At 43.5% G+C, this 72089-nt stretch overlaps 1 protein-coding gene across 1 annotated transcript; it reads left to right on the top strand.

Annotated features, from left to right (window-relative positions):
• The first annotated feature begins 11027 nt into the window (after window positions 1-11027).
• On the top strand, window positions 11028-35913 carry TNNI1 (troponin I1, slow skeletal type). Its single transcript, XM_078644192.1, has 6 exons — window positions 11028-11124; window positions 25139-25270; window positions 28772-28861; window positions 29208-29384; window positions 31326-31437; window positions 34670-35913. Exons 4-5 carry the CDS (start codon window positions 29223-29225, stop codon window positions 31431-31433), a joined length of 270 nt encoding a protein of 89 aa, XP_078500318.1. The 5' UTR covers window positions 11028-11124; window positions 25139-25270; window positions 28772-28861; window positions 29208-29222; the 3' UTR covers window positions 31434-31437; window positions 34670-35913.
• Window positions 35914-72089: the final 36176 nt, after the last annotated feature.

A 72089-nucleotide genomic window follows, 5' to 3' on the forward strand; every position in this document is an offset into this window, starting at 1 on the left:
TGTCGAGCAGTAGAATAGTACATCTGGCTCTTGATCCTTTTCTAGGAGATGGTGATGAAGTTAGACATAGGGGTATACAGATTCTTTGTAGCACGTAAAGAACCTATATGATGTCCAGCTGAACTGTAAATCTAGCTTTTCTAAATGTGCCAGAAAAGGATTGTCTCCATGCTCTATTCTGTTTGCATCAATGAAATGTTCCCAAATGGAGCCAGCTCTCCTACGCTCTGCCTCTGCCAAATGAAACAAGTAGCCTCTCCCACTCAATGATGATCTGTAGTTTTTTTTAACAAGGTCATTTGACTCAATATGTTCTCTTCTTTCTCCAGGTGAAACAGACCCTGCGATTCGACGACCATGCCTGAGCCGTGAGTGCTGTGATTTTTCTTTTGTACATGTGATATATTTGTTCTGCAGATTGTATATGAACTGTTTTAATGTCTAACCTGAGGACGTTGTTAATGTCCCCCCCCCCCAAAAAAACATGCCTTCAACATTTAGCAACATGCCATCAACATTTAGCTTCTGCCCAACACAACATCCAGCATGGGTCAATATGTCAGCTTTCTTAGTCACCAGCATCTGCACTGTGAGTGACATTTTTTCCTAATCAAATGTGCACATCTGCCTAAAAAGAAGTGCACTTCAGTGCCTAGGCTGGTAGGTCAATAAACATTTATTTTTTATTCTTTATCCTTTTTCAGTCATCCATATGTGTTTAAACTATGCCTTCACGTAATTGTACTTCAAAGCTAATAGTACATTTTCATTTCACCAGTAAGAATTATATTTTAAATCATGTGCAACTTAACTAAAAATGTTGTCTATACCTGTCTAAGTATACCTGCTAGGACGCTCCTCAACTCTTATATTAAAATTATATACAATTATTGACCTTTTTATTTTAAAACTATTTTTGCAAGCATGTGACCATCACATTTAAGTACCTGCATGTTTTCTTTTTTCTTTTTGTGGCATATGCTTACAATAAAATCATTTTTTTAAAACAACTTTGAAAGTCTGGATCAATTGGTTTTGCTAGTGTTTGTTTGATAAGGATGAGAGATAGCTGGGCATGGCTCTACATTTGATTTTTTCAATGGTTCTAGCAGAGTCTCCGCTTATCTCTATTTCTTAACTGTGTGTCCCAAAGATCTTCTGTTTCTGTACCTGGCACAGCTCTCAGTTACGAACACTCAATTTTGAGAGATCACTCTTCAAGCAAATGCTTTGTTCTCTTCTGGCCCAGTGTTTTCAGTTGTTATATTGTCAGGATAGTTCTCCTAAACCGGCAGGATTCAGAGGTAATGGGAAATCGATGTGGCAAGCACTTTCAGTTCTCTCTACAGCCATAGGAGTTGGCTACTACCACAAGCTCATTGAAATGACAATAACGTCATATTTAGACCTCCTCTATCAGACAGTGTTCAGCTGTCTGTATGGGGAAAGCCTCTTTTGGACCACACCAAAACCTTAAAGTGGGCTTAGAACCTGCCAAATGGAAACCATTGGTTGGGTTTACTGTCTTCTCATTTACTTGCTTCTGATTCGAAGGCTTGCCTTCCTCTTCTTGTGTGTGTCCCTCCCCAGGAGAATAGGCTCTCCATCATCCTTTTGATTGGCTGGCTCGTGTCTTTCCACTGCTCACTTTTATTTATGTATTTATAAAGCGCGACATTCATCCCTTGAGATATCATGGCGCTAAGATAACGGACTAGTGGTGAGTAGGGTCTGAGAGTCTATTGGATATGACATCAGTCTTTAGAGAATAGGTATGTTTTGAGTTTTGTTCTGAAGGTGTTGTATTCTTTAATCAGCCTGAGTTCGACTGGAAGTTCGTTCAAGTGCAGTGCTGTGAGATGCTAGAAGGTGCGGCCTACGGCCCTGACTTTTTAATCCTTTTTGTTTCGGCGAGTGCTTGGTGTTGTGATCTTAGGGGTCTGGCGGGAGTGTAGAATCGTATTTTGTTCTGAAGGATCTTTGGGCCTGTGTGGTGAGTGTTTTGTGGGCATGCCCTAGGAGCTTGAAATATGCTCTTTGGCGCATGGGTAGCGAGTGAAGTTGTTTTAGGCAGTCCTTCACTAAGCTATGTTTGTCTTTGTTACACACCAGTTTGGCTGCAGTATTTTGCACCACCTGTAGGTATTTGAAGAAGTAGTCTGGCATGCCTACAAAGAGAGCATTACCATAGTCCAGTCTGCTGACCAGCAGGGCCTGTATGACTGTCCTTGTGCTTTCTAGGGGGATCCATGGGAAGAGCCTTCCTAGAATCTTCAGGGTGGCAAATCTTTTTCCACACAGCGTTCGTACAAGGTCCTGCATGGATAGTTTGATGTTGATAGTTACACCCTGGTTTATGGCACACCACTTGGGTGCTGGGGCGTCTCCAAGTGAGTGAGGCCACCAGGATGCATCCCAGATGTATTTGGCTTCTCCGAGGTGCAGGATTTCGGATTTGTCTGCATTTAACTTTAAGCAGTGATCCGACATCCAATTTGGCATTTCGGTGAGACAGCTGTTGAGTTTTCTTTTGGTGTTATCGTGCCTGTCTCCGATGACGATTGTTAGTTGCGTGTCATCCGAATAGGAGCATACACCAAAACCCCATTTTGCCCCAATTTTTGCCAGGGTGAAACATAGGCATTGAACAGCGTGGGGCTGAAGGATGCTGCCTGCGGGACATCACAGTTTAATTGTTTTGGTTTGGATAAGAAGGTACCTAGTTGCACGGTTTGAGTTAAGTTGCTCAGGAACGGCTGAGCCATCGAAGTGCCTTTCCATGTATCCCTTTCCTGTGTAGGTGTTCTAATAGGAGGTGGTGGGAGACCGTGTTGAACGCTGCCGACCGGTCTAAATAGGATTAGGGCCACAGCCTTGCCCTGGTCCTGTGGTATATAAATAAATAATACCGGATCTAGGTTTTACTGGACATAGCAATAACAGATAGCTCAATAAATAAGAGTCAAGATTCGAGGTAGTAGGAGTTTGCAGGTTTAATACAGCATAAGGATAGGAACAGGACAACCTGCACAGGAATGGGATGGCAGGGCCCGGCAGCTGCCGGGGCTGGATCTGGGATGAGCGCGCTAACATTTAATAACAGTACACAAGCATATATACTAAAACAGTTGCATTACAATGAATACAGTAGGCGGAGCAGTGGGTGTGGTCAATAGCAGTCGCGAAAGATAAGGGTGAAAGTGGGTGTAACAAGAGGCGTGTACATAGACATGTGATGTAAACGTAACAGAATATGTCACAAATGGGGCGGAAACATGGAGGGGGCTACCTAAGGAGCCGGGACCTCTAACCTAGTGGTGCGCGCAAACTGACAATGACGTGTTACTAGGAGAAGCTGGGGGCTATGAACTCTGTGCTAGGAGTAGAGACTGAAGTCTGGAGAGTCAGGGCGACATGTACCTAAACCCTATCTAGTATCTAATGTTTAGAGAACATGTTGATATAAACTAAGAGTCAGGAGGGGAGAGGCTAACAGACTCTAAGACTGGAGCATGCATTATTCTATATGTAGTGCGTGATGAAGAATATTAAATGACCATTAATACAGTATTTCTCTTGCATGGAGACGTAAGGGCTAGACAATGACGGAAACTATTGATGCGATTCAGTAGTTTAGGAATGCAGTGAAGGAGGGCTGGACTGATAACTAGAATCATAACATACTCTTGGCAGACTCGTAGGCAGAGCCAGGCTGAGCCGGGCACTGTGAGGCAGGAAGTAAGTGAAGGGTCGAGGATACAGGTGGGGGCTGTATCGCTCCTCAGCGAGGGTTCAGGAGACAGGAGCTGAATCTGGTGTCCAGGCCCTTTTGAGGCCTAGAAACGGGGACTTTTCAATGAAATAACGTGCACACTGAGAAACGTGGCAACGTAACTTTACATAGGCCTGATATTCATAGTATTCACGAGAACTGGAAACTGGCATACTAGAGATGGACACAACTATAATTGCGTCTTTAATCGAACATGGGGAATACATATGCATATTAATCATGCACACATAACATGAGATGGGGAACACGTAGGGACACAGAACATGGCAAAATTTACTTTTCCACAGTCCAATAAAGTTCTTATGTTGTCCAAGATGGCCAGAAGAGTTGCTTCTGTGCTGTTGGTGGCCCTGAATCCCGTTTGTGAGGGGTCCAGTAGGTCATAGTCTTCCAGGTAGTTGGACAGCTGTCTATTGACCAGCTTCTCCAATACTTTGGAGAGGTACGTGAATTGGGAGATTGGTCTATAGTTGACTGGGTTGGTCACATCTATGCCTGCCTTTTTTAATAGTGGGGTTACTATGGCTAGTTTCCATGTCTCGGGAAAATTTGCAGTTTCTAATGATTTGTTGAATAGCTGCATGATAAATGGAGTAAGGGTGGGTATGATCTGCCTAAAGATTCAGTGTGGACAGGGGTCAAGGGGTGATCCTGATTTGACTTCTCCCATAGTCTTGACGACTTCTTCTTCAGTGATCGGGCCAAAACTGTCCAGTTTCACATGGGCTTCGGAATTAGGGTCTTTTCTTTCCCAGTTGGTGGGGTCTACTGGGGTGTTAGTGTTAAATGTCGAATAGATTTTGTCTGTGAAAAAGATACTAATCTTTTCACAGCTCTCTGCTGAGGGGTGCAGCGTTTGGGACATACAGTTTGGTTTGCATAGCTCTCACATGATTTTGTATAACTCTTTTGCTGAGTTGCTATTTTCGTTTATTCTTTGAGCAGAATTCATGTTATCTTTTTCATTAACCAGTCCATGAGAGTGAATGTGTCCTTCAGCTCTTACCCTTGTGTGCTTGTCTCCCCCCAAATGCCCGCCCCTGCATGATACACATTGCTCTCTCTTCTCTCCATGGGCCTCATTTATGAGGCCTTGCGTCAGTTTTGCGCTTCCAATGCGTCACTTTTTGTGACGCATCAGCGGCGTAAAACATGCCTCCTGTTGCACACTATTTACAAAGTGATGCGTCACTTTGTAAACCCCTGTGCTAAATTATACCTGCGTCAGGTATAATGTATGCAGAGGGGGCGTTCCCCCTCAAAAAGCATCGTAATAGTGACGCAGTGAAATCTATGAGATTTCACTGCGTCACTTTTAGGATGCTGTTGCGTCAAAATTTTGCACCTGCCTCACAGTAGGCGTAAGACTGACGCAAGCCCTTTCACGTGGGGCTTTCCCCATGTGAAAGGATGCATTGCTGGAGTTGCGTCACTTTTGTGACACACCCCAGCAATGTGTGACTTTTGCGCTTACAGATACGTCAGAAATACTGACGTATCTGTAACTCCTTGCGACATGATGCGTCATACTGTAAATATGACGAATCAATCATTTCGCAAGGAGTGCGCACTGAGAAGTGACGCATCGCTGCTTTCACGCAGAGATGCGTCATTTCTCATAAATGAGGCCCCATGTGTTGTTGTTCCAGTCAATAACACGTGCTTCTTCTTACTACTTTCTCTACCTATGCAGTTTTAGTTCTTTTTGTATATATCTTCTCCCACGCGCTGTTGCTCCCCCCTCTCATCCTTCTCCATTGCTCATCCACTTCTCACAGCCAATTAAATAATTATTTATTGATTTTTTTGAGGGCCCAGCAAGTCTTTTTGCAGCCAGGCCACGCCGCTTGAAGAAATGCACTTTAGCGTAATTAGAACTTTTTTCTTTACTGCTCCAAGTGACGTTAACTATCTTGGATTGTTAAATAAAAAAATAAAATAAAATGATATCAGTATGCAGTGCAGGTGTGCATGTGCTCAATGCACATATGTCATCATGCATACAGGTACATACTTAGTGACGCCGGTGTTAGTAGCATCATGAAATATGTGTTCATGCATGCATTGTATCACAACGTTTTTTTTTTTTTGCTGATGCTGAATAGCAGCAGCAAACAACGCTGACAAAGCCAATAGGTCAGAAGGACTAGGCCTGTTTGCTTTACCAGTGCTTGTTAGGTCTTGCTATTGACAGCTTTAGCAGGCAGTATCAAGACCTATTGTTTCAAACAAATTACATTTACGTAGAGAGCGATTTGATGACTTCCCTTCCTATCCCAGTGTTTATCCCACCCAAGAGCATTTAGGTTTCACAGCGTTTTGATTGTTTTTATGCACCCTTCCACTACTGAATGGAAATCACCCTTTTCAGCCGGTGGCTTGTGCTCTTGCGCCGCCTTTAGGAATTGACCACTGCATTTTGCTGATTTAGACATGTGTTGATGTACACTCCCAAAGTAGCCCCGTTCTCTCCTTAGCTGCTGGGCTCTCATGTCTAAATGAGACCACTTGGCCACTCCCTACTGCCCGCCCACTCTTTGGTAGCTCTGTACTGCTGGCTGATATCGGTGGTATGCGCCAGCCACTCCCACTTTGGTCTCTGCCCCACAACCAGTGCCAGCAGCACACTGACCCACAGCCACTCTCAGCATTAGACACTGCCCCCTCTGCCCTCTCCTCTGCCCGACCACCCTTTTGCACTCATCACTGCTTGCTGGTAGATGTCTGTGTTGTGCACCGGCCCCTGCACTCCTTGTCCTGCAGGCTTTGTCGGTGGCATATATGGCTTGGCCCTGCTCTCCTCCTCCTACATTACCCATATCACAACTTCAGGTAAGATGTTTCCAAGCATGGAGTGCAACATGAGCTTTGAACTGCAAGGCAAAAGCTGCTAATCATTTACTATGTTTAGGGTACATAAAACAATAAAACACACCTTAGATTTTATCTTTACTATTCCATTTGTACACTGATTCAAATCCCTTATAAGACACGATTTATGCCACATTGTACACAAATGTGTGCAAATGCACACAATGGATAACACTGAAAATTCTTTAAGCCCATAGGACACTCCACTCCTCTCTTCTCTTCTCTTCTCTTCTCTTCTCTTCTCTTCTCTTCTCTTCTCTTCTCTTCTCTTCTCTTCTCTTCTCTTCTCCTCTCTTTTCCTCTTTTCTTTCTCTTCTCGTTTTATGTTTACCAATCCTTACGTGATCACACAGAGACACACACTTGCTCTTTTATTTCCTCATCATGGATTCACATGGACTTTCTCTTTCATGTTCTCATTGTGCAGATACAAGCCCATCATTTCCCTCTTACTCTTTCCCAACACAGACAGGAGAACTTTGGGCCATATTATCAAGGAAGTTGCGGTAGTTTATCGCCGCTTTACCGGCAGGAAACTGCCGATAGAGCGGCGATAATGGCCTTGATAATATGCGATTCGAATTTCAACCGAAGCCCAGGTTAGATGTTCATACATCTAATCTTACACAGCACCTCTTCTTGTACTCTGTAAAGCACACCCTCCCATAGTCAAGAAGAAGTCGGGTTTCGAACAAAGTGGAGTGATTTTAAGCACATTTTCTAGACAAAGGGTGTGGCTTATGTGTATCTAACTTTAGATCCAATTTGGGGGTTGTTCTCTTTAAAGGGTCTTGCTCAAGCGCCTCTTCAGACACAGTCTTTGTGAAAAACGATGCTTCTCACAGCAGGTAGCACTGGGGCTATCTCCAAGCGGAAATATCCACAGTACAGGCACAATGAAATGTGACGGTTCCACACATGGCACTCATCAGCCTTTCCGAGGTGGTAATCTGGGACAAACAAAAAAGCAGGTCTAGCCTAGGAACGTCCTCACCTTTAACATCATAAACTGTAGTGCTTCCCTTCACCTCTGCAATCCACTAAATCACAGTGCTCAGTAACAAACAATAAACTGTCCTTTGCTAACAACATTTTTGTGGAATTTCTACAGGTAGCATTTCCCTTTCCAGACCATAAGACAGGTCCTGGACCTCACAGGCTTATGCTTCTGTGCACACTCTAGGTTAGTGTAACAGCAGGGTCAAAATAAAGGTCAGGATACTAGATTCATATGCACCAGGTCACTGAGGAAAGGGACATTTCTGTCCAAACATGCTTCACAAGCTCAATTTCCACGTACCAAATGTCATGCCATCCCAATTCAGGTATTAGTATCTGTTGAATGGTTTATTATCACAACTGGAATTGAGAGTGTCATTGCAAACTACAAAGAGGATTGGGATGCACCTTTCCTTCTTGAATCTTGGAATGGGTTGCAAGAGGCAACCTGTGGTACATTTTGACTTCGGATTTTGCAGTTGCAGTTACTTTGCAAATTGCAGGCTTTGTATACACAAAATCAGTTCATCAATCCATCACTATGTTCTTTTTTTAATCTGTTGCCTTACTTATCTTTTGCTTGAACAAAAACTTTCATTTTTGATCTAGTGATGTGTTATGCCTTTAAATGTTTGATCAAGTCTGCAGTGCACAAAAAATCTGTAGAGCCTGATGTGTTTGCTCCTTGAATTAATTTTAAATTAAGCCTATGAAATCTGCAACATTTGGAATTTCATGTCACTTGGAAATCATAAAATATCTTGTATTTATAGAGTATGTGAATCCACATAATTGTCACCTGCGCCAATTTAGTTTGTGAAGGAAATGTTTCACAGGAGAAATGTGTGCTCAAACCCGTCACTTGCAGTATTGCGAGGTATGCTTGCAAGTGAGATAAATTACTCGACTATTGATGTGCACATTTTTATGACTAAACTTTGCATACATGTTTGTCACGTTATAGCTATTATTGTATACCAAGACTAAAAGAAGAAATGAGTTCCCACCTGTGTACAAAAGAGTTCAATCACTGGAGCATGTATTGTTCTCTTCTGAAGCTCTTTTGTGCTTTTTGGTCTAGAGATCAAAGCTATGAATGTGAGTGTATTCCTCTATAACCTTGTGGTCTTAGCAAGCACCTTCGCTCATAAAATTCTTTGAATTATATATGTGAATTTTTTATGTATATTAAATAGCATTGAATTATTTATCTAAATAATATTATTATATTATTATTGTTAATATGGTTGAAGAAACATTGATTATTATTAATATTATTATTATTATTATTAGTGTTATTGGTATTATGATTAGGGGCTTGACAATTTTGCACAAAAATAAGACTTTACACACCCCATTCTGCATCCTTAAGGATTAGGGTCCCAGGTTCCCTGGTCCCTGTCAAAGACCTTGTTTAAAACTGTGCCATACACACACACACACACACACTTGCACAAACTTCATATTAGGTGTGGGTGGGAAACTCTGCTGCTCTGGTGAGGTAGCAGAGTTTTCCCACTTTGCTTGAAGCACAGAGTTTTGGAAAAACTCCACCAGCCGCTGTGTAGTTGGAGAGTGAGAAAATTGAGTTCTAGATCACCTCCCGGGGAGATTTCTCAATACGAGCGCTTGCGGCAGGTCTCGACCACTTGCATTTAAAAAAGCTGCTGCTCGAGTAGAACATCTACTCCAGCAGCAGCAATAAGCAGCACCCTCTGGCATGCCCCGTGGAAACATTTATGCTGATTTTACAGTGTATGATAAGCTCCTGATGCTAAAAATCAGCTTGACATACCAAAATCAGTGGAACTGCACAGAGTTTTAAGGTACCTCTGCAGAACACCATGGAGTGTAGATCCCAGTTTCTAATTTCAGTAAGATTAATTCAACCATTCATTCTTCCATTGTCGACCCCCCATGAGGTCAATGAAACTCAGAAAAACGAAAACTGCCAAACTTAGGGGCATAGGAGCTTATTTATGAGCCCCTGCATCACTTTTTGTGACGCAGCCACAGCTTTAAAATGCCCCACATTGAGTTCTATTTACAAAGTGATGCATCTAAGTAGATGCGTCACTTTGTAAAGCCCTGTGCTACATTATACCTACGTCAGGTCTAATGTATGCAGGGTGGGCTTTTCCCACAAAAAGCCTCATAGAAGTGGCGCAGCGCCACTACTAGGACGCTACTGCCTAAATATTTTATGCCTGCCCCACAGCAGGCGTAAGACTGACACAGGCCCTTTCACATGGGGATTGTTCCATGTGAAAGGACACATTGATGGAGCTGCATCTGTTTTCAGACACACCCCAGCACTGCGTCACTTTTGCACTGACAGATACGTGAGTAATACAGTAAATACAATGCACCATCATGTCGCAAAGAGGACACAGTGAAAACTGTTGCATCGCTATTTTCACGCAGCAATGCAATAGTTTTCATATTTGAGGCCCTTAGTTTTATGGTCAGAGTGCCAAATATTTTTCTGGAATTGCAAAGCGCCTCCCTGGGGTACCAGTTGTACCCTGGCCATGGGCACTCACATACAGATCAAGTAAAATATACTTGTTCATTTTGAGGCTATTGCTGTATCACAATAGGCTGGCATGTTTCCATGAAAATGATAATAATTACAAGTGTATTTGCTTGAGAAGTTGTGCATTTATAACTTTCGGTTTTGCATTTTGAAACTAATTATTTATTTTTACTTTCTGTCCCTTCCTTTTGCTTGCCCCTTGCGGATAAACCATGAAGAGAGGTGAGTTATAATTTGGATCTCGCTCCATAGTTTTGTCTGTTCCTAGCAACTTCGTTTGTTGCTTTTACCATTGTATCCTCTTTTCTATTACCTATCCCGCTCCACCGCTATTCTCGTCATCCTTTCTTCCCTTAAGTTTCAGTCACTGACCCCCCCTAACGCCCCGCCCCCCGCATCATAGTCAACCATTAAGGAACATTCCAAAACGTATGCTTTAGAGACACAATGGGGTCATTATCTTTACTGAAAGGGGCCACGCGCCTTTCCACAACCAAAGAGAAGGACTGGCCCAGAGCAAAAAAGGGAGTTTTCCCAAATGGTTGTTTGTGGACGCTGCGAGGCCCTCCGAGCTGAGATGGAGTCTTGTCTACATAACTTCCAGTGGCCCAGTACCATCGTTAACATTCCCTGTAGCCCAACCCACCCCTGAATGAGGAACTGTTCTGAAAAATCTAGCAAAAAATAACCTTTTTAACATCTGACCTGAAAAACATAGGAGTGTGTCTGTGACATATATATGTGAAATTGCTGCCACTCCGTATTATGCTAAGCTATTCCCATTTACTGCCCACAATGCCTGTGTTCTTTCATGTTATGAGGAAATAACTAAATAAGGAACGTGTGCTTACTTTTTTTAATTAAACCTTTTATCTGTCCTTAGAGAAAATCCAAGATCACAGCATCTCGCAAACTCTTGCTGAAGGTAAGTGTAGCCTCGCTGTCTTTAGAGCCCGTCTTTGTGCTTAGTGATCAGCTTCGTCATTCATACAGCATCACGGTAGATGGAAGATCAGACAGGAACAACACCACTGACCGCTTCCCAATATTACATTGATTGCTGTGTCGCTGTTAAATATTGCCGCAAGATGGCAGCAAAACACCTTTCTTCGGGCTCATATTGTGTTACTCCAACTCTATATATGGTTATTGCTTCCTAATGAGAATGTTGTTTCCCTTCCTTCTGTTTCATACCTCATAATAGTGGTTATGTCCTTCTCAAGGGGAAAGAGGTGAATTAATTTTCGAGAGCAGAATCGGTGAAATTTACGGTACAGGGTAAGAAGGGAGGAGTAGGGAATAAGAGGTTAGGAAATATCCGGCATGTTTCTGCATCGGCCGTATAAGGGCTCAAAGCAGGACAGACGTCCTCCATACTTACAGAACAGAAGACCCGATGGTCTGGTTGGTCACTGGAAAACTGCTCTCAAGGGCTCAGGTGGCTTCCTCGGGTCACCGAAGAATTGATTTGAGTTTAAATGCTCGAATGGGTGGTGTGGCGGTAGAAATACTTGCGAGGTGCATTGGTAGATAAAAAGAGAATCCTTTAGGTTAATAAGGTGTAAAGGACTGGAGGGCAGATTTACAATAACGGGCGCATTCCCAGGGATGCGCCAGTTATTGTGCGCCGCAGCTCCTCCACCCATGGTGCGCCGCATTTACAATGCAAAACAACAGTTGATGGACAGAATGCAGAACAATGTCATACATTCACCCCAGTAAAGAGATCTGGGGCTAAATCCATCGTTTTTTGCACTCCACACCACCCCAGTTCAGACATGGCCATATGCAAATCAGCCTTGACCCTGTGCCTCATGGGAACAGTCCAGCCCGAACTGCCAAGCCATGTCTTTCCTGGACCGGAATCAAGCATCCTAGGACCGGTTTCTGGCTATCAGCCGTCTTCAGCCAGGATAGCTTGACTCCAGTGTTGTGGAGAGCATGGGACTCACATCTGAGCATACCCATGCCACTTGGGGTGACAAATGCAAAACAACAGTTGATGGACAGAATGCAGAACAATGTCATACATTCACCCCAGTACAGAGATCTGGGCCTAAATCATCGTTTTTTGCACTCCACACCACCCCAGTTCAGACATGGCCATATGCAAATCAGCCTTGACCCTGTGCCTCATGGGAACAGTCCAGCCCGAACTGCCAAGCCATGTCTTTCCTGGACCGGAATCAAAAATCCTAGGACCGGTTTCTGGCTATCAGCCGTCTTCAGCCAGGATAGCTTGCATCCAGTGGTGTGGAGAGCATGGGACTCACGTCTGAGCATACCCATCCCACTTGGGGTGACAAATGCAAAACAACAGTTTGTGGGAAGGGTATGCTCAGACGAGGGTCCCATGCTCACTAAGCCCCTGGAGTCAAGCTATCCTGGCTGAAGACGGCTGATAGCCAGATACCGGTCCTAGGATGCTTGATTCCGGTCCAGGAAAGACATGGCTTGGCAGTTCGGGCTGGACTGTTCCCATGAGGCACAGGGTCAAGACTGATTTGCATATGGCCATGTCTGAACTGGGGTGGCTTGGTGAGCAAAATAATGATGGATTAAACCCAGATCTGTGACTGGGGTGAATGTTTTGCCATTGTGCAACATTCCGTCTTTCATCTTGTGTGTTTTGCTGTTCACCCTATGTGGGAAGGGTATGCCCAGACGTGGGTCCCGTGCTCACTAAGCCACTGGAGTCAAGCTATCCTGGCTGAAGACGTCTGATAGCCAGAAACCGGTCCTAGGATGCTTGATTCCGGTCAAGGAAAGACATGGCTTGGCAGTTCGGGCTGGACTGTTCCCATGAGGCACAGGGTCAAGACTGATTTGCATAAGGCCATGTCTGTACTGGGGTGGCCTGGTGAGCAAAATTACGATGGATTAAACCCAAATCTGTGACTGGGGGTGAATGTTTTGCCATTGTGCAACATTCTGTCCATCATCTTGTGTGTTTTGCATTTACAATGCGGCGCACCATAGGGCAAAAACGGCACAGATGCGTGACGCATCTGTGCCATAAAGGCGGCGCATTGCTGGAGTTTCGTCATAAGCGCGACGCAGCTCCAGCAATGCTCTTGGGGGCCCTATCTGTCCAATGCTGCATCAAGCCTTACGCCTGCGTCAAGCAGGCGCAGTGTTTTGACGCAGCATTGGCCTAAAAGTGCCTGCGTGAAATCTTGTAGATTTCACGCAGGCACCTTTGAGAGGCGCACCTGCACCGGAACGCCCACCCTGTGCCGGAACGCCCACAGGTCGCGCAGGGCTTTACAACGTGACGCATCTGCCTAGATGCATCACGTAGTAAATGGGTCGCAGGGATGCGCCACATTTACGCCACTGTTGCATGACACAACGGCGGCGTAAACGTGGCGCAAGTCCGACATAAATCTGTCCCTGGATGTTAAGTGGACAGATGGATTGGGTGGTCAGCTGCATTAACTCAGGAATTCAGTGGATTGGGTGGGTCACAGGACAATTACTTGAATTAATTAGTCACGTCGCTAGAATTCCAAAGGGTATTATTGACTAGTGTGCATTGGAGAACTGCTATAGTTTATTTAATTTGGAGGAGGGAATATCAATGGAGAATCTATAGAAATTAAATGAGTTGAAAGGAGTTGGGTTGGGCACAGTGGCGTAAAAAAAACTTGAGGACCCCCCCTGCAAAGCGCATGGAGGGACCCCCTTCCGGACTTAGTCGGGAGCTCTCAGTCCAAGGTACTGCTTTGAGGGGGCCCTCTGGGAGCTCAGGAACCCCCGCACTGCGGGGGTCCTTTGTTACGCAGCTGGTTGGTCACATGGAAATTGATTGAGTTTACATTGGGTGGAGTGGTCGATGGAGAAATGGAAGAGTTCCGATGGGTTGGTATGGGTCACAAAGGGATTTTTATCCTTCAAACATATAAGGTGAGACACTGAAGAGTTGCTAGAGTTCAGATGGGTTTGGGGAATCACTGGAGAATTTGTAGCATTTAGATGAGCTGGGTGAGGCGCTGGAATTTGCAGGCTATGAGATGCGTATTGTAGGTCACCACAGATTGCTGCAATTCAGAGGGGTTGGGTGGTTTACTAGATATTGCTAGCATTCAGATGAGCTGGGTGGGTCACTGGAAAATTGCAGGAAATTAACATAGATACTAAGATGGATATGACACATTAGTGGTAAATGAATATATTGCTTTTTTCCGCATTCCCTCACCCCACGCGTTGTTACAACATGGTTGTTACAACGACTGCATTGTAACAACGCGTTGTAACAATGCATACCAATACACTGCAAGTCATAACAATGACTTGCGGAGGGGGGCGCTGGATGTTGGAATAATATAATTTACTATTCCAACTCCAGTCTGTGCAGTCAGTAGGGAAGGTGTTGGATTTTAAATCCAACACCTTCTCCCCCCTAACTAAGTTGTTGGTACAACTTGCGGGGTAATGGTATGCGTTGTTACAAAGCGGTCATTGAAACTACTGCGTTGTAACAAAATGCGGGGTGATGGATGCGTAGTAAGGGGTGTTTACCGTGGTAAATTGTTCTAGTTAAGTCTTGGCCCAATCAAACTTCAGACAGTCACTCGGCTTGAGTAGTTCATGGGAGACACCAGGAGATCAGATGGCTGTAGCATTAGAGGGGTTGGGTCATTAGAGAAATGTTGGATTTCAGAGGTTGTAGGTCTTAGCGAAACGAGAAAATTCTAGAGCATTGTTGATTGTCAAGATTAAGTTTATCGAAGGGTTGCAAGGATTTGAATGAACAATGAGACCATCAAAGAAGTATGGAAGAGCTTAAGCCATGTAGGCTACTGTAGAAGTGTTGTTCACTTGATCATATATCCTAAAAGGCTCTTGGTAGAAATGGTGGAGTTTTAGTGGTTGTTGGGCTTGAGTGGGTTGTGGGAGAACTCCGTGCATCCAGGCAATTGTTTGCGTAGGATTTGTAATGGAAAACATGCTTGTTTTGGGCCGCTTCAAAGGCGGTGATTACTCATTTGTAATTTTCTTCACACCAAGTTCTCGCCTCTGTGCAAAAACATCCTTAATTTGCTAGGACTTCCTGTACTGCAAACAGACCCTGAACCCTACCGCTGTTTGCTCTTATTTCTGGTACTTTTTCTGCACCTGACCCCCATACCTGTGCACCCAGCGACCATCTTGTTTCCTCTCAAGTTTTATCTCTTAGGCTGTGGTAAGGAAGAGAAGGGGGGTCAGTAGAATACCTAAGACTTCATTGCAAAGTCTGATAGAATTTTGCAAAGAAGACGATTGCAAAAACAAAGCCCCTGTTCCTCGTTACCAGAGACCATAGCCAGTGATCTATAAAGGTCTAAAGAGAAACCAACCGAGGACTTCAGTCATATCCACCAGAGGCACTCCCAGAGCACCTGCCCAGGATGCCAGGATGCTGACGGTCCTACTGAACGACCCCGGGGCCGATCTCAGAGTAATCTCCACCCCATTTCACAATCCTTAACCTTATTCACTGCCATACATGTTCATATGCAGGAAGTTATTGTTGCTGGCTTTACATTCAATTGCAGAGTTCCTAGTATGCTAAACAGATTTACTTATTAGCACAAGCACTGACACCTTGACAAATACATCAGTACTCCGCACCTGACTTTAATTCATCAAGCAACACGACTTCTGGAGTCGAAGGGTGTGGGTGAAAAACAGGGCAAGCCACCTCCTCTGCCAAGCAATATTCAGAATGAACATTGGGCAATGTCTGGGTATCTGATAACACCCTGATATTAAGGAGGTCTGCATAATAAGGCTCAGAAATCTGCCACTTGCCACACTGAAGATCCTGCTGCCAAGAAAAGAACATGTTATAACAAAAGAGCAAACAGTATGGACTACTGTGCAAGAAACCTGCACCTGACAACCTTTAAGAAAATGGCGGGTGTGCTTTCATATGACTGTTAATGACCCACTTTGGTCCAAATTCCCAAGCCTGCCTATGTGCCTTTTAGCAATTACATCTCCTCTTGTGAATGCTGCTGCCCTGACCTTGTCCCTTCAGATTCCAAATACACTTGTTGCTCCTTGTTGGCAAACAGGTCTCTATGTTCCTTTTAATTCTCCACTGCTTCATTCAAAGAGAGCTTTGAAATGTTTCATCACAGGGTGGTTCAAAAGTGGTTGCATAAAGTCATTATATAAATACACTCCCCCGGGAGGTACCCTGGGTAGGGAAACAGAGGCTCTCGGCTCTCCAAACACAACATTTGTACACAAATAAGCTCCCCCAGAATTTTGTAATTTATAGAGATATGTGATGTATCCTCCCAATGCCACTCAGTACAAGGGTTGGGCATTTAAAAAAAAATTATCAGTTTGTCCTCACACACCACAATTTAATGTGGTTTTTGCATGGCATTTTCTTTGGTGAATATATGGCTGACTTAAATTGATGTACAGACAGGCAAGCCATACTGGGGCCAAAAGTACTCTCCAACGAAGTTCCTCGTACTTGATGGTATATTACCCACTCAAATTCAAAGAAGATCTTGGTTAGTGCCAATTCTGCCTATTCCATGAAGAAGTGTCTAGGGGTCAGGAAATCCCACTTTTCTGCCAGAATGTGTTCCACTACTTTGAGAGTGCATTTTTGGGGAACACTTGACTAACAAGACTATATAATTGCACTGCGGATACGCTGATTGTGCAGAAAGAATTTTCAGGGACCTGTATGTTTTCCATATCGCCGCGAGCTGCTTTTTTCATTATTTTAAAAATCCTAGATGTGCATGCTGCCATCTGATCTTTTGTGTAACTAAAGCCACTTACCCGCACCATAAAACAATTCTTCTTCACCCGCTGCTCGAGCGGGGTTAAAACACTCAATTCTTGTCACTAGCGCCATCTTGGGTGAGGGAGTACCAGCCATACTGCCATTTCTCTGCGCCATTTTGGGAGGCGCCCTAGGGGCTGGGCTGATTGCACCGGCCTGCATATTTAAGCAGGGAAGTGCGAGCGCGCTGCCACCAAGACTATAGAATTGCACTGCGAATACTCTGGTTGTGCAGAAAGAATTTTCAGGCACCTGTATGTTTTTATTATCGCTGGGAGCTGCTTTTTTCATTATTATAAAAATCCTAGTTGTGCATGCTGCCATCTGATCTTTTGTGTAACTAAAGCCACTTACCCGCACCATAAAACAATTCTTCTTCACCCGCTGCTCGAGCGGAGTTAAAACACTCAATTCTTGTCACTAGCGCCATCTTGGGTGAGGGAGTACCAGTCATACTGCCATTTCTCGGCGCCATTATGGGAGGCGCTCTAGGGGCTGGGCTGATTGCACCGGCCTGCATATTTAAGCAGGGAAATGCAAGTGTGCAGCGTGGGCGCGCAGCGGGCGCACCGATGGCGTGCCAGAGGCAAGCCCATCTGCGCCCGTCTGCGCCCCGTCCGCGCTCAGCGCCAGCCATGCTGCCCATTTTAATGGCGACCAAGGGCGCCTGACTTACTCCAGGGAACAGCTTATGAATCTTGGTAAGACAGATTGTAAAGTTATTCACCGTACGGCTAAAATGAGAACTGTGGAAAAGTCCCTCATTTGTGGACTGATTAACAGCCGGTCACTAGTCAAGCACTATGCGGAGGCTTCATGTCTGATGGAAGATCTGAAGCTGGACGCATTGTTTTTAACAGAGACGTGGACCAGTGCTGAGTCGGGGTGGAAATAGGACTTGCCTGTCCTAATGGATATAAAATCCTTCATAAGCCTAGAGCAACGGGCAGAGGTGGAGGAGTGGGGGTGATTTTTGAGGAGGAGTTGAACTTTATGTCTCTGATGATAGATGAGGTGGTGGGATAGAATTTATGGTTTCTCGCTGCAGGCACCCAGAGGTAGCCTACTCACAGGATTGCTGTGCTACAGGCCCCTAGGATGCACTACGCAATACCAAACTCTCTTGGACACTATCACTAACCTAACTTTGGCACACTCCATAATGATTATACTAGGAGATTTTAATCTTAGTGAGGATGGGAATCTTAGCAGCCATCTGAGATATTAGAGGCACACATGCGCAAACTTCAATCTTTCACAGTTGGTGGAACATTCCACCCACCAAGGGGGGCACACTCTTGATTTACTGTTCGCCAATCAATCTATAACTAAGGTGCTAAATATAATACCTCAGAATTGGACTGACCATCATTTAATTCATTTTAATATTAGGCTGCCCTGTCCAGAGGACAACACTAGTCAGCCAAGGACCTATAGGAGAGGCAGGGAATGGGCAAAAGTAGGTAAAACTAGAACCCATGTGTCCGCCCCAGATTTGAACCATTTTACACCCACTGTTACAGTAGAGGAAAACTATAAAATCTATACTAGCTATATAACCGATATTTTGGATCAGGCAATTCCAGTAAAGAAGCTAAAAAACAGGAATTAAACTATGGCTCCCTGGTATAATGAAGAACTGAAACAGTTGCGTATAATCCGCAAGAAGGCAGAGAGGAAGAAGATAAGAAAGACTTGAGACTAGCACAGCTGAAATACAAAGAGCTTATCCTTAAGTCTAAGGCGGACTTCTATGCTACATCTATTACACAAGCGCCGAATGGGACAAAAGCACTCTTTAAGATTGTTAAGGAACTTTCCTCCCCTACTTGTCTGAATAATAAAGTTGCTGCATCACAAAAACTATGTGATGAGATTGCCTCTTACTTTCAAGACAAGCAAGATTGCCAAAATTGTCGGTACACTCATCCTAATAATACGAATGGTCAAGATAACTTGGATCAAATGATGGATGAAGACCCACAACAGCTAACGACCCTGGATAATTTTCAGACCCTCACTGATGCTGCTTTTAATAGTCTGGCGCACAGTGTGTCCTCGGGCTCCCCCCTTGACCCCCTCCCCCATAAAATCTTGAAGTCATTTGGCCGCAAAACCTTTCCCTGGCTGCGGCAGATTTGCAATCAGTCCTTAGAAGAAGGAATTGTCCCGGAGGGCTGGAAGCAAGCGGTGGTGACTCCACTGATTAAAAAGCCCTCCCTGGACCCGTCAATCCCTGCAAGTTTCAGACCCATCTCTCTCCTGCCATATCCGGTTAAAATCTTGGAAAAAGCTGTTAGTAGGACACTATCGTGCTTTCTGGAGGATAATCATTTGCTTGATAGAGACCAATTTGGGCTCTGCCCAGGTCATGGGACTGAGACGGCTTTGGCCACCATGCTAGACAACCTGCGCATGCGAGCCGACAACGGGAATGCCACTGTCTTAGTGCTTCTCGATATGTCGGCCGCATTCAACACGGTGAGCCACTCCATCTTTGTGGAGAGACTGAAGAAGATAGGAGTGAAAGGACGGGCGCTGCAAAGGCTTCAGTCCTATCTAGCATGGAGACAGCAGGTAGTAACCTTGGCACTGTTTTCCTCCAGCAAATCCCCGGTAGTCTATTGGGTGCCACAGGGCTCTGCGATCAGTCCTATTCTTTTTAATGTATATCTGCAGCCCTTGTTACCCATTTTTAAATCATTTGGAGTCAGTCTAATCAATTATGCCGACGATACACAATTGGCATTCTCCTTAGAAGGAGAACATGCAGTATCTCTGGACATGTTCCAGCAATGTATGCGTCGGGACGGCTGGCTGGCTCAGAAGAACTCCCTACAATTTAACGGCTGGAAGACTGAGGTGGTGTACTGCTCCTCTGCCAGGATGTCTAAACATCTACCGTTTGAGTTTAAACTTACTCCTGAGGAGGAACCACTGACTCCGGTCAGCAAGGTACGCAATCTGGGGGTTCTGATTGATGATAATCTTCAGATGGAGTCACAGGCAAAAGAGACCGCCAGTATGTGCTACTCCCTAATGCGTATGCTACGCCAGATACTCCCACTACTACCAAAGAGTCGCGCTCCCTGGTGGTAAGAAGCACAGTGATAAACAGGCTGGACTACTGCAATTCCCTTTATTTGGGGGCTCCACAATATATCATTCAGGGATTGCAGAGAGTCCAGTCTGCAGCAGCAAAACTGGTGCTTAATAGGCAGCGGCGCTCATCTACCACCCTGGCCCTGAGACACCTACATTGGCTGCCTATCAAGGAAAGGGTTCACTTTAAGTCACTCTTCCTGGTATTCAGAGCGGTGCACGAGCTGGGTCTAGTCCCACTGCAGGAAAAATGTAACTGGTACCAGCCCAAGAGGCAGCTTCGCTCCTCTAGTGCCAGCCTATTGACGATTCCCAGGTTCAAACGTTCTAGGATGGGAGGGAGGGCATTTAATGTGGCTGGTGCCCGTCTATGGAACGAGCTACCCCAGAATATCAGACAAAGTTATTCTTTGATCGAGTTTCGAAAGAGTCTTAAAACCTGGCTCTTTCCTAGGGTCTAACTTCTTTTTCCCTGATTTTCTGCTCTGACCTATTCTATTCTGGTCAATTCTTCTTAGTCTGAAGCACCAGGAAACCCATAGGGTGACAGCATGCACTATATAAGCATCACCGTAATTCATTCAATGATTCGATACCCATCATGAAAACCCTCTCCCCGCTCCACTCCACACACATTGGGAGGAAGGAGCAGACGCATCTAGGCTTGCCGGAAGGGACGCACCTTGATGAAGTAAGAGATTGTTAGATCAGGAGGACACAATATCCCTGGATATGTATGAAGGTGGATGCACATGTGTGCTGCACACTAAAAGCTTTACCCCTTCTTTTCATTACAATTTAGAGTGTGACTACAGGGATCCCTATGCCCTTTTTACATGGGGGTGTAGAAAACCCATCATTGGAGTAAAATCTTGAGCTAGTCTCACAACTGTAATATTGACATGATTTAACCTCACGTGTGAAGTACCACAAAACCACGAAGCATGCGAGTTTTGCATGCTTTCAACTATACAAGCATTGTGATGCATTTCCTACATATAGAATATGGAATGATAAGGATATTCTTGTCTAGCCACAGGTATTAAAAAGCAAGATCAGTTAAGAAGTAGACACAGGTCACTCTGGTTTGGAAGCAAACCACATTGCCTCATTAGGATTCCATTTGCCCGTCCTGATGAAAGCCACAGACTCAATTGAGCCACAAGGCAGTAACAAGTTGACGGTAACAGTGGTGATGGGGTTCTAATTCCCCTCATCTCCACAACTGCTTTTATTCAACAAGTGTCATGTCTTGCGAATAAACTGTTTTAGGATGCCTCATTGATTTTTAACATACTTACACCACAGATCCATTCTTAATTAGAAGTGCCTCCCTGACTCCAAGTGTAGGCCCACTCTCCATCAAACGGAGGCTTTGGAGAGCGAGGATTGTCCTATGATGAAGCATGACACCTGGTGGTGTGCGAGGGCAATCGATTACATTTTTTTAATGTCCAACACTTGTACTGAGTAGCGTTGGGAGGGATACATCACATATCTCTATACATTACAACATTCTCGGGGAGCTTATTTTGTGTACATATGCATAAAGTCCTTCCCGGACCTCTTAGATAGCTTAAAGCTGCATGGGCCTTTTGTTATGCTGATTCCGTCTTTTTATCATCCGAGTCCTTGGGGCATAACCGTTGATAGCCAAGATTGGAAACATGACGTCTACTTGCATCACCTCAAACAGACATGATTTTGTTCCACACTGTGTATCTTTTTTGACATTCATTTAGAAGAATGCTGTATTAGGGATCTAAACGTTCTCTTGCAACCATTGTTTATATAAAATGATGAACTACTATCTGGGAAGACAAGAGCTGATCTTAGAACCTGTAGTGATCCCCTACTACCACTGCCCAGGTTTGTACCATGGGTAATCCCAGGTTCTTACACACATATGCCACTATCTCCTTAGCATTCACTTACAAGACATATCTGTCTTTGTTGATAGTCTCCTTCTTAATAGAAGACTGGACTTGTGGGAGCTGACAATGTCTGACATGCTTCCCTTTATCATCAGCAGCAAAACCAAGGATTCGAATAGTAGCAAACGGACAAGAATAGAGTGTTTGAATTTCCCTTATAAACTCCACAGGAAACCCCTTCCTTTCCAGGACCAACCACATAAAATCCCAGGCTACTATTCGAATCCTTGGGAGGAGGTCGGGGAAAGTATCAATAGCAAGGGGGACAAGGCAGGGGTGTCCCTGCTCCCCCTTGCTGTTTGCTTTGTACATAGATCCATTTATTGTCAGCTTAGAGGGCAATGCTGCAATTAAACCAGTGCAGATAGTGGATCAGGATTTTAAAATCTGTGCCTATGCAGATGATATCGCAGTAGTGACTTCTGACCTGTCTACCGCACTCCCAAATATTATAGAATCAGCCGAGAAGTTTGGGCGCTTCTCGGGATACAAATTGAATATCGACAAGACACAGCTCATTCACTCAGATGCCGCCCGACCGGAGAATATTAACCCCTTCCACGCTCATGACGAGCTGGGCTCGTCATGGTGTAGCCTCCTCGCACGCTCATGACGAGCCCAGCTCGTCATGAATAATGGAAAATGGAGGATCCCAGCACCGGGGGGGAAAACGCATAGCAGCCAAGTGGTTAATATTGTCAATTAAGCCAATTATTTGGGGATTAATATTACAGCTAAAATTGAAGAAATTATCTCTATAAATCTGGACCCCATTATTGGCTCCTCTAACAAGCTCCTAGAAAGATTAAATAGCCTAAAGCTATCACTGTTCGGCCGCAGCAATGTACTAAAGATATTAATTTTTCCAAAGTTTTTGTATTTATTTCGTTCTTTTCCATTTATTATTTCCTCTAGTAATTTCTCCCGAATAAATAGAATGTGCTCCAGATTTCTCTGGGGATATCATCGAGCTCGGAGAACGTCAGCAAAATGTGTGCTACCCCTAGAAAGAGGCTGGGGCATTCCGAATTTTCAATTTTATCATTGGGTAGTGATTCTGCAACACATGGGTGTATTAATTCTCCCTGATGATCTGGTTGAGGATTTTGCCTCGCCTTCTATTTACGAGATGCTTCTAGGTGCCGAGGCTAAGCAATGTTTAAACCGGATTATTGAGCCCAGCTATTATAAAAAAACTAAATTTAAGACTATTTATTCTGCTTATGTTATATGGAGGACAATAAAAAAGAGATTTAGAATCGGCCCAAATATAAATATCTATACTCCATTGCAGAAAAGCCATTTTCTCCCAGAATTATTTAGAGACGGGGTAATGCAAAGGTGGTATAATTTAGGGATTCGGAATTTTGGTGATCTGTCTCAAGGGTATGATTTTGTTTCATTTGTTTATCTAAGGAAGGAGTATCATGTGTATCATGGTGACTTTTTTAAATATCTTCAGCTACGAAGTTTTTGTGGTCAGAAACTTGCAAAACAGATGATATTGCTGGGAAAAATTGGGATAGTTGAAGTCATAAAGGGACAGCATAAAATAGGATCTTTGTATCAGTTGCTTTTAGAGAAGGTGGAAGACGATTTAAAGGATAGGGCACTTAAATGGCAAATCAAGTTGAATCTTGAACAAGTCAATTTAGATAGAAGCATGAAGATTGCGGGGAATGTGCTACTTAACGGGTCAATGATTAGCCAACATTTTATGTCTGTTTTTGAATTATATTATACGCCAAGTAAATTGGCTAAATGGAACTCAATGCGTGGGATAAATTGCAGCCGCTGTAATTTACATGCAGCGGATGCCGCCCATATGTTTTATAGATGCCCTAGGTTGTCGCAATTTATTGCAGACATTGAGGGTTATTTGAGGAGTAGTTTGAGTATTTCTGTTAAATTAACAGCTCCTTTGGTTATTTTTGGGTGTGATGAGGGTACGATATATCAGGGTTCTGCATTTGAGGAAGGATTCATCTTTATTTGTATGGCGGTATATCGCTCCTGCATCACATCCCAATGGCTGGATGAAGATCCGCCAAATTTTATTACGTGGCAAACTAAATTATTGTCTATGTACCATCTTGAGATGGCATTATATACAATTAAGGGCATTAAGAAGAAAACGTATGGGCTCAAAATATGGTCTCCGTTGGCTAATTGGTTGGGTTAGCAAGGAAAATGTGGCGAAATTAATGCATATGGCTTTTCTTTATATTTTTGTCATTTCCATGTCCTCTAAACGCTATCACTTTAAGAATCTATGATTTGATGTAATAGAAAATATACTGTTTAATGCTCATTGGTATTATGGCGAAAAATTTCTTTGTTCTTTACTGTCTGTATGCTGTCATAAAAAAATCAATAAATAAATTAAAAAAAAAAAAAAAAAGCAGCAAAACCAGACACCATTGTTCTTGTAATCATGGCAAGCAACTCTGTCCCTGATGATATTTATTCAGGTGAAGGATCACTATTTTTCACCTCCCTTAAATGAATATTCTTCTAAAAACCTTTGTCTTAAGAAGAGCATGAATGCGACGGAGATGGTCCTGCACCCCAGGGCAATCACTAACATTGATCCTGATGGGACCTTCAGAGATGGGACAGGACAGGAAGCACATGAAATGGAAAACATAAGGACTGGTGCTAAAGGAACAGACTTTGGAAGGATTTGACTTCGCTTGTTAGTGGTGGAACCTACATTCAGATTATCATATGAGGCGAGAATGACATATGGAAAACAGTTTAAATGTATCAACCTGAATGCATGAGATCAGCCCTGACAGAATTTCCAGAGTTAAAAGGAGTGTTATTAAAATGATAGATTTTCAGCATACCTATTGATTATGTAAATGAGTTATTTATGTATATAAATCTATCATGCCAAAATCAAAAGCATGGCACTGCTCTTTCCCTCTGTGGTGCACGGTGAAACCTTGTCACAGATAAACACTGTGGTGTGGAGAATTGATGACTGTGATAGAAGCACAGCGGTGAACTAATGCAAGAATCTGAACCCAACATGATTTCAGCGATTAAATCCATCTGTAACTAATCTTCATTATCACTGATATTTTGGTGACTTATTTCTCCCATAGAGTTTACTGCTTGCCAGAGCGAAGGATGCATGGGAGCAAGAACAAGTGGATAGGGAGGAAGAAAAGAATAGGTATCTGTCGGAGAGAATCCCCAGGCTCAACACCAGCGGCTTGTCACTGAGTCAACTTCAGGTCAGTGAAGCGAGTGCTTAAATCTTCCTCCTTAAAGGTGTCTCCCAGGCTGCTTACTGGGAATACAATGTCAAGCGCTGCGCTATTCCTGTTTGATTAAGAGGGCAAGGCCAAGAATTGTCCACTGGCCTCCCCCTTATTTCATGCGTATCTTGAGTCTCTTAGGTAGTTCTTAGACGCACCAGGCGTTCATATCACCAATATGAGGACCACATGCAGATTGATGTGAAGATCAAAGCTGCATCAGCCACTGAAAGGAACGCCTTTTCAACAAAAGCTGGATGACCGGACAGGAACTAAAACCAAAACAAATCAATCTAGATATCGGATAGTAGACCCAAACCCTGAAAACAACAAGTTCACAAAGATGATTCACACAGGTCTTTACACAAAGATTATATAGATTCACAAATCACTATGTTTCACATTAGAAACAAATCTAAACCAAGACACCCATTTAAATCATTGGTAGAAGGTGATCAACACCAGCTAAGTCATTAAAGCAATTACGTGACTCATCCAAAAGAAGATCTTAAACAGGTCGCACAAGCACTGGTAATATTGTGATAGGAATATAGAAATCCACTTTATTATCTGCAATCTTTATCATCTGCCTCTTTATAAATAAAGTGAAATATGCATGCACTTTCTCTTTGCTCTAGACCATTGAATCTGTAATTTCTGTCATTGTATCATATCCATTATTTAATTATTAAGGACCAATGTGTAGTGCACATGTCTATTGTTCCTCTTGCATTTATTCCAATTAAAGCATTGCAAAATGATCCTCAGTTATGACCACGCTTTGTGGAAATCTTTTTTCAAGTTTTGGATTCCATGCTTTTACTTTGTTTTCTGGTAAATGTAGCCTTGACATTCCAATGGAATATATACAACACAAAGTAAACACAGGACTGGATTAGTTACTATCTCATGGAATTAGGAAACATGAGAGTTCTCATTTAGAGTTCACAAGGTATCTCTGCCTTATGTGAATGCCACAGCCTTATGTAAATGTCTCTATTAGTGTTTTATTTGCCACAACATGGTGAAAGGGATTAAAGAATGTAGCATGTTTGGGTTGCAGTGTTTTGCCACAGCTTTACTAAAATGGTCAAACCAACAGAGAAATGTGAATAGCAGTAGAACGAACCAGCGAAAGATGGACACTTCAATGCGTTTTATTGTTTTTTAATGGATGCAGTAACTTGGATAATCTAGGATGCCAGCATTGCATAGATAAACCTGAAATACAATCAGAAGAGGAACCAATTTCAAATAGGCTATACTTTCTACCGCACTGTCTTTCACTGAAAGGAGGATTCGTTTATTGAGAATTTTTTTTAATCAAGCAAGCCACTGTGCACCACAGAGATTTCCCAAATAAAGGTCTTCAACCAAAGGGCAACCCGGGATTCTATTTTTAAGACACCCTACTGATGTGACATTTGGACTTTTCAAGTTAGATTAAGAATGTGCTAAATTTCAGGAAAGAAGTAGTAGTTAGTCCACATCCCTTTATCTCCCCTTCTACAACGACTCTTCCACTGTGTAATCTTTGTCAGTGATTGAGAGCAATAGTCGTACTTTGACCACTGTTCTGGGTAGACCAGTGACAAGCTGAACCAGAAAGCTGGGCAGCGCTGAAGGAAATTACAAGACAAGAAGCTAACCCAATATAAATTAAACAGGCGGGGACAGGGGATTCAATACACTACATTAAACTGAGAGACCACTCACCTGTAACAATTTTTTGCCAGGTTTATTTCTACTTGGTGGCACAATATGCTTTGCACAAAATCTTTTAGTTTGAAATAGTACCAAGCAATTTTACGGTTCACTGGATTTGATTTCCCTTTATACTTTTAAATCTAATTATAATCCATCATGTAAAAAATACATTACATTGTACAACCCTCGCAACCCTCCGGCCCCTCTAGAAACCACATCCCCTCTCATACACTAAACACACCCATTCATCCATAAGCTAAATACTACCGTTGGCTGAAAAAGTATCTCAATGCAGCACCTCTGGTATTGTCACAGCTATAAAGTGACGGTAGTCATAGCCAATGAGTGATAAGAAACATGTTAATCTCGTTTCGGTGAAACACACCACAAATTATTCTGCCACCTTCCTCAGGACTAACACATACATCCAACTATAAAATCAACGAGAAGGCTTCAAGCTTCATATGGTACATTATTTGTTCTGATACATCTACTTCCTCTTGTGATTCATACTTAAAGGGGGATTATTACAGAATGCCCCTCAAATGCAGATTGTGTGTTTTGAATTTCTTCTTGATTATTCCTTCACATCTAGCCAAATATATATCAGTAAAAGGCAGGATGTGGAAATACTCGTGAAAATCCCAACTTTCAACAGTATCTCACTTCTGTTGGTGTGAAATCTCTCATCTGTGCAGAATGCCAGGACCATTTTGCAGTTCACGTTGGAAACTCTGAGCAAACACAAGCATTTGTGAATCAACACAGTATCATTGTTATCCTGGCAGTTATTTTACAGAGACTTTATCTCACCACCACTGGCGTCACTCTACAGACTCCCAACAATGTGCTACATTCAGAAAATTAGTATATTACCTAAAGTACTCCAAGCTGCCCTGATTCCTTTAATAACTATACACATCTTACCAGCAACAACCCAAAAGAGAATCAGAATCAGAGACAGAAATTTATTGGAGGAAGTTTGATGTGTGTGAAATGATAATAGTTCTCGAGCTTATTTCCTCAATCCTTCACCTCGAAAAAGGATTTTTTTTAGATTCACAGCACCGCTAAAAATATATTTTCTGACAAAGCTGGATGTCTACTGAAGGAGCAATCTTCAACAGGGCAATGCTGTCTCCCAACCCAGATCTTTGATAGTGACTCCCTCACCCACACAGATTGCTTTAAAGGTGCCTACGATAGTGTCCGTGGTTTATTTTAACAACAAATAAAATAATCTAACTCGTGATTCCCTGTCCTTTACTCTTTCGTTCTTTTAAAGCACCTGTAGGATTATTGCCCTTGTTAAACTAGGCCTCTGTTCCTGAAATACTTTTATTTTTTAGCAATTCTCGATATAGGTTGTAGATGTTAAGGTTTAGATTTGTGGGATTGTTTTGACAATCATATGATAATAAAACCAACAGTGCACATTAGCCACTATGAGCAGTAGATATCACGGGCTACAAGAGGCCAGGTAATGGTTACCACTGTGATAAAGCTGTGTCTCGAAGGTCAAGAGTAGATACACTGTATATTGTGACAATAATTGATGGTGCTTTAAACTCGTTTGACCACCCAGTGATGACACCAGTAGTAAGATCTTGGCACCACACATCAGTATTTCTTTTTGAGGGGTGAGGTTTGTGTGAGAGAGATAGGTAGAGGTGGTGTCTTAACAAGGCAAGAGAAGAAGATGTTGAAGTAACATTTTGGAGGAATTCACCTTACTGACTGCTGTGTATCCACTTTCTATCCCTCTGTCAGGAGCTGTGCACTGAGCTGCACTCCAAAGGAGCAATTGTGGATGAGGAGCGATATGACTGCGAGGCAAAGGTTCTGCACAACAGGAGAGAGGTGAGGGAAGAGCATGTTCAGGAAAAAAGAATCCCCTTGACCATGTTTGTCTAGATACTATTTTAGCAGGTAGAAGGATGAATGGCTGGGGAGCAATACTGATTTTGTATGCTTAGCTCAGTGATCCCTGTACAAGACAGCAAATAGATTCTATTGGGAATCATTTCATATGCAACCTATGTGGTTATGCAAAAAGGAGCAGGGTTCTACAGAAACCCCTTCATAATGGACCAGTAGGCGCAGAGATTTCATTGCAAGAGCTATCTGCTCACCTCCATTGCTTCATCCGCCACATGCAGCTCTATCATTTCACACCTCTGGTTCTTTGTTCCTTTCCGTTCTCTAGATTCAGACCCTGAAGATGAAAGTTCTGGACCTGAGAGGGAAGTTCAAGCGTCCCCCTCTGCGCCGGGTGCGCGTCTCAGCCGACGCCATGCTGAGAGCTCTCCTGGGCTCCAAACACAAGGTGTCCATGGACTTGAGAGCCAACTTGAAATCAGTGAAGAAGGAAGACACCGAGAAGGTGAGTGAGTACAATGCAAACACATATAGGAATATTTGTTCTTTCCAGGTGAGGTAGATGGGCCTCTTTCCCATTCAAGGATCAATCAGAACATTGCATCTGTAACAATTAGTGTGGAATCCCTGTCAGTCTACAGTCGAATCGAAGAAAAAACAACACAAATAAAATCGCGAACAGTATTTTCGATATTTCATTTTTAAAACGCAAAAGTATTATAACTCTGCAATACAATGCAAAAACGATGTTTTAAAGCTGAACTTTACGACGGGGAAAGTGATCAGGAAAAAAGGAGAAAGGAAAATGTGCAGGAATGTGTAGCTTTGAAGGGAAGGAGCACGTGCAAAGATGTAGTGGGCAGGGGGCCAAGAGGGGTTCCAGGGTGATGAGTTTGCAACTTCTGTCTGGGGAAAGTGAGTTTTTTCCCCAGCAATATTGTGTGAAAATGAGACAGCATTATATAGTTCGTGGTCACTGAGGCGGAAAGGTTAGCATGATGGAAAGGTAAACACTGGAATTAATGCACAGTGCACTATAGCTACAGGAAAATTAATGATGCTAAAAAATATAAAGTCTAAAGGAGAGAAAGACGTGGTGCAACGAAGAACCCTTTATGGGGCAAATGGAGAAAGGCTTGAGGAAGGAATAGACCAGAATTAAGGAACGAAAATGAGGGCGAGAAAGACGGTAGCCTCAGGCAGCAGTAGTTGGGAGTTGCGCCATTGTGGGAGGGGGCGCTTGGGGGGGAAAGACTGAGGAAACAGGAAGAAGCCCTGGAGGATACAAACAATGACTGGATCGATCATCAAGGAGAGAAGTTAAAGCGAGAATGAAAAAGAATGATTGGGTGACAAGGAGAGTATTTAGAATGAGTATAAACAGATATGCGTCCATGAAGAGGAGGATCTGGCAAAGAGAGAGTACTGATAATGGCCAAGATGATGTAGAGCAAAACTAGATTGACTTGGTGAAGAAAGACTGCAGTATGCAGCGTGAGGAGAAATTGTTGGCTAATTTTGTGTTTAGCACCATAAGGGCATGGAACTCCCTTAGAGTTTTTTGATACTTGGTAGGTATTGGCAGTCACAAGCAGGATGGAGAGCAGGACCTCTTAGAGTTGTACTTCCGGCCTCGCTTCTGAATTATTGCTGGTGAATCCTGCTGATTTGGAGAGTAAATATTTTCAATGTCATTTAACCCACTTCTACAACAAATATCGAAGAAGGTCCTCCCCCCAATCCAAACAGACTTACAAAAGTCGCATTAATTATCACTTGCAAAGAAGGAGCACCTTATCTAAACCCCATTGCCCCCCTCTTTGCCATCAGATCGTGGACAATTACATAACATGTTCAGTCTGCATCTTGCATGTGGTGCAGTGGCCAGAGTGGCTGACTCCAGAGCGCGGGTCTCACGGTTTGATCCCCTCTGGCACCTCAGCTCAGCATCGTGTGGCTCTGGGCAATAGCTCACTTAATCTCCCTGACAGCCCCCAGCGCCTTCAAACTCTTAGTGGTGATAAATTCATGCTTTACAAATGGGGAATCATTATTATTACAGGAGGGAGGGAGAGAAGGGATTTAAGACCGTAGTTCAGGAACTTTCGCAAATAAATTGTCTTCGATATGGGCAGTAGGTTGGAGGGCTCGGGCGGTCATTGGTATGCAGTGTTAGGAAAAGTGGTGGAATGGAAATTGTGGCGGGACAGAACCAGGAGATCAGGGGTTGTGTTAACTGACCAATGAACAGGGTGCGGCTGGCTGGTGCCCTCGAAGAAGAACGCTGGGAACAGTAGTGGGCAACTAAAAGTCTATACAAAAACACAAACTCCTAAAAAAACTTGATTTCATAACGTCATTTTTTTTTTTCAAGTGAGGCTATTAAATATGTTTTATCTACCATTGAATCATTCTATGCTTTTCTTGCACTCTGTTTCGCACACAGGAAAGACCTGTTGAGGTGAGCGACTGGCGTAAGAATGTGGAAGCCATGTCCGGCATGGAAGGAAGAAAGAAGATGTTCGATGCTGCCAAGGTCCCAGCCGGACAGTAAAATGGTAAATATGAGTCAACCACTAATGGGGTAGCTTCAGGAACAGTGTTTATGCTGGTCTAAAGAAACAGGAGATTTCACGATAATCCCAGTCCATTCTAAAGGGCAGAACATTCCCTTTACTCCCGTGCATTCGCCTCAGCATGTTGAAATGGGTATGGAACCGTCAGGAATAGACAAGAGAGAGGGGGGGAAGAACTGATCTACCCTGTCGAGCTGGTGGAACCAATGACTGCAGCAGCCTGCAGATCTAATTGGTCTAAAGATTCCCAGAGATTTAGCCATGTGTCCTCTGTTGTAACTACTGATTTGTCTGACAGACCGGATATTGGAAGCCACAGTAAATTGCTGGTAATTGTCGCTCTTCCAAATAAGGGTGTACAACCTATAACTGAGTCAGTCAAGTTAATGTGCCCATTACTCGAAATATAATATCAGAGTTGAGCAGCCAGAGACATCTCTGTGGTCCGAAGGTCAAACCAAATATCTTGGAGTTGGGATCAGTCAGTCAAGAAGGGGGAAAAACATGGTGTGGGAGACTGAGTCCCGGTTTGGTGGTTCATTGAAGCATTGTGTAACTTACCTCTTAAGCTGCTCCCCACAGCAACTTAATTGTACTATGTCTGGGAGGTAATTCTTATCTTATTCTGCTTAGGTTCATGCTCGACCTCTCTCCCGGGTCTCATGGCCTTCAGTCAGGCATAACCAGAGCTGCTGCCACGGGCTTGACCTGTGGGGCTATGGAACAGCCCTTTCTACCCAGTGCCAGTAGTCGCAAAGGCAAGAACCGGATCATAAGACATTTAGGGGAAGATTTACAATAACTGGCGCATCCTGGCAGATCAGCAGGGATGCGCCAGTTATTGTGCGTGACGTTGGGAACCCCTTGCGCCACCCTGGATCCGCCGCATTTAAAATGTGGCGCAAGGAGAGACAGAGGCGTGACTCATCTGTCAGCGTATAAATGACGCAGTGCTGGAGTCGTGTCGCAAGTGTGACGGAACTCCAGCACTGCTCAGGGGTGGCCCATACCCATAGTGCTGCGTCACTCCTTACACCTGCTACAAGCGAGCATACAAGTATCTCAGTGAAATCTTGTAGATTTCATTGCGTCACTTTTATGGGGCTTCCTTGCGATGGAACGCTCACCCTGCATACATTATACCTGACGCAGGTATAATGTTGCGCAGGGCTTTACAACGTGACGCATCTCACTAGACGCGTCACTTTGTCAATCACTTGCATGGTGGTGCATTGTTTACAACGCCGTTGTGTCACAGAAGTGAAACAACAGTGTCGTAAAAATGTTGCAAGGGGCTTGTAAATCTGCCCCGTAGGGTGCTAAGAGCATTGTTTATTTCGGTCACACCCAACCATTGCCCTTCTCCAAGAGTCTGCAATTTGCTTCTCAGTGTGGCTGTATCCCTTTCATATTGTTTACCATGATGTCTAAGGAGAGACACCTCAACTCTTTTCTAGATTAATTTCTGTCAGCAGACAAAACCACGTGACAAAAACTTAGAACACACCATCAGACACCCAATGAGTTTCCTGTGGCTAGCTTAAAGCAGATCGTTGGAGAAGTCTTTGAGGTAATTTAATGGCAAAAAGATGAATTATCTTTGTTCCGATCTTTCGATTCTTTTTACTTTGGTAATTCGCTCAATTATAAGATTAAGTCGGTGCACTCACAGTTCTTTCTAAATCAGGTGGCAACAACAGTTAGATCTGCCCTTGGTAGTCCATTTCTGCTCACTGCTGAAATGAAGATATGAATAGAGAAATACAGCTCAGCCTCACCAGGCGTCACACTCTTTAACTATTGTTTGGTTTCCATTTTATAGGTAGAGAAAAAATATCACGGAAATCATGGCGGTGGTTTCTTAGACTTTTTCACTGGGTTGTCAGTTTAGGGGGTCAGGGGTGTGCCCTGAGTGTTCTGGTCCAGCTGGCTTCATGACCCTGAGACTCATCTTTCAGGTAGCCCATCTGCTGATTACCCAAGGCTCACAGGAGCATGGATACTGCTTGTGTTAATGGTAAAGATCTTATAAAGCGCATCTTTCACTGCCTGGTGCTAACAGATACCAAAGAGATGGTGCAAAGCAATGGCCCAGAACCTGTAAAGAAAGCAGAAATACACTTCTGGAATGTCTGGTGCACCTCTGCCTCCCGCAGGAACAAGATAGGCACCACTAACTAAGCATTTTGTAGCACAGAAAATAATGGCACTGTTATCATTTACCAATCGACAGGGATTGCATTTGAATTGTCACACTATTTATCCCCTGGCGAATCCTGCACCTTCCATTTAACTGTTTCTGTAAGATTTACAGGTTATTTATTTTACACTTGGTCCCGAGGCGTCTAATGTTGCGAGATTTAAAGGGGCCATCAAGTGTAAAAATAAAAGGCAATTCTCTTTATTTACTTCTTAATTGCTAACTATCACCAGCAATAGGTATTCCAGCATGTTTCTTTCTTTGATAACATCAGCTGAGGTTTTGATATACACTGGAACATCATTCACTGTGTGACCCCTATAGCTTTACTTGGTACTTTCAAGGTCGAATTGTGTGATGGAGTTTCCTCTAGCATGTGAGTTTGATGAAAGTGCCTACATTTTAGTCTTCAATATTCATTTTCCAATACACCATCACAGGGTTCTCCACTCAGGTTGTAAGCCTTTTGAAGAGACAGGGTGCAAAAGGCCACAGTGGTCTGACTGAAATTGGTGACGGCAAAGGTTCCTCTTTCTGTATCAAAATGAACATTCATGTTGGACCTCCCACTCCATCAACCAGGACCCCTGGGGCCATAGGATTAGGTGTCAGGAAGTCTAGTGCACAGCTAAATGAGGTAATAGAAATAGGGTTCTACGCGCGTAATACGAATAGAACTTGGATGCCCTAGACACATAGTTGAGACTGGTAGAAGAGGTCCTGGGCACATAATGTAGGTGCAAAGCCAAGGTTTTAATGTGCTTAATAAAGATAGACAAACTAGATTTATTAATAAAAATTAGCAGACTAGGTGTCATGCGCACAATAAAGCTCTGCAGTGGAAGTCCAATGTACACAAAAGGCATGGTCGGTTCAGGCTCCTAAAACATGAACCAAGATAAGTAGTGTAGACCTTGGAGGTAAATCTCAAGTGCTTTTGGTGACATCACAAAATGAACAGTATGAACGTGCTCTATGTTCTGAAGTTTGATTTCTCTTTTTATTTTATTTCAGGAGGAAGTGGCCTGTGTTGACACCGAAACTACTTCATCAATCAATATCCAATAATCGCCAGTTCCACAACTCTTTTCGGACTCCGCCCCTACTGACCCATTAAAGATTGTTTTTGAGTCTAGGCTGTCAATGTTTTATTTATATTCTACAGAAAGCCCCAGAAGTAGTGTGAGCAATTCCACTGCAGGTTTAGCTTTCAATTTGTCAACTCATTTATGACTGTTGTGGCAAAGAGCATGAGCCAGTTGCTCTCACCTGCCTCAATCTCCCGGCCCAAAACTCTTGGCACCCATGTAAGGTGTAGCAGGGATATACGCTTTGCCCATGATATCCCACTGCACCTTTTCCACTTCCTTCAACCAACTTTTTGACATAGGATGCACCTTTCTTTGCCTGATATTTCTCCCAGGGTTGAACTATCATCCTCTTGTCCTGAGTTACTTCTACTATCAATTCCAGGGTTCCCTCTACTGTAGCAAAGACCAACCTCGGCGTAGGCTTCAGTCTTCCCCCACTATGCCTGAATGTTACCATTGGGTCAGAGGTTCTCCTTCATGGGAGTGACCTCCATTGTCCTCTTTCCAAGAACATCAGGAAGGTCTGAGGTCCTTTCTGATTAGACTGGAGCTCTTCTTGCTAGACTTGGGTTTATTCACTCTAGAACTGACTTATAACCCTCAGAGTGTGAGCTATCTCTGCCTTCTCCTGAGCTTCAGCCAGATGGTCCAGGACTTCTTCATGTTTGATATATGTCACCTCTGATTGGCCAGCTGTCCCTCTCCCTCTCTCTGACTACACTCATCAACAGACTGGATTGTATCAGAAGTACACTGATGCTGGTTACGATACAGGATCCACCCGTCCGTCAACATGGAAGACTCTGTGAAAGAGTACACCCACTCTCTCCTTTGATTGGCACAGCTCATTAAACCAGGCTTCATTTTCTGTGACCCATTTTAATTCTAACTTGGATTTGTAATATTTCTTTTCTACAGGAAATCGTGAATCAATGTCACATGATGCAAAGTGACAGAGTGTCACAAATGCATGACTATGAAACTTTTGTTTGGTGGACTGGATTTATTTCTCCTGGGGGGGCATCCACCGAGGTCAGATTCACGTGCAGCAGTCACCCTTTTCTGTTCTTGACACCCAATTGATTTTACTATTTTGGACAATCTGCATGTGGCATGAGAAACTGTGTATGTTACACCGTGTTAATAAAATATTTAAGAGAAAATCAATCAAGGAACATATGTTGTATGTTTTCATATTGATTGAATGATGGGACGGCTGCAGAAATGCATTTTATGGCTCGCATGAAACCTCACCCACACACAGCTCCACCTGCATCACATTATTCAGTGATCCACAAATAACTTTCCATCCAGCATGTTGGTGGATTAGCCATAAGCATTTAAATATAATCCTTCCTGAGTGTGTCCTTCCGCCATAAGTACAGCCTCGCAGCTCTGTCCGCTGCATGACCCTTCACACTGGGATCAGGGTTGGAGCTTGCTTTCTTTTGCCACGTGCTTCAAGTCATGTGTAAAATCTTCGTCGAGTCTGGAGTTAGCGAATGACTGCTGCATCACGTTGGCACTTGGATCTCCGTGATGATAACGGGAAACTGAAAAAGACAAGTCGTAGAATTAAAAATACTGTGGCCTGTTCATCCAGGACTGACTAAGTGTCTCACCCAAAGCATGCAGCAGCTTGACAGCAATGCATTCACGCAGCAAACAGCAGCTAAACAGAGGCGTGGGTGTGAGCAGACTCCCGGCCAGCAGAGGTCGCTGTCCCTTCCTTGGCAGGTCCTATGTCTGCTTAAATAGCTCTCCCTGGAACAACATGCATCCCACATACCACAGCCAGCCAGGAGTCTCTGCAGGGGGTGCCATGTGTAATGTTTAACTAGTGTTTGTCAAGAATCCACCTTCGGTTCGTGAGAACAATTATTCTAGCAATCAGGCGGTGCCTTTAAAGGGATATTATCTGTGTGTGCCCCGGTTGTCACCAAACTGCTCTCTGGGTCATCAAGTGTAAGCCCATTAAGGAGAGCAGTGTGAAGGTGAGGTGACTTATTTCGCATCCTCTTTAACTGTGTACTTTAGAGCACTCTTCTTCCTATCGTGTCGCCACTGTACTGACAGGACAGGAGAGCTTTCTTCAGTCAGTCCTTGCTTTTAAGTTTTCATTACTCTACTGTGCATTCTAGTTATTGTAGCCTAACACATATGTGTGTTTGTGTCTATATATATATTTAAATATATATATATATATATATATATATATATATATATATATATATATATATATATATATATATATATATATATTCACTGAAAAAAACATAGGTTATAGACCATATATAGTTAGGAATTAGCATTTACAAAACCTTGAAAATTCACTGAAAAAACCATAGGTTATAGACCATATATAGTTAGGAATTAGCATTTAGAAAACCTTATTTTACTCACACAAAACCATTGAAATTCCATATATAGTTAGTTGCACTAACTATATATCGCGCACCCGCAATCCACTGCTGATGATGTCACATATTACATCATTCATGACATGGTCAGTGACATCACTGATGACATCACTGATGACATCATCTAGTGTCTGTGTGTTTTTGTAAAGTTTAAATACGTTTTACATATTGAAGAATGACTGGATGGATGGAAGACTGAGTGTGTGTGTGGCTGGCTGGGAGGTGTGTGACGCTGTGCATATCAATGTGTACTTGTATCAGTGATTGTATAAGAGAGTAAGTATGTGTTAGTATATGTGTGAAAAGTATGGTGTTCTGTGTTTAACTATAGATGAGGAAATCGAAGTGTGATTGATTCTTCACAGGACTGACTAGGTGTATGAGTGCATATGATAGTGTTCTAATAATAACTGACTGTATGTATGAGTAATTGTATGGGTGAATGAGTGAATGTGTGTGTAGACGTACGAATCAGTGAGTGCGTATGTAGTAACTGGTATTGGTGTGTCATGATGTCATCAGTGATGTCATTTGAGATGTCATCAGTGATGTCATTTCAGATGTCATTAGTGATGTCACTGAAGTATGGTGTTCTGTGTTTAACTGTATAGATGAAGAAATGGAAGTGTGATTGATTCTTTACAGGACTGACTTGGTGTGTGAGTAACTCCATGGATGAGTGGCAGTGTGTGACTGTCTGCATACGTGTATGAGTGCATATGATAGTGTTGTAATAATGAGTGACTGTATGTATGAGTGATTGTATGGGTGAATGAGTGAATGTGTGTGTAGAAGTAGGAATCAGTGAGTGCGTATGTAGTAACTGGTATTGGTGTGTCATGATGTCATCAGTGATGTCATTTGAGATGTCATCAGTGATGTCATCAGTTATGTCATTTGAGATGTCATCAGTGATGTCATCAGTGATGTCACTGACCATGTAATGAATGATGTAATATGTGACATCATCAGCAGTGGATTGCGGGTGCGCGATATATAGTTAGTGCAACTAACTATATATGGAATTTCAATGGTTTTGTGTGAGTAAAATAAGGTTTTCTAAATGCTAATTCCTAACTATATATGGTCTATAACCTATGGTTTTTTCAGTGAATTTTCAAGGTTTTGTAAATGCTAATTCCTAACTATATATGGTCTATAACCTATGGTTTTTTCAGTGAATTTCATTGGTTTTTTAACAGCTAATATCTGTAGCTGTAAAATGTATTCTTCTTTAAATCCAAAAATATATTTTATATGTTTATTAATATTTTTTTTTTTTAATATTTTTTTTTCTTCGTTCCCGCTTCGCGAATCGGGAAGCTTCCCGTTAGCTGACCTTGATGCCGCGAAATAGACCGCGAGCCGGTAAACGTTTCTTTACCGCAACTGCCGCGTTAGAAAACAACATCGTGACGCCTCCCGTCCGCATGACGTTTCGCGTTGTCGCGTGATACGTCATATGACGTGCTACGTTAGCGAACTGGTACGCTTACCGAGTCGCAAAGCACAGGTTTCTGGAAGCAAACCGGGAGGCCCTGCAAAGCGCTTAACGTAAACACAGCAGGTCATGTGACTTGGTAATAACACTTTTCATTGGTTCATTTCACTTTTGGTTTCCTAATGATGTAAGACTAGGTCATATAATCTAAAATGAACACTTTTCATTGGTTGAGAACTATTGTTTTTCCCAAATGATGAAAATCCCTCCTTCTTTCCTCACTCTGACTTTCATCATTGTGAGAGAAAGACCCTTTGTTACCAGTGAGTAATGGCTTCTTTAGTAGCTTCAGCTGGTGCTTCCCCACCACCTCCACCACATCCAAGGAAGAGTGGACCACCTGCTCAAGTTATAATTCAGCAAGAAGAGGAAGAAGAGGAACAGGACAACGAGCACGAAGAGAGGCACTTTTTGCCTGAGGAGCCCAGGACGTCTCACCGGAAAGAAAACTTCATTTGGCAATTTTTTTAAATTCCCAAAGGTCAGAAAAAAGTAAATGCAAGATACGTAACTTGCCTTATATGTCAAGATAGACTGTCCAGAGGGACCGACAAAAAATACAGTTTCGGAAACTACACAATGCATCGCCATATGACTAGGTGGCATCCTAACAACTACAGTGCTGCACAGTTTCGTAACGACCTAGATAATCTCCCTATTATGGCCAGAAGATCTGTTGTACCGGAAGTAATGGGACCAGAGGGCAGGGAGATGGTGCCAAATATTCAAACGAGATTTCATGAAGTAAAACACGTCTGCGTATATTGCAATGGATTCATTTGCTACGGAGAAAGAAGCATCACTCTGATCAACAGAGCTATTGACTATCATATGCAAGTTTGTACGAAACGCCCCAAATAATAAATACTTTTTTTTTGTTTTGTTGCTCCTGTTGAGCCCTTTACAATGAATCGTTTTCATTGCCCCCTGCAAGAAAAACCCAAAAAAATATAAAACTGTTCAGAAAAATTCAAAAAAAGTAAAAAAATGTTCAGAAAAATAATAAAAAAAATATAAAACAACAAAAACAATAAAAAAAAAAGTTCTTTTCAGAACTACCTCCCCGTTATTAAAAAATTGGTACAATATTTGGAACTGTGCCAACTTCTATTTCTCGTAGTTCGCTTCCCAGTTCGCTCGCCGGTACGCGAACCGGAAGTGAACCAAAAATTTTTTTTAAAAAAAAGAACAGTAAGTATAAGGGAAGGAAACAGACACTTATGTTAAAAGAAAGACAGCTATAGGGGAGTAAACTAGAGATACTATTACCCGTAATCCACTGCTGATGATGTCACATATTACATCATTCATGACATGCTCAGTGACATCATCAGCAGAGGATTGCGGGTTTTTTGGCAACGTGCCTTATCCACGGTTTAATAACGCTGCCTTTTGCTTTATATAAGTTTTCAAATTGTATGAAATATATACCAATAGGTCGTTATGAACCTTTAGGTAGTGCTTTTCTTCATGAGGTCTGGTCGCTTCCATACACATACAGATGTTTCAAAGATGATCAAGAAGTTTATCTGAATGGAGAGGAATGCACTGAGACGCCAGATCATTCACTAATGTGTAGGCACATACAGTTACACGGTTCATGCAACAAACACCGACCAAATATGGCTTGCGTGTTGCAAGGCACGCCAGTTCCTGCTATCATCCCCACGTTCAAGTTGTTGGAAAATGGTAGTTATTTGATGCTCAATAATGAAGATTGTTCTGGGTTAATTAAAAGTATTCCTTTTATCGTAACAGTAAGTGAACGGGTTATTTGCTGCAGAAATGTTCTATTTCCTCCCACACATGAACATAGGGAGTTTTCAATCTGGCCACAAATACCAACCTTGGGAGCAGATTTCAACGGCATGGCAAGAATAAGAGCTCTTTTGTCTCAGAGAGAGGTGGCCTTGAGTTTGGCCCGTGAAACTTTCGTGCTTCACATAGCGAACACCCGTACAGAGGTGCAGACCCTTTTCAATACAGATTCGCCTTTCCATTTCAGCAAGATGGTTCGGACTATCTTTAACGCGTCCTCCACAAAGGGCCTGGCGCACTTTTTTAAAGTTGTTACCAGTGGTCTCGTGACTTCATTTGAGAAAATCTTTGGAGTCATCCCTGCTTTCTTTCATTCTATTTTTTTCCACTGTGCTTCGTGGATTCCCATTTTTACTTGCATTACCAGCGGACGCTCTTGTGCTTTTTTACATTTTTAAATATGGATGTCCCTCCTGTGCAAGCTCCCGCCCTGCAGCTGCTGACACTGTTCCGCAATCGCATGCTAGAATATTATGGCACAATGCCGTTGGCGATATTAAGCACGGCATATGGATTATCTTTTCGATTCTCCTACTTCACCTGTGTCCAGCCTGTATTTCACTGCCTGACCTGTGATTTCGATTGGGCCATTGATTTGTGTCTCTGCGGACCGGTTTCTCCTGACGTCGACTTTAATCAGCTGATGACTCCTATCATTACTCACGAGTTGGTTTGTCCTGGCGAAAGGATTATGGCTGTGGCATTGATGCATGGACTAATTGGTCCCTGGAATTTACTGGCGGCAACACAGTCTTTCTTGGAACAGAGCTTTCTTGAAAACCCACCGAGCTGTCCTCTGATGGTGATAGAGGATCCGGTGCTGGGAGAGCACGTATGTTCTTTTCCGCTTTTAAATTGGATGGCTGAACTCTTTTCGGATGAAGACGGTGACTTCCTATTGGAGGCTGTTGCAGCTTATTTTGCATACACAGTTATGTCATAGACCTTTTTCATGTTTGATATGCTGAGTACTAGCATTTCATTGACAATTCATTGACTTATTTGTCAAGTTTTTATTATTTAGCTTGCCTATTGGCTTAAGACTCGATAAAGTACTTGGCTGTTTTATTTTTCTTTAGCATTACATTTTCTAGTTTTTAATGTTTTACCTTGCGGACCGTCCACATATAAAGTTGCAATCTGCTCTCATGAGATGGCACTTCTATTATCTTATTCAGTTCGTTTCCGGATCATGGGGAGGTGTCATCTAGGTCCTGGATATCTTTACACCGTGTTAAGTTAGCATGGGCTCATTACCGGTTTAAACGCCATTTTTCCTTTTTTGCAACTTCTGCACACGACACTTAGTTGTTGCTTTAGCTTTCAACCTAGTAGTTCATCGTGGTTTACATGAGAATAATATGTTATTGCTCTACTATCTGCTTTGCTTGTTAAACTATATCTGTACAGCGAGTGCTGAAGTTTCAAGAACAACACGATACAGAATTGTTATGAGGTCTGATCTCCACGACTTCATACTCATAACATAAGTGCAGCTTCTGCCAATTCTGGGCATGAGGCGGGTTTTATATTGCTTTGCCGAACACACATACACAACAGTTGATGCGGTTCACATGAAGAGAGAGCTGGTGTATGCTGATGTGATTCCTTCAAATCTAAGACACTAAAGTATGGGCACGCCCTAAACCAACACAAACAGACCTTCTTAGCAAATAATATAATATGTGTATTAGGGAGGGTGAGATATAAGCAGCCGCGGGCCGTGGAGGGAGTTACGGTGGGGCAGGGAGGCGGGGAGGGGGAGGGGCAGGGTGGAGCCCTCTCCACCCTGCCCCTCCCCCTCCCCGCCTCCCTGCCCCACCGTAACTCCCTCCACGGCCCGCGGCTGCTTATAAGTGTTGCTAACTCTTATTCATTTACAGCATGTTAACATACTGTCACCATTCGCTTTTTATGTACTAGTAACTATGCTGGTAATTTTGCTACTGATAATATGTGTACTTGTATTATCTAAGATACTACGCCTGAGAAGACGGCATTAGTAAATAAACATTTCAAATACACATGTGTTCTTCTTAACTCCATGTTCTGGTTTCTAAGAAATATATAACGACCGACTGTTCATGAGTTCCACGTATCCTGAGGTACTATAAGTTCATATTCTGGATTGTCTAAACATTGAGAGTTTGTTATATCCAATGTGACACTGTACCTAGCTTGCTAAGGGGTTTTTGATTACTAAGGTGAGTTTTGGGGCACCCTAATTCGCCGAGGTTCCAATCCTCTGTCCACAGTTCTGTATGAGAACAGAAACCCTGCGACAAGGGCACCCCTGAGCCTTGCTGGAGCTTCATCACACTTGCGATACAACTCCAGCAATGCGCCACCTTTACGGCACAGATACGTCACGCATCTGTGCTGTTTTTGCCCCATGATGCGCCGCATTGTAAATGCAGCACACCATAGGTGACGGAACAGCGGCACAGAATGACTAACACATCCCTGGTGATGCGCCAGTCATCATAAATCTATCCCTATGCTTCTTATCTTGTTAGAGATGAACCGCCATATGTATCATGAAAGTTTTTTGCATTTCCTAAATAGCGAACTTTAAGGAATAAATAGCGATTCTTTACCATTCCTAGTTTGCGATGAGCTATTTGCTAATTACAAATTACCCATTCATTTCCTTCATTTCCATAGGGCGGTTGGACTCACTTTTAGCTCGAACGGCTGAATGGATTTCCACGAAACTTGGCAAAATTGTAGGGACTGGTAGCCCGATGTGCCTTTGCTATGTCTCAAGATATATGCTCCAGTGGTTTTTACGAAAATTAACTTTGAAAAATATATATTGGGCTACATTGGCCTATATATATGTTGGAGCCCAAATGTAGCCCAATGTAGCCCAATGAAGCCCAATGAAGCCCAATGTAGCCCAATGTAGCCCAAAGATGGCCGCCAGAGACAAAAAAAACAAATGTAGCCCAAATATCAGCCAGATGTAGCCCAACTATAGCCCAGTGACAGAATGAGCAATCAGCTTCGCAAACCTCCGTTACGCGAAGCGGAGCGCTGTTACAGATATATATCTTTTTTTGAACGTTAATTTCTCAAAATCCACTGGAGCACATATATTGAGACCTAGCAAAGGCACATCGGGCTACCAGTCCTTAATATTTTACCAAGTTTCGTGCAAATCCATTCAGCCGTTCGATTATTATTATTAGTTTTTTTTTTTGCCCCGCGGGGCCCTTTTAAAACCTCCACATCAAACCTAGGGGGTCAGCGAGGATCTACTATGCCCCCTTATGGTCATTTGCCCCTTCGCTTTGGCCTCCTCTTGTCTCTCGATCCTACCGAGAGACAAGATGGCGGCCGCTACGGACTGTTTGGAATGTTTACAGACGCCGGAGAACCAATCAGCTTCGCTTCACAAAGCTCCGTTGCGCGAAAAGTACGCGTACTGGAGCGCTGCCCGGTCCGCTGTTACAGATATATATCTTTTTTTAAACGTTAATTTCTCAAAATCCACTGTAGCACATATATTGAGACCTACAAAAGGCACATCGGGCTACCAGTCCCTACAATTTTGCCAAGTTTCGTGCAAATCCATTCAGCCGTTCGGGCTAAAAGTGAGGCCAACCGCACTATGGAAAACTCAATGTTAAAAACACGTTTTGGGACCCCCCTTTTTTCTCGACCCCCCCTGGACGAACCCCCCCCCCCAATTTTCAGGGGCTGCTCAGAAACAAAATGTGCAATTTTCCTGAAAATTTCAGCCAATTCCGTCCACAAACGCCAAAGTTATTTGACATCGAATTTTCAAAAATCCCATAGAGAAAAAATCCTAACTATATATACCTACTGGCGACCGCCAGTAGGTAATATATATATATATATATATATTTGTAAATTTTTTATATAACACTAATTCAACCTGAAATTATTGGAGCGCTTTACATGAGCACCAGTTACGTTACACAAGGCCACATTCAACTTTCTTTACGCATGGTGAAATTATCTAATTTGCCCCGAGTCAAAGGATTTAGAGACAACGCCAGAATCGAACCTGGTTCCCCAGACCAAGATCTACATCTTTGGCCTAGATGTTTGATTGTCATCACGTAAAGAAAGAGTGTTTATTTTCTAGATAATGATGTGCGGTAAGGAATTTGAGGTTTGTTATCCGAGGTAAAATGATCATCCTTTAAAAGGTGCATTATCATATCCTTTCTGAAGCACAGAACCTATTTCTTGTTAGGGTAGTGGGGCTCCAGAGATTTGTTCTGCAACTTGACAAGCTTTTTTTTTTCGTTACTTATGTCTGGTGCCAAATGCCACATAGCTAGGCTCTACATATATTCAGTTATTTCGCTATAAAACAGAACTAAACGACTGGGAAGTCATTAGTGAGTACAGATAAAAAATGTAAAAGACTCTAAATTCCAAAGAAAAGGCACTATCTTGACTTATTTGCACTTTTTGATTTCTGTTCTTCATGTTATGGCTTTGTTGTGTGGCCCTCATTACATGGCTATTTTTTTAGCTAAGTATAGTGCTGCCTTGGTGCTACTGTCTAGCAGGCAACACAGGAAGCTTTGAATGATGCCGGCTTGTAGGGGCTGCCCCAGTGAAGGTTTTTTAGAGTAAGAGTGCTGCAGCCATATTTCCCTAGGTCTCTGATGAGCCAGCGAAGACATAAAGAACATTCTTCTTTCAGGCCAAAAAAGGTATAAAACTTCAGTAATTAGGGCATTGTTTTGGACCAAGTGGGACAGGAGCAGGTGGGTTTGGATGGAAGCAGGTCAGACTTTGGTCTGACATCCGCTTTTTGCAGGAGTAAGAATTTGTGCCATGGCGTTTGTCTCTATGTGGGCGAGTCTGTGATGAAACCTGGAGGTTTTGTGATGATTTTAAATGGGAATTGAATCTTTTGAGCTTGAACTCAGAGATCCAGTCTTTGATCTGGCTTTGTTGTGCTCTGTTGCTGATGAGGATGAATGTGGAATGTCTGGGGTTAGTTTTTGATAGGTGCTGGACATTCAGGGCTGGATGAAATTAAGGTATGTCCAGAGTTAATCAATGGCCACACTTGAGGACATTTTTAGCTAGAGATCTGTGTTGTTATTGTACTAGTCGATTTCAATTCCATGATTGACCCAGACTAGAAATAGAGATTAGAGATCGAAGCCCCCTGGTAAGAGGACTGACTTGGGTATCCTGAAGCTCACTACACAAAGTGGAGACGTGGAGAGTTCATCTGTGTGAACTGATGTCTATTGGAGAGGAATAAGTGGAATGATGGTAATTCAGAGTTGGCAAACACAAGGTTGCTGCCAGTATATTCTGATGGGGGCGGTGTAGCTGGCAGCAGAGAGGTCAATCAGGAACAGAAAGCACTGCTCACAATTGTTTGTCCTGAAAAATACATTCTACAGCTGGAATAGTTGCTGCCTATGTGGTGCAGTGGAATCAGAACCCTGTATAATATTAGTCTTTGAAGGAGGTAGTTGTCATTGATTTGATTTTTGTATTGGATTCCGACTGCTTTCCTGATGATCTTCCAGAGGAACTGAAGATGTGTCAATTGATTTACAACTGGTTATATCTTTGGGGCACAATTTTAAGGATGTATCCAGTTTTTAATGTGCTTTGGAAGATGCCTTGTGCCTAATAGGCTTTAATTATCATGGGAAGTTTTGTTGGCGCCTCTCCAGTGAGGCTTTTCACAATAATAGAGAGGATATTATTTTCAAATGTGACATCTTTGAAGATTGGGAGGACGGTACTGTCTGAAGACTTAAGTATTTTGAAGAGGGTCCACATCCAGATGTCACAAAATAGAATGGAAGTGATGTCAGGTGTTTTGAGCCATCTCTGTGATGCATGGTGTTTATTTTGACTAAAGAATTGATGATGGAATTACAATTGTTAGTTGAGAGTGGTGCAATTTAATTTAATTTAATTGTGGGTTTATATAGCGCTAGGAATCGACTCCCGGAGGAGTATCTCCACGCTTCGACCGCTGGGGAACCCGTCCTGGCTCACCCTGAGAGATGGTCCCAGATGGGTATCTCTAAGGTGCGACCAAGCATCCCCGGCGATCTGGGGGGGCCGTTGTGAAGATGAGGCAAGCTGATGCCCAGAGTTGCCGTGTGTGGTCTCTGACTAGAGTAGGCACCGAGGCGAGAATTATCGAGTCCGCTGACCCTGGTCCACGACCCTGCTGCGTCGGGAATCGAACCCTGGTCACGGGCCGTTCTCTGCTTACGGGTCTGCCGCCTCTAACCAGTGAGCCACACTTCTCCACAAGGGTCTAGTACGGAGCTGCTTAAAACATCAATAGGTTTAAAGAGGGCTTTGAATCATATGGAACCTACTATGACTACGGTCTGGCAAATGGTGGCAATGGCTGTGATAATGAGGAACCTCAACATGGAGCAGACATCTTTCATTTTTAAACAGGAAGATGAATTTAGACATTTTTATGTATTGAAGAACTTTTTCAGGAAAATCCGACCCCAGGACTTCTTTGAAGACAAAGCTGAACCAGAGGCAGCAGGTGATTCTGGCTTGAGAAACCCCTGTACTTTCACTCTACCTACCAGCACAATACCCAAAACAATCATTACCTCTGCAGAAGCAGTACTGAATGATTGATATACAAAACATGAGGGAAACGAGACCATTTTCCAATTTATCAAGCGATAAAAGGAATGCTAGGTATTACATAATAATTACCGAAGACCCTATAAAAACTGACTTTAGTGAATGTAGCTGAAGTAATGGTATGGAACACGAAAAGATAAGCACATTTTCTTGTTACTGAATATCCAAAAATACCGTACATTTGCATATTACCTAATGTACAGAAAGGACTAGATCCTCCTCCAGGCCGCACAACTGTGTCAGGTATTGGCTCCTCATTGGAGCCCCTCTCCAAATTCTGCAATCATTTTCTACAACCGTTAGTGGAAAGAACTCCTTCATTTCTAAAAGACATAAAGGATGTACTCAACCTTATCAACAATCAAAGTGGACCTGCTGACCTACTTATTTCATTGGATGTTGTGGCATTGTATACCAACATCCCTAAAGATACGACTCATGAAGTAATTGAGAAAGTAATGAGAAGTAGTAATTGGAACTCCTTGCACACCAATACACATCATCATCGACTGTGCATCAATAGCATTGTAAAAAAATTCTTCCAAGTCAAAGAGAGACTATATTTACAAATATAAGAAACTTCGATGGGGAGCACTTTTGCCCCTATTATTAGTATTATTAATTTAATTTTATAAGGCTTACAGCTACCCAGAGGTATCCCGGCACCATCGGACTAACGCAACAAGAGAGGGAAAGCATTATTGGTTAAATAGCCATGTTTTGAGACCTTTAAGAAAGTTCATGTAGATGGTTTCATGCTGAAGTGGCGTGGGGAGTGAGTTCCATAGTGAGGGGGCCATATAAGAAAAAGACCAGCGACCTATATGTGCCCGTCTGATTCTAGGTACTGAGAATTTGGCCTGAGTGGAAGATCAGAGAAGATGTGTTGGGAGGTAGGGATGGACTAAAGCACTCAAATCCTGTGGAGCTTTGCCCATTTTAATTTTATGCATATAACACAGGGCCTTGAAGTTGATGCGGTTCTCCATCCTAAACCAGTGGAGGTCGAGGAGGGAGCCTGAAATAGATGCCTTTCTAGGCACCTGGCAAAGCAGTCTTGCCGCCGAGTTTTGTACTACCTGCAGTTTTCGACCCGCCTCCTTTTTGGCTCCTAAATACAGAACGTTGCCATAATCCAGCCTAGAGGTAATCAGGGCCTGAACCACAGTTCTTTGTGTGGGACCAGGCAACAACCAAAGTATTTTTTTTAGCCATTTTAGGATGGTGAAGCAGATTGAGGCGACCCTGACTGCTTGCTGCCTTATTGATAGCTGGTCATCAATGATTATGCCTAGATTGCGGACTCATTCCATTGGCTGAGGAAAATCACCCATTTGAGGAGGCCAATGCCGGGGGCCCCGAAGGTCTTTGTTTTTACCGAGAATTACGACCTCTGTTTTTCCACCATTAAGTTTTAGCATGTTGGTATGCATCCAACCAGCTATATTTTGCAGCCCTGCCTGAAGAGAAGATACCTTAGATTCCTCATAGGTGGACAGAGAGAAGATTAGCTATGTATCATCCGCATATGAATAGATAGATAGCCCAGCCTCTTCTGCTATAGTGGCCAGGGGTCTAACGTAGATATTGAGTAATATTGGGCTGAAGATGGAACCTGTGGCACTCCATAAGGAGAAGTGTGTGACTTAGAGCTTGCTGACGATGAAAAGACCTGAAAAGTCCGGTCAGTCAGAAAGTCAGTAAGCCATTTGAGTGCTGTCCCGACAATGCCCACAGATTGAAGAGCTTTAAGTAGGGCGATATGTGACACAGTGTCGAAGGCAGCACTCAAATCAAGCAATATGAGAACCACAGTATCAAGACGTTGACGCAGAGTTTCTGTAACTCTCAAGAGCGTATTTTCTGTAGAGAACCCAGCTCTAAAACCCAATTGTGAGGCATGCAAAAAATTGTAGGAATCAACAAATTGCGTCAATTGTTGATTTATATGTTTTTCTAAAATTTTGGGGAAAAGCTGGAAGAAAAGAGATTGGGGGTAAATTAGATAATTCCGACGGATCAGCACCAGTTTTTTTCAGGAGTGGCCGAATCATGGCATGCTTCCATGCTGGTGGAACAGCTGCTTCTTGCAAAGGCGCATTAAGCAACTCCATAATGAGTTTGAGTGAGGATGGTTCCAGTTTTTGAAGATAGGGGAGGGGTAGAGGATCTCTGGGCGAACCGGATATAAGGCTATTTAAGATGCGGCTGTAAGAGGTGGTGTCCAAAGGCTGCCAGTTTTCTAGCATATTCGTAGGCGTGGTGATCTGGTTTGCCTGTGGAGCAACTCAGCCTGATGTGGGGAGAGAACTCCTCCTTTGCTGCCCCCATTAGTTGTTACTACATTCATTTCTGCGTACATTTTTCTACTTTGTCAATGAAAAACTTGGCTTCGTCCTCGCATTGGGCTTCATTAAGCACGGGGGAAGGTTAGCATGCTGCTCCTGAAAGGTCTTTGACTAATTTAAACAAGACCATGGGGCTGTTATAGGCCTATGTAATGGTGTTGTTTACGTATTCAGCTGGGGCAGTTTTACAGAGAGAGTTGTATTCCCTTTTTGCCAGTTTATATATACGTCTGGATTCTGGCGCGTAGTCCTTCCTCCAAAGTATTACCAGCACTTTGCATTTGGTTGTTTACTTTATTGATGGAAATTGGAAGACACACATTCATAGATGGCAAAATCCAAGTATGGATGGTGTCCGAATCTGATAAGTTGATAGACGTGATGGCAGGAATGTTGTTTGCGAGATGTTGATTAAAACAGTCTATATCTAATTTCCTCCAATTTCTCGACCACGACTTGGTAGGTAAGCTAGATGGGTTATCACGCTGCAGATCTAACCTCACCTTGAATACGACCAAAAAATGATCGAACCAAAGTATAGGGAGGGCTGCCAGGCATGAGATTCTACCTAGATTGGAAAAAATGGGATCTAGCAAGTGGCCAGCCCTAAAGGTGGGACCTGAATTACAGAGTACGATATTCATAGCTGCCAAATCAGCCATCAGCGAAGCACTTGTAGTGCATGTGGGATCATTGAAATGAATATTTAAATTTCCCAATATGGTGAAATCTGCAGCATCGAGCAAAAAAAGGGGCTATAAGTTCCGGAAATGTCTCCGCCCATGACCCTGCTGGTCCTGGTGGGCGATAAATCAAAATCCCAGAAAAAGTGAATTGAGATGTGAGGGAGAGTTTAAAGGAGCTAGCTTCACAGCCCTTAAAGGGTAGGTCCTTCCATTTGCAGGTGTATGCATTATTAAAAATTAGTGCAATGCCACCTCCAGTTTTGACACCAAGATCCTTTCTAATTATCGTATAGTTAGGGGGCAGTGCGGTGCAACGTCGGGGCCAGAGCTCTCATGAAGCCAAGTTTCCGTAAGGAAGATAGCATCAGGTTGTGTATTGAACAAGAGGTCAAAGATGTCATCCTTATGTTTGGGGTGCGACCTACAGTTTATGGTATGGAAGGTGAAATCCTTTGAATAAGTAGCCTTACTTTAAGCAAGGAAAGGTGACTGTGTACTGTAGTTCGTGGAAGCAGTGGTATTAAATGTAAGCTCCCTACTGGGTAGTCTGGTAACAGCAAACCCACAGCAGGCGCAGGTAGAATCATGAGTATCTGGTTGTATGGTAATACATTCCTGTTGTGGCTTAGGCCGGAGCTCATGTCATACTTTTGATGGATAAATCATTTGGTCCCTCGTAAAAGTTTTAGGGGTCGTGACCCTGGCCCCGGCTGTACGCGGACGGGTGCAGACGGGCCTGCCTTAAGCACGCCTTCAGTGCGCTGCCTCCGTGCCCACTGCACGTGTACGCTGCGCGAAGCGTCTAGCATTGCTTTGAATACTTTCAGCAGCTGATCTGCTGGAAGTACGTCACCGCCTTCCCCACCCTCCTGCCCGGAAATGGATGTTACCGCTGAACTCCCTCCACAGCAAGCGGGAAATCCCATGGTGGAACAGGGAGTGATGCGGAATTGCAAGCGGTCGGAAGCATGCAGGTAGTAGCAGTGATCAGATGGCAGTGCAACGATTTAAAAACAAATTAAGCAGGTTAAAATTCACATTAGGCAAAGATCCGTAAGACTCACTTTACAGCATGCATCCACTGTGCCGAGCATCTAGCATTGCTTTAAATACTTTCAGCAGCTGATCTCCTGAAAGTACGTCACCACCTTTCCCCGTATCCTGCCCGGAAATGGATGTTACCGCTAAATTCCCTCCACAACAAGCGTCAAATCCCGTGGTGGAACAGGGAATGATGCAGGATTGCAAGCGGTCACAGGTGTGCAGGTAGGAGCAGTGATTAGATAGTAGTGCAACGATTTAAAAACAAATTAAGCAGGTTAAAATTCACATTAGGCAAACATCCGTGAGTCTCACTTTACAGCGCGGGGCCTGCTTGTAAATGTCCCATTTTGAACAAACCTTAATTTTGTGTGAGAGCAATCCTTACAGGAACAACATCCACTTGCGGTGGTGATACAGTAGTGATATCCTCATAGTGAGGAAGGGCAAACAGGAAGTTTGTGAAGAATTTGTAACATGGGTTAAATCTTTAAACCCATACTTGAAATTTGCAAAGAATGTGTCAGATACAGAACTATCCCTTTTGGACCTAAAAAATCACCATTCATAATGGCCTCTTGACAACCATGCCTTTAGAAAACCTAAAGACTGCAATAGTCTCCTTCTTTTTGACAACCATCATCTAAGGTCACTAAGTAATACATGGCTGTTTGGCCATTTTCTAAGGAACAGAAGAAATTGCAGCGACCTAAAGGATTTTGAACAACAATCCAATATACTAAAAGAAAAATTGATGAAGAGAAATTACCCCCGAAGCATCATCAATAAGGCATGTAAAAGAGTGAGAAACAACTATTGGGATGCGTTATTAGAATACAGACCATGAGATCCATCAAAAACACTCACTGGTGTGACGACTTTGACTCCAAATTCAAATAAGATCAAAAAGATTATTAATAAATGGTGGAACAATGTGAACTGCGTTCTCTTGATTTTGATCATCCCTGCTTTGCATTCACACGCTATATGACTATAGCACTTTACAACGCATGCTTTTTCTATGAGGGATTTCACAAAGCGGTCGTTACAACGGCCGCTTTGTTACCACGCAATGCCATTACTACGCAAGTCATTACATCGACTTGCAGTAGATGGCGCCATAATATTAGAAATGTATAATTTACTATTCCAGCTCCAGCCTATGTAACAGTAGGGAAGGTGTTGGAATAGTAAACTATACTGTTCCTTATGTTAGAGCGCCATCTACTGCAAGTCGATATGACGTGTGTAGTAATGGCACTTCGTGGTAACAACACGGTCGTTGTAACTACTGCGTTATGATTGCATCGCTGTGTAAAATCTGCGATGTAAAGGTTGTTTCCCTATAAGAACCTAAAAGACATGATGGTTCATAGTAGACCACCCATAAAAGCAGAAAAAAGCAATATGTATGGGGACTTCCACCAGTTACAGGTCATTAATGAACATTGGAGTGGGATCAGATGTAAAAAAGCCAGTACAAAACAAAAATCAGTGCGCACTTCATTGAAATGAACCACACCCCTGATGACATGGAGTGGATTATCTTGGAAGTAGTGACAAAAACTGATAAATCACATTTGGTCCTACTACTAAGAGAACAAAAATGGGTGCTCTGGTTACAACCACATATAAACAGGCTAAATGATGAGATATCAGAGGCGAATTCATGTGTAAGTGATCTCTATGATAGGAATCCTTCCCAGTGGCCCCATATATCACCCTTTCATGTAAATTGTATACACTACTTCTGAAATGAGAAATAATATTTATGATTACACAATATATTAATCACCACTTAATGATGTCATTGTGATGATTTTGGCTGGAACACTGTACACACTTCAGTGAAAAACACATCTGTTGCGGGCATTTCACTATATTCATATAGGGATTATCAGTCATACAGGATACTATTCCTCATATTTATTTTGGTACTGAATCATATGTTTGAATCAACATACTATGTCTCGTTCTGCAGCGTTATGAAGCCTGGTACTAATGTAATCAGAATTTCCAATATGGTGCAGATGCTGAGTTACCAATCTCTACTACCTTGAAGAATTGATGTCACACCTTGGTCACATGATCACATCAGTTATGTGCCATGTGGCCCGCGTGTTGAAAGGTAGAAATACTGCTTGCCCATCTACACCAGTACATTGGGACCGTGGAAATGGGGTAGGATAATGGAGGTGTCCACGAGAGGTTGCTATGGGTATCTATCGGGGCTCAAAGACGTAGGAATTATTTGTAGTCTGTATTTTCAATGCCATCAAATGATTTATCATTTAATCTACAAATTAGAATAGAGTGGCTGTGCAATCCCAGGTGTCCCAAGGGGCCTGATCCAAATGACGATTGGGGTAGGACATTTTGTAATGTAATGTTATTGTTGGATCTGACATATACGTATGGTACATTTGCTTATGACAAACTTTGTGGATATGGTTCAAGCATGTGCCAATTGGAGTGGATAACATTTATGTGATAGGTTGTACACTGGTGTGATACATATTGTGGGATGTTTGACTGATGACCAGTGACCCTCTTTCGATATGTGAGAAGATTATATTGGTCTCTGATCTGTGATATTTTCCTCACATTTTTATGCAATATTTCTTTTATATTTACTTTTATTTTATTTCTGTAGTTGGTTTTATGTTTTGAATTATCTCTTTGAATTACAAAGATGTAGAATATCTTGTGAACACACATTTGGTGTAATTAGTACTGTGGGTATACACTATTATTTACATCATGGTCCCACTGTATGTAGGTTAGGTTACTGTTAAATTGCCATAGATCGTCATAAACTAAATAGGGCAAGAAACAAGTTTACAGATTTGCAGGATATTAAGGAACATTATATATATATATATATATATATATATATATATATATATATATATATATATATATATATATATATATATATATATATATATATATATATATATATATATATATATATATATATATATATATTTTTTTTTTTTTAAAGCTGTTGTCCCCAGGAACAGGCCTCTGTGTTGTTTTCATTGGTGTGATGAAGTGACAGGCTGCTCCGTGCCTGCTTGAAGAGGCCGCCCTGAAGGGTTGGAGGCTCCTTACTCGGAGGTTTGTTTGTTTGGAGATATATATATATATATATATATATATATATATATATATATATATATATATTACCTACTGTCAGTCGCCAGTAGGTATATATAGATAGGATTTTTAGGTCTCGCGACCTATCGATGCGCGCAAGCGCATCGAGCGGAGCGAGAATTCAAGTAGCGAAAATCCTCGTGAAACCACCAGCTTTTTGCTGGCGGTTTTCATGAAGTTCACGTGAACCACATGATCAAACATGAACGCGCATCAGCCTCCCTCCCTCCTAATTGCATTTGCCGCAGAGCACATCAAAGGGCTTCGCCCAGCGTGCGCTCTGCGGCTTCTCGGCTTCTCCTCCCCTAATTCCTCCCTCCCTCCTAATTGCATTTGCCGCAGAGCACATCAAAGGGCTTCGCCCAGCGTTCGCTCTGCGGCTTCTCGGCTTCTCCTCCCCTAATTACTCATTTTCGCGGCTCTCCCCACTCGGGCCCCCTCCTCTGCCCGCCGTGTCGCATTTCTCCTCCCCCCTCCCCTTCTCTGCCTTCCTTCAAAACATCCTTTCCAACTTTCTTTGCTCTTTGTTTAGTGAACATTTTCTCCATAAAAAAACTGCACTCGTTCCAATCCGTGCCTGCACTCGTTCCAATCCGTGCCTATTGTCTGCTGAACATGGCCGAGAGCAGCTCGAAAACCCTTTCTGTGTGCAAACAAGGCAGGTGCTGTAAGTGTTGTATATCACCCCATACGGTGTATAGTTTCTCCTCTTCTCTCCTTTGCCCTTCCGTTAATGTAGGCTATTCTTTAGCAGCTGTGAGGAGTGTGCCTAGAACAGCCGAGGACTGCGCGCGTGCCTATAAACGCTGCTCGCTTTTGCCGCGTGATGCATTGCCCTATGACCAGTACCCTTTATTTCACAATAAAAGCGTCTCTTTCTTCTTTCCAAGCGGTGCAACGGACTGACTCTGTGCTAACGGCTCCGGCGGTTACACCCAGAGCCCAGAAAGGCGGCCGTCACCAAACACTGAAGTCAGCTTACCGGAATGAGTGTCAATGCCGCTGCCACACTTTACGAATCAACCGAAACACAATGAAAGAATCTGGCCGGTTGTTTTTGGGCGACCGCTTCCCTACCTACCCACAACCCTTCAGCAAGTTATCCACGAGTAAATAGCATTTTTACGTAATTGGAGTTCACAGCGAATTAGGCCACAAACAAAGATTTAAAGGAACCGAAGTGATGACAAGAGATTTTGCAAACAGTGTAATGGGGAGAAAACGTCGGATGCCATAGTGTCTGTCTCACGAGAGCCATGCCGTGAAAGAGGCCATGAGCTGCATGGGTGCAACATGGGAAATACCTAGAATAGCTTGAAAAGTGAGGCACATTGGCTCGAGTCATCAGCCTGATTTACTTAATCAAATCTCAACATTGCAGACCATCTCTGGTGTGATAACTCTTAAATCTCCAATTGATTTTGCACGGTCTGGCGTTAATCTGTTCAAGGAATGCTTTTACAGTCAAATAGGTATGCAATATCCTAGTCCTTTGCACAAGTTAAAGTGACAAGTTTTATCATAGAACGCTCAAGAAGGACTATTTTAGTGCACAATAGCAATTTGTATTCGGATCCTTACTGGTCTACTGAAAAAACAGAAGCTAAAAAATGTATTCACGCACTGCTGAATGTAGAACAAAAAAGAATATTCCAAAACTGAATGGAAATTTTTAATCCGGACTAAATCCTTGCACTGTATATTTTAACAACCGGAAGACCATATCACTCAGTATAAACAATACCTGCAACACCACACCCAGTGAAGAGTATAATCCCCACAAATGTGTTCTTTAAAACTAAATGTATAACGAAAGTCAAAATGACCACCATATAATGCAAAAAGAACAGTCACCCATAAAGGCAGGTCTTACAGTAGGCCCAGGGCACAAGTCCTACAAAAAGAAGTGGGGGGACGCTGACGTCACGACAGAAAGTGACGTCACGAAAGGTGGCTTGCACTTAGTTGTTTTGGTGCAACAAGGATATTTTTGCTGCAAAACTAAATACTTATAAGGTCCCACAAGCGAGACCTATTGGCAATGCCAATGCTTGTTTTGAATAGGGATTTCTGAAAATTCTATGTTGAATAACTTTGGCGTTGATGGACGGTATTGGCTGAAATTTTCAGGAAAATGGCACATTTTGTTTCTGAGCGTCCCCTGAAAGTTTGGGGGGGGTTTCCTCAAGCGGGGGCCGAGAAAAAAGGGGGGTCCCAAAACGTGTTTTTAACATTGAGTTTTCCATAGGGCGGTTGGATTCACTTTTAGCTCGAACGGCTGAATGGATTTCCACAAAACTTGGCAAAATTGTAGGGACTGGTGGCCCGATGTGCCTTTGCTATGTCTCAAGATATATGCTTCAGTGGTTTTTACGAAAATTAACTTTGAAAAATATATATTGGGCTACATTGGGCTATATATATGTTAGAGCCCAAATGTAGCCCAATGTAGCCCAATGTAGCCCAATGTAGCCCAAAGATGGCCACCAGAGACAAAAAAAAACAAATGTAGCCCAAATATCAGCCAGATGTAGCCCAACTATAGCCCAATGACAGAATGTCCCAGAGTGTTCTAAAGAACAACTAGACCTTGGCCTGAAAGAAGCAAATAAATTTTACCTGAACCTCGGAGCATGTGTCGGTCCCATTCTTTGAGTGGGAAGTGGTGTGGAGATGTGAGACGGTTTGCAGGCACCGTCTTTACCGGCACGCCCTTTCGGTCTGGAGCTACGTGCATAAACCTGCGCCGAGTGGTAGAGTGGAAGAAAGCACAGCACGTCGCCCCCCTGGAGGGTCCTGATCACTCACTGTAGTTGTGTGGCCATTCCGGGGAGAAAAGGAGCAGCTGTATGCTGCTTGAAGAGGTTCGGGTGTAATTTGAACATCTCTGCTTCCTGCGGACCCTGCCGGAAAATAAAGTTCCTCTCAAGGCCAGCAGAGACTGGGACACCACTGTGTGTTTGAACATTGCTGCTCACTGTACCAGCATTCACCAGCGAGGAGAGCACAAAACCCGGCATGGAGTGACGCGGAACTGTTACGGCTGGAGGTTGTGGTGGGCGGGCAACTTTGTTTGCACCAATCAGCAAACGATGACTTCATCTTTAAATGTAAGCCCCCAAGTGTAACATCATCTATGGTGAAATGGGCACTGAGGAAAGCTGACAGGCTGAAACGCGTCTGCCCAGCGTTTCACCTTTTAACAGGACATTTGACCTTGGCCTGAAAGAAGCAAATAAATTTTACCTGAACCTCGGAGCATGTGTCGGTCCCATTCTTTGAGTGGGAAGTGGTGTGGAGATGTGAGACGGTTTGCAGGCACCGTCTTTACCGGCACGCCCTTTCGGTCTGGAGCTACGTGCATAAACCTGCGCCGAGTGGTAGAGTGGAAGAAAGCACAGCACGTCGCCCCCCTGGAGGGTCCTGATCACTCACTGTAGTTGTGTGGCCATTCCGGGGAGAAAAGGAGCAGCTGTATGCTGCTTGAAGAGGTTCGGGTGTAATTTGAACATCTCTGCTTCCTGCGGACCCTGCCGGAAAATAAAGTTCCTCTCAAGGCCAGCAGAGACTGGGACACCACTGTGTGTTTGAACATTGCTGCTCACTGTACCAGCATTCACCAGCGAGGAGAGCACAAAACCCGGCATGGAGTGACACGGAACTGTTACGGCTGGAGGTTGTGGTGGGCGGGCAACTTTGTTTGCACCAATCAGCAAACGATGACTTCATCTTTAAATGTAAGCCCCCAAGTATAACATCATCTATGGTGAAATGGGCACTGAGGAAAGCTGACAGGCTGAAACGCGTCTGCCCAGCGTTTCACCTTTTAACAGGACATTTGACCTTGGCCTGAAAGAAGCAAATAAATTTTACCTGAACCTCGGAGCATGTGTCGGTCCCATTCTTTGAGTGGGAAGTGGTGTGGAGATGTGAGACGGTTTGCAGGCACCGTCTTTACCGGCACGCCCTTTCGGTCTGGAGCTACGTGCATAAACCTGCGCCGAGTGGTAGAGTGGAAGAAAGCACAGCACGTCGCCCCCCTGGAGGGTCCTGATCACTCACTGTAGTTGTGTGGCCATTCCGGGGAGAAAAGGAGCAGCTGTATGCTGCTTGAAGAGGTTCGGGTGTAATTTGAACACCTCTGCTTCCTGCGGACCCTGCCGGAAAATAAAGTTCCTCTCAAGGCCAGCAGAGACTGGGACACCACTGTGTGTTTGAACATTGCTGCTCACTGTACCAGCATTCACCAGCGAGGAGAGCACAAAACCCGGCATGGAGTGACGCGGAACTGTTACGGCTGGAGGTTGTGGTGGGCGGGCAACTTTGTTTGCACCAATCAGCAAACGATGACTTCATCTTTAAATGTAAGCCCCCAAGTGTAACATCATCTATGGTGAAATGGGCACTGAGGAAAGCTGACAGGCTGAAACGCGTCTGCCCAGCGTTTCACCTTTTAACAGGACATTTGACCTTGGCCTGAAAGAAGCAAATACATTTTACCTGAACCTCGGAGCATGTGTCGGTCCCATTCTTTGAGTGGGAAGTGGTGTGGAGATGTGAGACGGTTTGCAGGCACCGTCTTTACCGGCACGCCCTTTCGGTCTGGAGCTACGTGCATAAACCTGCGCCGAGTGGTAGAGTGGAAGAAAGCACAGCACGTCGCCCCCCTGGAGGGTCCTGATCACTCACTGTAGTTGTGTGGCCATTCCGGGGAGAAAAGGAGCAGCTGTATGCTGCTTGAAGAGGTTCGGGTGTAATTTGAACATCTCTGCTTCCTGCGGACCCTGCCGGAAAAGAAAGTTCCTCTCAAGGCCAGCAGAGACTGGGACACCACTGTGTGTTTGAACATTGCTGCTCACTGTACCAGCATTCACCAGCGAGGAGAGCACAAAACCCGGCATGGAGTGACGCGGAACTGTTACGGCTGGAGGTTGTGGTGGGCGGGCAACTTTGTTTGCACCAATCAGCAAACGATGACTTCATCTTTAAATGTAAGCCCCCAAGTGTAACATCATCTATGGTGAAATGGGCACTGAGGAAAGCTGACAGGCTGAAACGCGTCTGCCCAGCGTTTCACCTTTTAACAGGACATTTGACCTTGGCCTGAAAGAAGCAAATAAATTTTACCTGAACCTCGGAGCATGTGTCGGTCCCATTCTTTGAGTGGGAAGTGGTGTGGAGATGTGAGACGGTTTGCAGGCACCGTCTTTACCGGCACGCCCTTTCGGTCTGGAGCTACGTGCATAAACCTGCGCCGAGTGGTAGAGTGGAAGAAAGCACAGCACGTCGCCCCCCTGGAGGGTCCTGATCACTCACTGTAGTTGTGTGGCCATTCCGGGGAGAAAAGGAGCAGCTGTATGCTGCTTGAAGAGGTTCGGGTGTAATTTGAACATCTCTGCTTCCTGCGGACCCTGCCGGAAAAGAAAGTTCCTCTCAAGGCCAGCAGAGACTGGGACACCACTGTGTGTTTGAACATTGCTGCTCACTGTACCAGCATTCACCAGCGAGGAGAGCACAAAACCCGGCATGGAGTGACGCGGAACTGTTACGGCTGGAGGTTGTGGTGGGCGGGCAACTTTGTTTGCACCAATCAGCAAACGATGACTTCATCTTTAAATGTAAGCCCCCAAGTGTAACATCATCTATGGTGAAATGGGCACTGAGGAAAGCTGACAGGCTGAAACGCGTCTGCCCAGCGTTTCACCTTTTAACAGGACATTTGACCTTGGCCTGAAGGAAGCAAATAAATTTTACCTGAACCTCGGAGCATGTGTCGGTCCCATTCTTTGAGTGGGAAGTGGTGTGGAGATGTGAGACGGTTTGCAGGCACCGTCTTTACCGGCACGCCCTTTCGGTCTGGAGCTACGTGCATAAACCTGCGCCGAGTGGTAGAGTGGAAGAAAGCACAGCACGTCGCCCCCCTGGAGGGTCCTGATCACTCACTGTAGTTGTGTGGCCATTCCGGGGAGAAAAGGAGCAGCTGTATGCTGCTTGAAGAGGTTCGGGTGTAATTTGAACATCTCTGCTTCCTGCGGACCCTGCCGGAAAATAAAGTTCCTCTCAAGGCCAGCAGAGACTGGGACACCACTGTGTGTTTGAACATTGCTGCTCACTGTACCAGCATTCACCAGCGAGGAGAGCACAAAACCCGGCATGGAGTGACACGGAACTGTTACGGCTGGAGGTTGTGGTGGGCGGGCAACTTTGTTTGCACCAATCAGCAAACGATGACTTCATCTTTAAATGTAAGCCCCCAAGTATAACATCATCTATGGTGAAATGGGCACTGAGGAAAGCTGACAGGCTGAAACGCGTCTGCCCAGCGTTTCACCTTTTAACAGGACATTTGACCTTGGCCTGAAAGAAGCAAATAAATTTTACCTGAACCTCGGAGCATGTGTCGGTCCCATTCTTTGAGTGGGAAGTGGTGTGGAGATGTGAGACGGTTTGCAGGCACCGTCTTTACCGGCACGCCCTTTCGGTCTGGAGCTACGTGCATAAACCTGCGCCGAGTGGTAGAGTGGAAGAAAGCACAGCACGTCGCCCCCCTGGAGGGTCCTGATCACTCACTGTAGTTGTGTGGCCATTCCGGGGAGAAAAGGAGCAGCTGTATGCTGCTTGAAGAGGTTCGGGTGTAATTTGAACACCTCTGCTTCCTGCGGACCCTGCCGGAAAATAAAGTTCCTCTCAAGGCCAGCAGAGACTGGGACACCACTGTGTGTTTGAACATTGCTGCTCACTGTACCAGCATTCACCAGCGAGGAGAGCACAAAACCCGGCATGGAGTGACGCGGAACTGTTACGGCTGGAGGTTGTGGTGGGCGGGCAACTTTGTTTGCACCAATCAGCAAACGATGACTTCATCTTTAAATGTAAGCCCCCAAGTGTAACATCATCTATGGTGAAATGGGCACTGAGGAAAGCTGACAGGCTGAAACGCGTCTGCCCAGCGTTTCACCTTTTAACAGGACATTTGACCTTGGCCTGAAAGAAGCAAATAAATTTTACCTGAACCTCGGAGCATGTGTCGGTCCCATTCTTTGAGTGGGAAGTGGTGTGGAGATGTGAGACGGTTTGCAGGCACCGTCTTTACCGGCACGCCCTTTCGGTCTGGAGCTACGTGCATAAACCTGCGCCGAGTGGTAGAGTGGAAGAAAGCACAGCACGTCGCCCCCCTGGAGGGTCCTGATCACTCACTGTAGTTGTGTGGCCATTCCGGGGAGAAAAGGAGCAGCTGTATGCTGCTTGAAGAGGTTCGGGTGTAATTTGAACATCTCTGCTTCCTGCGGACCCTGCCGGAAAAGAAAGTTCCTCTCAAGGCCAGCAGAGACTGGGACACCACTGTGTGTTTGAACATTGCTGCTCACTGTACCAGCATTCACCAGCGAGGAGAGCACAAAACCCGGCATGGAGTGACGCGGAACTGTTACGGCTGGAGGTTGTGGTGGGCGGGCAACTTTGTTTGCACCAATCAGCAAACGATGACTTCATCTTTAAATGTAAGCCCCCAAGTGTAACATCATCTATGGTGAAATGGGCACTGAGGAAAGCTGACAGGCTGAAACGCGTCTGCCCAGCGTTTCACCTTTTAACAGGACATTTGACCTTGGCCTGAAGGAAGCAAATAAATTTTACCTGAACCTCGGAGCATGTGTCGGTCCCATTCTTTGAGTGGGAAGTGGTGTGGAGATGTGAGACGGTTTGCAGGCACCGTCTTTACCGGCACGCCCTTTCGGTCTGGAGCTACGTGCATAAACCTGCCCCGAGTGGTAGAGTGGAAGAAAGCACAGCACGTCGCCCCCCTGGAGGGTCCTGATCACTCACTGTAGTTGTGTGGCCATTCCGGGGAGAAAAGGAGCAGCTGTATGCTGCTTGAAGAGGTTCGGGTGTAATTTGAACATCTCTGCTTCCTGCGTACCCTGCCGGAAAATAAAGTTCCTCTCAAGGCCAGCAGAGACTGGGACACCACTGTGTGTTTGAACATTGCTGCTCACTGTACCAGCATTCACCAGCGAGGAGAGCACAAAACCCGGCATGGAGTGACACGGAACTGTTACGGCTGGAGGTTGTGGTGGGCGGGCAACTTTGTTTGCACCAATCAGCAAACGATGACTTCATCTTTAAATGTAAGCCCCCAAGTATAACATCATCTATGGTGAAATGGGCACTGAGGAAAGCTGACAGGCTGAAACGCGTCTGCCCAGCGTTTCACCTTTTAACAGGACATTTGACCTTGGCCTGAAAGAAGCAAATAAATTTTACCTGAACCTCGGAGCATGTGTCGGTCCCATTCTTTGAGTGGGAAGTGGTGTGGAGATGTGAGACGGTTTGCAGGCACCGTCTTTACCGGCACGCCCTTTCGGTCTGGAGCTACGTGCATAAACCTGCGCCGAGTGGTAGAGTGGAAGAAAGCACAGCACGTCGCCCCCCTGGAGGGTCCTGATCACTCACTGTAGTTGTGTGGCCATTCCGGGGAGAAAAGGAGCAGCTGTATGCTGCTTGAAGAGGTTCGGGTGTAATTTGAACACCTCTGCTTCCTGCGGACCCTGCCGGAAAATAAAGTTCCTCTCAAGGCCAGCAGAGACTGGGACACCACTGTGTGTTTGAACATTGCTGCTCACTGTACCAGCATTCACCAGCGAGGAGAGCACAAAACCCGGCATGGAGTGACGCGGAACTGTTACGGCTGGAGGTTGTGGTGGGCGGGCAACTTTGTTTGCACCAATCAGCAAACGATGACTTCATCTTTAAATGTAAGCCCCCAAGTGTAACATCATCTATGGTGAAATGGGCACTGAGGAAAGCTGACAGGCTGAAACGCGTCTGCCCAGCGTTTCACCTTTTAACAGGACATTTGACCTTGGCCTGAAAGAAGCAAATAAATTTTACCTGAACCTCGGAGCATGTGTCGGTCCCATTCTTTGAGTGGGAAGTGGTGTGGAGATGTGAGACGGTTTGCAGGCACCGTCTTTACCGGCACGCCCTTTCGGTCTGGAGCTACGTGCATAAACCTGCGCCGAGTGGTAGAGTGGAAGAAAGCACAGCACGTCGCCCCCCTGGAGGGTCCTGATCACTCACTGTAGTTGTGTGGCCATTCCGGGGAGAAAAGGAGCAGCTGTATGCTGCTTGAAGAGGTTCGGGTGTAATTTGAACATCTCTGCTTCCTGCGGACCCTGCCGGAAAAGAAAGTTCCTCTCAAGGCCAGCAGAGACTGGGACACCACTGTGTGTTTGAACATTGCTGCTCACTGTACCAGCATTCACCAGCGAGGAGAGCACAAAACCCGGCATGGAGTGACGCGGAACTGTTACGGCTGGAGGTTGTGGTGGGCGGGCAACTTTGTTTGCACCAATCAGCAAACGATGACTTCATCTTTAAATGTAAGCCCCCAAGTGTAACATCATCTATGGTGAAATGGGCACTGAGGAAAGCTGACAGGCTGAAACGCGTCTGCCCAGCGTTTCACCTTTTAACAGGACATTTGACCTTGGCCTGAAGGAAGCAAATAAATTTTACCTGAACCTCGGAGCATGTGTCGGTCCCATTCTTTGAGTGGGAAGTGGTGTGGATATATATATATATATATATATATATATTACCTACTGGCGGTCGCCAGTAGGTATATATAGTTAGGATTTATTTGAATAGGGATTTCTGAAAATTCTATGTTGAATAACTTTGGCGTTGATGGACGGAATTGGCTGAAATTGTCAGGAAAATGGCACATTTTGTTTCTGAGCGTCCCCTGAAAGTTTGGGGGGGTTTCGTCAAGCGGGGGCCGAGAAAAAAGGGGGGTCCCAAAACGTGTTTTTAACATTGAGTTTTCCATAGGGCGGTTGGACTCACTTTTAGCTCGAACGGCTGAATGGATTTCTATGAAACTTGGCAAAATTGTAGAGACTGTTTGCCCGATGTGCCTTTGCTAGGTCTCAAGATATGTGCTCCAGTGGATTTTGAGAAATTAACGTTAAAAAAAATATATATCTGTGACAGCGTCCCGGTTGTTGTGTTGTGTGGGTGATGTAAGTACCAACATGTAGGTACCAATGAAGAGTCTAAAATTCAATGTACACCGTCTCCTCTGTAGATATTTTGTATGTTCTAATATGGGTTATTTAAATGTAAATGTGTGGAAAAGCACTTCATGCTTTAAAGCAATTGTATTTTTGAACTGATTGTTCTTTCCTCTTAGTCCTCCTCTTTGTGTTTTTTTCCCCACACTCTTCTTCAGCATGATAGTTGATAAATTCGTTCCCTCAAAAAATGTATATACATAAAAAAATTATATTAAATACATATAAAATATATTTTTCATTTAAAAGAAGAATACATTTTACAGCTTTTGATATTTGCTATTAAAAAACCATTGAAATTCACTGAAAAAAACATAGGTTATAGACCATATATAGTTAGGAATTAGCATTTACAAAACCTTGAACAAAACCTTGAACAAAACCACTGATGACATCTCAAATGACATCACTGATGACATCACTGATGACATCTCAAATGACATCACTGATGACATCACTGATGACATCACTGATGACATCACTGATGACATCTCAAATGACATCACTGATGACATCTCAAATGACATCACTGATGACATCACTGATGACATCACTGATGACATTTCATTTGACATTACTGATCACATCACTGATGACATCATTCATGTGATAATACGATGAACCTCTTCAGACTCTAATATAACCTTAGATACACTCAGTGTAAACAGACACTCACAGACTGTCACTCATCCATGGAGTTACTCACACACCTAGTCAGTCATGCAAAGAATCAATCACACCTCCATTTCCTCAACTATACAGTTATACACACCTTACTTATTCAAACATATACTAACACATATTTACTCTCTTATACAATCCCTGATACAAGTTCACAATGATCCATACAGCCACTCACACATTCACTGGCTCTTATGCACAGTTATTTATATATGTCAACTCTCACATGTACTGTGTTTTACATATGTACTTACTTTGACATGTAGCACTGAGATATCCATTCACTCACCAATACACTCATGCACACAGTCAACCGCCCATACAGCTGTTTCCACATGCACTTTTGAACCCATACATCTAGTGAATCAACTGCTCACACATCTATGCACAGAGTCATACACCTCCCAGCCACCCACACACACACTCAGTCTCCCATACAAATACTTGGGCAACCAATCAATAACCCATATAGTTACTCATATAGCTACTGATCAACACATGCAGCAGTTTACAGAACAACAGACATAATGATGCACAAATTAAGACAGTTTAGTCACTAACCCATGCACTCAGTGAGACACATTTAATCACTCACTCATACAGTCAGTCATGCACCTACTAAATCCTTCATCCAGACACTTATACATCCACTCATTCTTCAATATGTAAGACATATTTTAACTTTACAGAAACATACAGTCACTGGATGTTGTCATCAGTGATGTCATCAGTGATGTCATTTGAGAGGTCATCAGTGATGTCATCAGTGATGTCACTGACCATGTCATGAATGATGTAATATGTGACATGATCAGCAGTGGATTGCGGGTGCGCGATATATAGTTAGTGCAACTAACTATATAGGCGAATTTCAATGGTTTTGTGTGAGTAAAATAAGGTTTTGTAAATGCTAATTCCTAACTATATATGGTCTATAACCTATGATTTTTTCAGTGAATATATATATATTTCACTCACTTTTTATCCATCAACAGGGACCCCAAGAATAAAATCAGCTTTAGTGGGGTACCTTAGTTAATTGTAATTTACGTCCACGCCAGTCTACACTTTTTAATTTAGCTCTTCACCTACCTAGAGCTTCATCTGTGGCAAATTGAAACAAGCATTGGCATAGCCAATATGTCTTGCCTTCGGGACCTTATGTGTTTAGCCATAACTTTTGGCTATGTTATAGAGCATTGCGGCTACTGTGCATTATGTTGAAAAGTTATAATAAAAAGTGTTAAGCAGTTTTGTTACCTTTATACAAAGGAAGACGACATTATATACAACTGAAAAACCCGATTAAAAAAAGATTGTAACATAAAAAATGTCTTCTACTTTTTTTCTACTTTTACTGCTGGCAACTTCTGTGTCAGCAATGCAGCCTGGCAATCTGTGACACCCACGGGGCTCACACTCTCTCTTACGTATTATTAAGGAAAATGTCAATAATTTTTGTCAAGCTAATACATCTAGGGAACCAACAGACAATGTGGAAATATTTCCATTTACTGGGTACATGTACCCTATGTGTTCAGTGATATATAAATACTCTAATTGAAGACAAACTTGAGTGGAAAAAATGGTGCTGATATTACAAATAACAAGGACAGGAAAATATTAATATTATATTGAAAAAAAATAGATTGGTTTGCCACATACAAATGAACTGAAAAGGTTTTGGGAGACTCAAGCACATCCTTCCTTCCTGAAGACAGAGGCATGGACCCGGGAAAATATTGTGTGTCTGGAAAATAAACAAGCTCCACTGTGGGCGCTGATGGGACCCTGGTGCCCGTCGGTTGTGTGGGTGTGAACTCAGCCCGGCAATGCCGGCTGTACCCGCTCTCAAATCCTTCAACAACCCTCTTCCGGGGTTTGTAAGTGATGTGCTGTGCTAGGTGCTGAGGGCTGAAACAAACAGAGAAAGAGTCGTTTGGGCTGAGTGGGGGCGTGCAGCCAGTGTCCTTAAGCAGGGCCAACTTCTGCGATCCGGCGGTGGGGTGGTCTAGCTTCACTACCTAGGTTAAACTCACTTCCCGGTAAAGAATACCTCCTTCGCCCTGATCGACACTGCTTGGAGACAAGCGGTTGGAAAAGAGGGCGTATGTAATGAATAAATGGTACTTGGGGTAAATAAACTCATCTTCAGTTTGTATAGCATTTGATCAGTTCAGTCAATGACTGCCAAAAACAACCCATGTCATGTGTGCTACTATGAGCTAGCCCAGACATTTTATTCAAGAGTGCTTTGCAAACTGGGATATTTGAGCTCATACATACAATATTAGAAACCAGGTTACAAAATGTGCTTGGTTTTCCTCAAAAAGCCAAGCTTATTTGTAGGCATCGCATGTGACATGGACCACTTGGCAACTAAGTACAGCGTGACACATTCATATACGATTTCCAGTTCCTCTATGGCTGTAATACAACTTTGCTTCAGGTATCCAGCTGAAGTCAAACCACGCAGTAACACTGTACGACCCACCAGGATAAATGGGAACAGGATCCTGAGGTGTGCTATATACAACTATTTCAAGTCACTGTGTTAGTCTATGGACGTATAGAAACAGAAGACCATGGGAATAATGCTTTTATAAGCTCACAGAACACCAAGGTGGCATGTAATGTCCTTTGTATGTACACTTGAATTTTACTTCCTTGCAACGCACAGGTTTGAAAGTTTATATTGAATGCTGCGACAACAGAACATTTGACTCAGGAACTGGTGAGTGTATTTCAGTACCATATAACTGCTACAGGTAGCTAATCCAGTCCAGGACTTTTATTCACATCCTGGTACTTATAGTCCTGCAATTTATATGGGATGAACAGGACTATGAGACCAAGAATGTAAAGAAAAAAACATGGACTGGATGAGCTACTTGTGCATAATTTTGTGGAGCTTGACTGATAAGCTTGTGAACACAGGTTTGTTTGGTCTGTTAAAGCCAGTAGCTCATCCAGGAATAGCACTCTTTACACAAGTCGTTACAACGCAAGGTGTTACAACCGCTTGCAGTCGGGCGGCGCTGGAGTTTGGGATAGTATAATTTACTATTCCAACTCCAGTCTGTGCAATAGTAGGGAAGGTGTTGGATTGAAAATCCAACAAATCCAACACCTTCCGCCCCCTACAGCAAGTCGTTACTTGCGTTGTAATGGCATGCGATGTAACAACGCATTGTTGTAACAACTTACGTTGTAAACGCATGTATCATAAATGTTGTTTCCCGTCATCCAGCTATGCTAGAAGAATTTTGAAGTGTGAGCAGAGATTCGTATCATGACAAGATGTGCTGTCTCCACACAGGGTCCAGCTTCAGTCCTTGTTTTAGGTCTGGAGTTAGCCAAGTTTTGTAAACAAAGTAAGGTCCTTGTAGGTGATCCATTCATTAGCCAGTAGTGTATATTATGTAGGTTTATTCAGTTACAGGCAGGATAGTACAGCCCCACCGAGAACAGCATCCTGCCGCGCAGCCCAACTCATTCCAACTGACCACTTAGCCAAACCATGCAATCTTGAACATTCTATTGCAACACAGTCACACAGGCTGAGCAGCAAGGAACTAGGAGACACCAGAATATGAAAGAAAGAAGGACGTATTTATATTTTGTTACATATATGAATTTTCATACTGCCTACGGTTGTTCCCATAACAACCGCCTTTGTTGAGCACAACCACTGAAGCTGCAGCTACGTGCGAGGAACCGCTGTGACATCATTGACGCAGTGCATATGTGCCAGCCTTTCAGCATTGGCTGTGTTGTGTTCTTGCGAGGAGGCACATGTGTGCTCAAAGAATTACAAGCCGGAGTTTGCCTTACTTGTCTGTCTACTAAACAAGAAGAAGAAGTGCCAATACTGATATTTTAATACAAATGATTTTATCATTAATGCATAGGCCACAAGACAATGCATTTGAAAGCTCATTCGTAGCTTTTTATTTAAATATATATCTATTCAAACAATTCAATACTTTAAAAATCACAAAACGGACACTGGGAGAAATTGTGAACACAAGGGATAGTGAGAAATCTAACAAACATTCATGCGCTCTCACAAATTCACTCTTTCCACAACCATCTAACACAATCAACCTACTGGGTGCAAACACAACAAGGGGGATTAAATGAACCACTTGAGGAACACCTGGACTGCCAATATACACTATTTACACTGGAAGGGCGAGAGTTTGATCGATACCTTAGCACTATTGATCCAAACCTCGATCTGGTCGACTGAACCTTTGTTGCCTGTCTTTAAGGTACAAGGTACACCTATTTCCAAGTTAGTTCACCCAATAAAGGACTCTACTCCCAAAGATCACAGACAACTTCTAGCTTTCAAAAGTTTATTGTAAGGAAATGATTAGCTGCAAATACAGGCATCTCAGAATGAGATTCACGAGATACACAGGTCCAATTACATACATGTGCTCTCGGAAAGCCCTCAGACGAGCAACGGAAATCACTAACACAAGTTCTAAGAATAATAAAGCTATTAGCATCGACGCATATCGCTCCTTCATTTAAGTTGGAGGAAAACGCACAGGTTAGGCTGTCCCTACCCTGCTCTAGATGGTATCCCTACTTAACCAAGTCCCAACCTAACAAAGGTGTCAGCAGTGAATGACCCCCAAGGGAAGTCACTCACTCTAAGTCTCTTGGTGAAAACCTATAGTTCTCCAGTCATGACCCCTCTCTGCCTACCCATCCGCTCTCCTAAGGGTCCTCAGGTATCTGCTCTAACTCCACCCAGGGGTGCTGTCCCTAATACAAAACAGTCAACAACATTTGAGACGCCCCTCTCGAGACGCCCCTCACGTGGTGTAGCTTCTGGTTTTTTCCATGATGCTTTGTATTGGGCCTCATACGTTAGAGTTGACCTTGCTTCTCAGACTCTTCTCCGGCCCGCTGATACCCCTTAAACATTCCAGAACCCTCCTCCATGTCTGGGCCGTCTACTGAACAGACCTCTATTCATTCATTTATAATTGGATCCCCCCTTTCCTGTTGCAGACAGATATCTGCAGCCAAGAACCCAACTCTCATAGACTTCCAAAAAGGCTTGCAACATTTCTCAGCCCAGACATGTACGTGTAAATCAATGTTAAAACGTTTCAGGCCTACAATATTTCTCATAATGATTATAGCATTTCAACTTCTTCATTAATTAAAGCATGTTAATACTCTTATTCTATTATTCAGTAAACATCTCTATAAATCCTGGCCCATTAATGCAATGACCGAAACATTAATACAATCTGTGTCGTGAAAAGAAACATCTTCCCTTTCCCTCCAGCTCTGGCCCTGAGGCCTACCACATTCTGCGTTTAACCACCTACCATCTTACATTTTAACAGCTACACGACATGGATTCAAGAATAATCACATCTAATAAAATCATATAGTGTCACACATTTCTGTATTAGTTCCACTTCTACTTAAATCTCTATATTAGCTATACATTTAGAATATAATTGCAGATACTATTAGCACTCATGGCATTTCTCCTCATGATTTGTGCTTACTACAGGTAAGTGTGATGCACTCATACATTTAGGTCAGTTTGCGCTCTCTCAGTTCCCCCCTTTGATGACCTCTCGGGGTCATCACTAACATTTAAACTGCAGTTATTGCTGGCATTCTCTGCGCTTCCAGAGCCCTCAGACTCCTGTACTGATTATCTTGTATGGCAGCCAATCTCTGCAGCTGCTCTCTTTGGGCTCTTTCTGACCTTCTTGCTCTGTACCATTTGAATACCCTCACCAGTCCCCACAATATGATCCCACAGATCAATATTATGATGACAGGTTTTAGAATATACCACACAAAGCTTTTGCCTAAGGTGGAAAACCACCCACCAACTGCACTCATTCCGTGGCCCACCTTTTCCCAGACATTTTCTCTACTCAAGTCTTCGATCTCCTTGTGAATATCAGTTATGTTCCTAATAACCTTCTCAAGGGGTTTTGAATTGTCTGGAATGTAAGTGCAACATTCCTGGACCTTCAAAGCCTTACAGACTCCGCCCTCTTTTGCTAGTAGGACATCTAATGCAAGACGGTTCTGAAGAACCATAGCCCTTATCGATTGCATCTCTCCTTCTACCAGCATTAAGGACTGAGCAGTGCTGGCAGACAACCTGTCGACAACTGTTGCCAGTCGTCTAATTTTAACATCATTAAGGATTACTCCCAAAAGAGGGAACATAGCTCCAAAGACATCTCCAACCATTTCTGCATCGCCTATATCTCTCCTTCCCCTCGAAGATGTCTTGCCCTCAATGATCACTAAGTCTTGTGCATGATATATTTTGGGGAAGACAATTGCTAAGTAACATGATCCATACCAGTTGTCAGGTAGTCTCACGTAGGCATTTCTTCCACATACAAAATACACATTTGGAATCACTTGCATTCCCTTCAGGAAATCCTTAGTATAGTACTCTAGGTTGAAAGCATGTTCACAGTCAACTTCTCCAACGTATACATTTTCATAATACGTTTTGGCTCGGTGAAGACATAGCTTTCCTCTCTGCGTTTTATCTAAAGCTATTGGACCACTACTACCCTTTCTCTTGTGTGCCTTCTCTTCCTCGGTCCAATCTGTTTTCCATTGTCCTGATTTTTTCAAAATCTTTTGTCTCCTATATCGATCATCCACTTGCCCTATGAACTTCTTCTCGACTTCTGACACCTTGCATGTCAGGTTATTTCTACGGGCATGTGAAGTATCTAAGGTAATCCAAGGAATGAAGAACTTGGCCAATCTGTCTTCACTCTTCCAGTAATCCCATTTGTTCATCTGCTTATAATTTGGGACTTCTGGCAGCACTGAATCATAATTGGAGAAATAGTATTCAAAACTATCTCTTTCATAAAATATACTAAGCAATAAGCTACATGTAATGCCATATGTCAGCGGGAGGTGATGATATCGGATTCCTTCATCTACAGACGCAGGCAACTGCA

Source organism: Lissotriton helveticus, chromosome 5_1, assembly GCF_964261635.1.
Source record: "Lissotriton helveticus chromosome 5_1, aLisHel1.1, whole genome shotgun sequence".
NCBI lineage: Eukaryota > Metazoa > Chordata > Amphibia > Caudata > Salamandridae > Lissotriton > Lissotriton helveticus.

Excerpts from the sequence above, each read along its gene's own strand:
- TNNI1 (XM_078644192.1), top strand. The coding sequence starts at position 29,223 with ATGAAAGTTCTGGACCTGAGAGGGAAGTTCAAGCGTCCCCCTCTGCGC. Across the intron at positions 29,385-31,325 it reads AGAAGGAAGACACCGAGAAG|GAAAGACCTGTTGAGGTGAG; the intron begins GTGAGTGAGTAC and ends TTTCGCACACAG.